Source organism: Neopsephotus bourkii, unplaced genomic scaffold, assembly GCF_033783945.1.
Source record: "Neopsephotus bourkii isolate Nb327-2 ecotype Australia unplaced genomic scaffold, CSIRO-AGI_Nbou_v1 NB_1477, whole genome shotgun sequence".
In the NCBI taxonomy this organism is placed as follows: Eukaryota; Metazoa; Chordata; class Aves; order Psittaciformes; family Psittacidae; genus Neopsephotus; species Neopsephotus bourkii.
The window spans coordinates 651249-719037 of record NW_026901953.1 but is presented as its reverse complement, the minus strand read 5'-3'; the positions used below and the strand labels follow the sequence as shown (position 1 = coordinate 719037).

The 67789-nt window shown below is 49.9% G+C and overlaps 1 protein-coding gene across 1 annotated transcript; it reads right to left on the bottom strand.

The window, feature by feature from the left end:
• Positions 1-7103: 7103 nt before the first annotated feature.
• On the bottom strand, positions 7104-39852 carry LOC133220795 (E3 ubiquitin-protein ligase TRIM9; the record flags this gene model as incomplete). Its single annotated transcript, XM_061369149.1, has 3 exons — positions 38941-39852; positions 7681-7776; positions 7104-7226 (listed from the first exon to the last, which is right to left on the bottom strand). Coding segments are annotated over exons 1-3 (1035 nt in total), but the record flags the coding sequence as incomplete, so codon positions are not given.
• Positions 39853-67789: the final 27937 nt, after the last annotated feature.

Sequence of the window (67789 nt, the reverse complement as noted above, 5' to 3'; positions counted from 1 at the left end):
TACACATGCCACCAGGAAGACAGTGAAGATGGGACTGGTAAACAATCTTCTTATCTGCTTTGCAGCTTAAATCTCTGCTCTGCCCAGGATAATGAATTTGTGAGCCTTCCCCTGCCTTAGTAGTAGATGCTTTCGAAGCATTATCAGCAGAATTGCCATCTGCTCCCTCCAGCCAGATGTGAGCCTCCAAGAAACAGCATTTGCTCAGTGAAGACAAGCAGCGTGTCCCAAGACTGCTCTGGACATGTGGCTGGCTCCCTAGCACCCACTTGGCCAAGAGACAAGGTGAGAGGATCTGCCGACACTGCTCTGGTGTTAGCTGAGGCCTGGCACTGCCTGGGAGGATGGAGCTGGGGCATGGAGATGCCAGCCCTTGCTTTGCCCCTCTACCGTGCCCACTCCTCCTCAGCAGGGTGAGGAGTGGCCAGTGCCAAGGAGGCTCCAAGCTCATTAATTACCAGGCTTTCTGGCAGATTATCTCTGCTAATAAGGGTCTGGTCAGGAGCTGAATCGCTTGCTGCAGGCTGCCACTGAGGCTACGTAAATCTGCATGCATGTGGGTGCAAACAAGAAATTCCATTCAAACATAACATTTGTAAAGGTGGTCGAAGGCCAGAACAGAGAGGCTGTGTAGTCTACAGCCTTGAATACGTTCAAAACCCAACCAGAGGCAGCCCAGAGAAGCCTGCTGTAGGTGCTCAGAAACTACACCCAAAGCAGTGGATGCAGCTCTGCCCCTGCCTACACCTTTAGCCCCAGCAATCCTGCCCTTCTGTAACTGTGATCCCCTCTGGGGACCAAGCACCTGTTCATCTGAAGAACTAGAGCACGAAAGAGCAGTTTAATTGCAGCATCTATGCAGCAGGCAAGCCAGCAAGGGAAATGGTGATATTCCCCTCATCACCAACAAACTGTTTCAAGGCACAAAGAGTGATCTCTGGTTGGGACCCAGTGGGGCTTCATGGCTCTACAGCTTTTGCACTCTATACAAGAGAAATGGGACGCAGACAGGAACGTTGATTAGGGAAAGGAAAGGTTTCAAGAGTAAGACATAGACATCTCCCACACCTTTGAAGGCATGGTCTAAACCCAGTGAGGCCAGTGAAGCCAAAGTTTTCCGTATGGCCTTAAGTATCCTGTGGCTCTCCTTGTGCATCTGGGATTTCCACTCTTTGGGGTACCTCAGCTCTCTGTTACCCCAGTGTCCTGGGTTTAGCAGTAGCTACGTAAAGGTGAATTATTTTTGGCCCGGTGGGCCCATGACGCTTCAGGTCATCAGGGCAGAGATGCAACATACAGATGGGCTCGTGATGGAGGGGTGGACTTAACAGTAGACACTATTGCCCAGGTTATTCATGACTGTGCAATGTGCTGCAATTAAACAAGCCAAACGGTTAAAGCCTCTTTGGTACGGAGGATGATGGCTGAAGTATAAATACGGGGAGGCCTGGCAGACTGACTATATCACACTGCCACCAACCCGCCAAGGCAAGCGCCATTGCTTACCATGGTGGAAGCAACCACCGGATGGCTGAGAACATACGCTGTGCCCCACACCACTGCCCTGAACACTGTCCTGGGCCTTGAGAAACGCATTTTGTGGCGACACGGCACCCTAGAGAGAGCTAACCCAGACAGTGGGACTCATTTCTGGAATAACCTTATAGACACTTGGGCCAAAGAGCATGGCACTGAGTGGGTATTTCACATCCCCTCCCATGCACCAGCCTCTGGGAAAACCGAACGGTACAATGGGCTGTTAAAAACTACACTGAGAGCAATGGGTGGTGGGATTTTCAAACACTGGGATACACATTTACCAAAGGCCACCTGGCTGGTCAACACCAGAGGATCTGCCAACAGGGCTGGCCCAGCCCAGTCTGAACTTCTACATACTGTCGAAGGGGATGAAGTTCCTGTGGTGCATATGAAGAATTTGCTGGGTAAGACAGTCTGGGTTATTCCTGCTTCAGGTAAAGGCAAACCCACTCGTGGGATTGCTTTTGCTCAGGGACCCGGATATACTTGGTGGGTAATGCGGGAAGATGGGGAAGTCTGATGCATACCTCAAGGGGTTTGATTTTAGGGGAAAACAGCCAATGAACATAATTGTATGCTGTTGCCTGCTATGTAGCACTTTTATAGCCCACCAACCAGATGTCTTCAGGTCACCAGTGACAGGCACTCACTTCCCTCCAACCATCATCCCAACAGAGAATGAACTTTGATACAACCAGATGAGTTCTGCAGTAAAGGAACAATCAGCATCAGCCAGCAATGATCCAACATTGCACACAGCCTTTCCTGCCCTGAAAAGCTGTTACAAGAGATGGAACCTGACATCATGGACTGAATGGACTCAGCAGCATTATTGGGATTGGTCCATGCACTAAGAAATGATCTCTTTCTCTCAGTCTGTGTGTGTATGTGGATGTATATATATGTGAGAGCTATGGTATATTGAAAATGTGGGATCTGAGCATGACGTGAATGGTATAAAATAAGGGGTGGACACTGTCCTGGGTTTAGCAGTAGCAGTCAATTTTTCTCCTTCTTGGTAGCTGGTGCAGCATTGTGTTTTGACTTTCAACCTGGGAACAATGCTGATAACACCGATGTTTTCAGTTGTTGCTAAGTAATGTTTACCTTGACCAAGGACTTTGTGAGCCTCATGCTCTGCCAGGGAGGAGGGGAAGCTGGGAGGAAGCAGAGACAGGACACCTGACCCAGACTGACCAAAGAGGTATTCCATACCACAGCACGGAGTTACCCGGAAGGACACGGGGTCTCCTGGGTCAGACTTGTTTTTCAGCAGGTGGTATCGTATTGTCTTCCCTTGTTATTTTCTCTTATCATTGTTGTCGTTGGTGCTAGTGGTGGTGATCTGTGTTGTACATTGGTTGCTGGACTGTTCTTGTCTCAACCCGTGGGAGTTGCATTCTTTCGATTCTCCTCCCCATCCCTCCGGGAGCAGGGAAGGGGGGGGGGGGGAAGGAAGTAAAGAGGGAGGAAAAGGTGGGGGAGTGAGTGAACAAGCTGTCTGGCTGGGTTTAAACCACGACACCCAGTAATGAAGAGTATTTTGATGAAGGGAGCTGAAAATGAAATCTGGAAGTTCCTCAAACCCCTGACTCATGCAAAAAATAAGGCTGCGTTGGACAGATAACCAGGAAACCACACTGCCATGAATCCTGTATGGAGGCAGACAGATTACAAACCTCTCCTGAAACTATGTTGGTAACACACCGCACTGAATGGTGGCATCTTCTGGGAAAGGGCTAATGGCTCAGGCGGGAAAGGGATCCGGTCAGCTCCATACATTTTGTTTGTGGTAGTTTCTATCAAATGCTTTTTTTTTTTCCCTTCAGCTGCCAAAGGAGGCAACAGCCAGAACCTGGCTGCTAATTACAGCCTATAAAAGGACTTCTGCTGTGCACTCACAGCAGTTCACCATTACCTTAAAATAGGACATTTATTTCAAGAGCTTTTATTCCCTGTAAGATGACATTAACTATAATTTACATTTTAATATAGCTCCTAGAAGGCAGTAACATCTGCACGCATCTCTACTTACATGTCTTCTCTGCTTACATGTCTTCCTCCCCTTCCTCCTCTTTTTAGTAGTTGGCTGATAACCAATTTTCAAGACACTCAACCTCACTTGAACCTCAGCTCCTCAGTGCCCAGGATGAGTCCTGCTGGGAATGTCACATGGAGGACATGGAGCCTCCCTGGGCACACCATGGATGGGGTTTGGTCACCTGCATGGCTGTGGGGATGGAGGGCAGTGTTACAGAGCATTGGTGCTGTGCTTTGCCGCAGCACTGCAAACCCAGATGGAAAAATCTGTGGGAGAGATCCCGACAGTTTGATTGTGCTGAATCCTACAACCAGGCATCCTCTGAGCAGAGCACTTCCAGGTGGATGTTTCCATGGTGACTTGCCTCTTGCTACTGGGAGAGGAGGCTCAGGCTGGAGCTGGGAAAAGCAGAGCTGCTGCATTAACAACCCTGTGCGATGCTGGTGGTAACACGTCCTGAAGGCTTGCACAGCTTGCTCTGATCAGAGGCTTCTGCAGGCACCAACAAGTATGGGAAAGTGCAATACAAAGACCTGATCTCCAGTGCAGAGCCACTGGAGAAGATGGCACATAGATGCTGTGGGGGACAGACTTCAACAGAACAAGCGGAAAGCTTGAGGGACATCAGAGAATCAGGCACATCCCTGCAGCAAAATCACAGCTCTGCTGAGCAACACAGTGCCCAGCTCCCAGTGCTGATGTCCTTCCCAAGGTGGTCAGATACCATGGCAGGGGGAAAGTAGTGCAGAGTGTGGAGGGATTTGTAAGATAAAGCAGTGGTGCAGTATCTGCATCTTTGGGAAATAATGTTCGTTGTAATGAGTTTATCAGACCTGTGTATCCTGTCTGGTGTTTTCATATAGAAATGGTGCAGTGCAGGAAACTAGGCCTGTACTTCTGTCCTGTCTCTCACCCTTTCACACCAGTCCTGATCACCAGAGACCTAATTCAAGAGGGACACCAAGTTCCCTTGGGCTTTCTGGAAAATCCTGACTGTAATCCCTAAAGAAAGGTCATGGACCAGCATTTCATCTCTGGAGATCCAGCATTACGGACAGGAGCCCTTGGTGAGCATTTCCTATGTAATTAACTCCCCTGGGAAGTGTGACAACCACTGTTTGCCTGCAAGGGCTCTGTGGCCAAAGCACCATGGTGAAATCACAAAGCAAAGGCATCCTATGACTTGAAGGCCAGAAGAAGACCAGAACAGCACACCAGCACTGCCAGGAGCTTAAAGGAGGTGCATGCAGTGCTCAGTCCACGTGTGCTGCGGAGGAGGTATTTCTTCCTGGGACAATGTTGCAAGGAAGCCTCTGTGTCCCCTGCACAAACCAGCCTGTGCTGCAGGACATCTTCCCTTGGGGAAGACCATACCGATCCTCTGAAAACCAGGGTCAGCAATGAGGAGCGGGACAGACAAGGAGGTCTGTCCTGGAGGTGGAGCAGGCACCTGGCCCCACTGTTCCTCCAGATGCTGGAGGACATGGCAGTGGCAAGTGGGCACACATGCCAGGCTTGGGGTGGCCTGGTGTGGTCGCGAGACCCTGTGCATGCCCACTGAGGACAGTAGGGATGTACCCAACAGGACTGAGGCTGTCCTACACCCCCTATCCTGTCCGCAGCTTGTGAAAGCAGGCAAGACCCTCTCTGTTGCTGTCCCCAAACCAGAGGGTATGGAGATGATGCTGAAGCAAGCAGACACTGTTCTCAGCCTGACAATGCTGAAGCCACAGGAGGCAAATCTCAGTGTGCAAGACTAGCTGGCACTCGAGTGGGTCACAGCTGCAAGACTCCCTGTGTAAGTGTAAGAGCAAGCACTGCTGCGTTTATTACTTACCCCTCCCAACCCAGTAAGAATTAAAAGGCAAACCCAAATCATTTCAGGCTAAAAATCTGCCCAGCACTCCACAGGCTGCAGAGCAGAGGGGAGCAGACTCTGGGTTTTAAACACCTCCTGCTGTGATGCTACCGATAACTGGATGCAGACTTGTGTACCACATCTGCCGGAGCATGCAGGGACACAGAGCCCTTCCGACCCATGCAGCTCCCTTCCCATGGCACATGGGGAGCTGCAAGGGCTTGGTCCTTCAGGGAGGGTGGCTTGGGGCCTCATTTTAAGAGAGTCCACTGTGAAGCCTAGGGGCTGTTTCTTTCTTTAAGGGTCAGACCTACTAATGGGAAAGGCCGGCTGATAACAACAGTGGATGGGGTTGGGATGTACATATAAGTGTGCTGGTAAGAGCAAGCAATGGGACGCAGGTCCCTTCTTCTGACCAAAAAGTGAAAGGCCTCAATGGGTTGTGCTGAGCAGGGAAATTCTTTGTGCTGCTTGGCTTTGTGAGAGTTCAATTAACTCTGCCCTGAAGGGGAAGAGGGAAAAAGAGCCCACCAGGCGGTGGGGGCCTTCTCTGCACCTAGAAGACAGGCTGGTGGCACGGCATGTCTATTTGGGGTTGTGCTTTATTGAGCACTAATGCTGGGCTTGGTCCCACAAAGCTGGAAACACAAGTATCCTGATGGAAACATTCACAAGCCCTTGTATCGTGGTGCCCACCATCTGCAGGCAGGCTGGAGACTGGTGGCCTCCTCCCTCATTTTAGGCAGGTCCAGGAACCCCTCCGGAGGGATGGTGGCCAAAAGCAAGGCCAAGGGGATGCAAGTGGAGCCAGAGAGAAGACACAGATGTTTCTAGCCAGAACAGTGAAATGCCACTGGAAATGCCCACCCTAAAGCACAAAGTGATGTCAGTGTGAAATGCTTCAGCTGGCCCATATCAGTGATGGCCAGGGTGCAAGTACCTTGTCCCACAGACATGGGGCACTGCTACTACACCCACTCCACCACTCCCAGGTGAGATCTGTTCCTTTGCTTCCATTCTCATCCCTAGATGATCTGAAAAGAAGCAGTGTCATGACTGCAGGAATGCCACAGGTCAAGAGCCTGTTCTCACATCGAGCTGACCTCAGTGCTCACGTTGAGAGCTGCATTTCAGCTTCCCCAGCGCCATCAATTCACTTCTCAGTGCAAACACCACCCTGAGGCCATGAGGTGCTCACCATATACAGAAAACAGAGCAATTCCTGCTCCTGCCTGATGATGGAAGTGCCATCTCATGCCACCAAGTGACACATAAATTCAGCTGAAGCCAACAGAAGTTACAAGCACCTCAGCATCTTGCAGGAACATGCTAGTAGCTCAGAAGCTACACAGGACATGAACAAGGTCATTTTCCAGCCTGTGGATGCTGTACATATGACTGCTGACATAAGGAGTAGTAATTGGCCCAGCAGTAGTGTAATTCAGCGAGAACCATGACCTGAAGGAAGCCTGTCATGCTTTACAGCAGGCTGGGCATCTGCAGCAGAACAAAGTTCAGCTAATGTGGAAAACAAGAAGAGAGGCTTTCCACAGACCTCCTCTCTCCTCCTATGGTGCTTCACACCAACAAACAACACCAGTCCTCATCCCCATCTGGTGCCAACCTTGCAGAAAGCACCATTCAAGCTGGTGGGTAAGGGCTCACCTTCAACTTGTGCTCGTGCTCCTTGTTGACCCGGGACAGCAACTGGGCTTTCCTTCTGTTGAGGGCATCAATGAGGGCGTCACACTGGGCCACCAGGCAGGCCTCGAACTCCACACTGTTCTCCTGTGGGTCAGAGCAGAGCATCACAAGCCCGGACACATCTCCATTTCAGTTGGGAAACCTGATTTTTTTACTATGATACCACATGAGCCATTTCTACATGTGCTGCTGCACCACTGCAACTCATAAATCCATAGCATTAGCGTGTGGGATGCTTACACCCTTGGCTCACAGCAAATGTGGTGGGAGCGGGTGGGGAACAGCTTTGGTCTGTCCTGCCACATCCTTGGATCTACCCATGGCAGAGACTGGGGTCTCTGCTGCTCCCTCCATGACACAGGCAGCTTTGGGAGGAGCATTTTTTGGGAGGGTGCAGGGGAGTAACATGAAAAGTCAGGGGTGAGCCCCTTTGGGACAGCACCCACCAAACAAAGGTGGGGAGATGGGACAGGGCTGCAGAGAGCAACTCATCCTGGTGGGAAGGGGCTGACTGTTTCCCAGCCAGAAGATACAGTACCTGGATTTGCTGCACCATGTTGCGGAGCTGGACCAGGAACTCTTTTGCTTCCTTGGCTCTGTCTGACAACCCATTCAGGGCTTGGGAAAGCTGGCTCTGCAGGGAGAAGAAAGAGCAAGGTTATTGCCATGTCCTGGACTCATCCTCATGCTGGAGGAACTGATATGTGTATGATTTGGGCTGGGGATAGACTAAAGTTCAGCACTGCCTTCCTGGAGTGTGCAGCCTTCAGCAACCCACCAAGGTATTCTTCTGCCCTTGCTGCCCTGCATGTAAGGAGAGGAAAAGGAGGGTTAGCCATCATCATGGATGCCCTGTGTTTGGGAAGCAGATAATGAGTATCCACATGGATCAGGGACAACCCACATCCATCCAGGGTCTCGAAGTGAGCCAGTCACTACCTACTATGTATCTGTGCTCTCCAGGGAGCCAGACACCAACACCCCTGTAGGATCTGACCCATGTTTGCTGCAGGTGATCAGCAGAAGGGCTCAGGTCAGGCTACCCCAAATCAGACCAAAAATCTCCCTGAAAGGTAAAGCTGGTTCCTCCATCGCCATGCAGAATACTGCTCCCTCCTCCTCTGGTGCTAGGGATAGGAGCACACACTCACAGCCTGCTCTTGCCTGTGCTGAGCTGAGCAGGAATCTTGCCCTTTTGCTGTGATTTCAGTAAGAGTTGATCACCCATGACAATTTACCTTTCAGAGGGATTTTGCCTCTTTTGTGGGCTGCAAACTGCCTGCAAACACCACACAGGTTTTGAGGTGTGATCTTTCTTTGTGGCAGACAAAGAAGGGAGCCCAAATCTCCAAAAACCTAATGTGTCATCTGTCCTGTGATCAGGATGTTGGCATCAGGCTGGCGCCTGCCTTGTGCCTTGCTCCCCTGGATGCCAGCATGGAGAGAGGGAGAAGGTGAAATGGGAGAGGAGAGTAAAGGGAGTGATGGTGGAGAAGGGATGCAAGGTCACCAGTGTGCGGTGCCTGCTGAGATGGTGCTGGGCTGAAATTGAGAAAAAGAGGCATTGCTATCAGAGAGACGAGGTAGCAAACGAATGGCAACCATTTAATGGCCCAGAAAATGACCTTACTGCCGCCTCCCCAGGAGATGTTAATATAACCCTAGTGATTTCTGAAATTCCTTTGTAATTTATAGTGCCCAAGTCATTAGGATGCGGAGCTAATCAGCAAATGCATCTCTAATAAAAATGGGATTACTAAATCAGCTCAGTAGGTCTCCCTGTCTTTCCTCCTTCCCCTCCCTAAGCCAAAGCTGCAGGAAAGCTGAGGCCAGAGCCCAAACTGCTCCCCCAGTGGCAGCCTCACGCACCCCAGGGACCACCCAGCCCTGCCTCATCCTCTCCACTGCGCCCATGTGAAAGCCTCCCTCGCCCTGCCCCATGCTTGCCCTCTGCAGCCATGCATGGCTCCAGCCCTCCCAGATTTAGGAAGACATGTTAAACCCAGCAAGGTGGTTTGCTGAGAACTGCAGGGTCCTGGCCTTCAGCAACACAGGCAACTGAGAGAAGATCAGCAGGAGTTTGTTATGTTTACAAGCTCCTCATTAAACCTGCAGCATGCTGGGGTTTTTTCCTTTAATAAAGTCTTCAGAAGGCTTTTTCTTTTCCTATCAATATACATCCCAGAAAGGGGATTATATATCAAAATAACTCTTTGAGTCTTTCCTAATGGGAAAGCATTTAAAATGTGCTCTTGAAATTTAGTAAGAGCTCTGTGATGCCAGTGCGCACTGTCCACACGTAGCTCCTTCACCCTGAACACTCCCAACCTCGCAGCACAATGTCTTCAATGGCACAACAAGCTTTGAGCCTGTCCACAAAATGAAAAGGATGGTCCATCACCTTCAGTGCATCTCTCCCTGTGGTCTTACAGAGCATCCCACTCCCCAGCTCAGCCCTTCCCTCTGCTCAAGGTGTTCTCAATGCCACCAGTGCCTGCAGGTGGGGGGCATGAACTACTCAGGAAACTGTATTTTCACCACAATTGTAAGGTTGGGGAGGTGCACAGTGGACACCCTGACCCGTGCCTTATCCCCAGCATGGAGAATGGGATGCCCAGCTCACAGTGATGTGCTAGCATCGCTTGAGCAAACCTGGTGTTCCCATACATACGGTTCTCACTGGACATAGGAGCTCTAAGGTTTGCTTTTTTCATCAGCATGAGCTTTGTGCTGATCTCCAGGAAGGGTCCCCACCATGACAAGACTCTCCCAGAGTTCAGACATGTTCCTGGACACATCCCCTTTGAAACAAACATTTGCCCAGCTCTCCTCCTGTATCCCTGCTGCTTATGGCAAGAGTCAACCCGCTGGGGACTCTGAGCTGCAAGCCATCACAGTCAGCCCGTTAAACAAGGTTAATTAATGCTATACAACAGTGGAGCGCGCATGGGAATGTGTGCAGGGACTCATGGGCATGCCTGAATGTATTCATTAAGGGCAGTGCTGCAGGCGCAGTGACAATGTGATTCATAGCCATATGTCACAGAAAAACAAAGCCCTTCTGGTTTCTGTTATTATGTTAATAAGTCAGAGGCTGCAGAGAGAAATTAAATGACTGATTGGGTTTGTAAATTCTACAGGTACCTCCAATGACCCTTGAAGCAAACCCAAGCTTTAATGCAGTCTGTCACCTCGGAGAAGGATTTCATCACCAGACACAGAAGGCAGAATCACAGGTTCTGCGGGATCTATATAGAAGGAGCAGGAGACGGACACTCAGGAGGAGTCCTCCATCTGGGAGCAGGGGGTCAGAAGGACCTCAGACCTTGTCTTCTGGAGGTGCTCTACCAGCTATCAGGAAGCAAGATGCTGTTAATGTTTCTGACACACACTGGAGGGATTTCCCCTCCCTGTGAAAAGCTGGAACGTTGTGCTTTGCATCTCCATGTGGGAACAAAATCATTGGTGCTTCTTGGGGCCAGAAACCCAGTTCTGGGGACCACTGTCCCCTCAGTGCAGGGTGGATGGTGGATGGAGACCTGTTGTCCTCCAGTGTGCAGCGCGCCAGCCAGCCTGCATGTGCTGGACTGGAGCAGAATCCCACACCAAGCTATCACAGGCAGAGGAATTAATGAGTGTGAAATGAAGAAAAATCTCATTTAGTGGCTCTTAAAATCAAGTGAATTTGTTCTTTGCGGAAAGCTGGCCTCTTTTTCAATGCTCTTGTTTCAAGGCAGTATGAAGAGACCTCTGTAACTCACATTAACATTAATGGGAGCTAAGCATTTAAATCTGTCCCCAGAGCACTTAGAAGAGAATCCATCCCTTCTTTGTGCTCACTAATAGCTCTGTAACCCTCCTTCCCAGGCAGGCTGACAAAGGGATTTCTGTCACTCTCTGATTCTCCCTTGTCCCAGGGCACGGATGAGCACAGTTGGGCAGAAGGCTGATGGCTCAGAAGGGCTGAGCGGGCTCCAAGAAACAGAGAAAAGCACCATTTTAAACACAGCATCATTTCTCAGACAGAGCTGATCTGCTTCTCCTGCTGTGTAACACAGCTGCCAGCAGTGGAGCTCCTCCAGGTTTACCTTGAGGTGAGGAGGGAGATGGGCTTGTTATTTTAGGAGGCACTGGGTCCTGCTTGGCATTGGAGTCATGAAGCCAGCTCTGTGTGACAGCTCCATCTGGCATACCAAGAAAAGCCCAAAGTTAGCCAGTGCTGGCCACCAACAACAGCAAGGAGCAGTTGCTCCCATTTCAAACCTCCACTTGCTTTCAGGCTCTGACACTGGACAAGATGGAGTAGTCAGGAGAGACACCATTCTCCTGCTCTGCTCAGCAGAGGAGGGCTCCTCTGCAAGCCAAAACCCAATTGGAGCCCAGGTCACCTGGCCAGCTAGAATCCCTGCTCTGAGCTCTGTACCCAGCCAGCAAGGGCTGCACCCACATGGAATCCTAGAATGGTTTGGGCTGGAAAGGCCCTTAAAGATCACCCAGTTCCAACCCCCTCCCACAGGCAGGGACACCTTCCAGTAGACCAGGTTGCTCCAAGCCCTGTCCAACCTGGCCTTGAACACTGCCAGGGATGGGGCAGCCACAGCTTCTCCGGGCAACCTGTGCCAGTGCCCAGGGGGGTTGGAACTGGATGCCCGTAAGGTCCTTTCCTCTGTGATTCCATGATTCTCTGATCATCCACAAAGTCCTGCAACAAGGAGTTCACAGCTTAAACGTGTGCCCTGTGACAGCTACTTTCTCTGGGTGGTGCAAAATCTGCCTGCTTCTAAGGCCACTTGCCCCTAAGATTTCAGATGTCTGCACCTCCTCATCAGTCACACATGTGCTAGGTGCTGCCTGTCACCCCAAGACAGAAAAAACAGCCCAAAATTGCTCTTGGCATTGCACTGAAAGCCCAGTACCTCCTATGACTCCCAAAAGTTGCAACCAGCTCGTTTTTTCTCTCCTTTCAACCAAGTAATCTCACAGCAAATTCCTCTGCTGGAGCATCCATAGGAGGTAAAAGAGAAGAGGAATAAGCCACAGCAAGAAAAGCTGCTGCTCCCAGCTGTTCTGCTTGTACCCTCAAAATGATGAGGAGCTGTCACAGATGCTGAAGTCCTGTGCTTCTTTATTTTAATTAAAGCAAAAGACCTACGGCCTTTAAAACTTGAGGCAAGCTTACTGTATGTGATGCCTGAGTAATTAAAATGGGATGTTTAATTAAAACTTGCATTCAGTCAGGAAGTTGATGAAGCTAAACTGTTACTAATTGGCTTTTGGCTCCAGTCACGAGAGCCTGACTTTTGGATACAGCGCTTCCTAAGGACAGGATCCAGGAGTTCTGTCTGGAGCCCCAGCCTGGGCTGAACCTGTCCCTTGAGACCAGAGCCTGCACCACAGGGTGAGGGGAGACCAGAACAGACAGGGCCATGTCCCGGGGTCCTGCAGAGTGGGTTCTCCTGGGAGATGGGCGACTGTGGAGCTGGCTGTGCCCTGTGCACAGGGAGCCTCCCTCTTGAGCCTGCTCCCGGCCATCATCAGTGCCCACATGAACGCACGTCCTCATCTCTGTCCTTGTTCTTCCTTTGCCCACCTGACATCACCCACTCGCTCCTGCCAGGCCTGCTCTGAGGACGAGCAAAGCCGGAGCATCTTTGCTGCTAAGAACTGTAACTGAGCCAAGGCAGGCAACAGGGAGAGAGCATGGGTCTGAATGACCCCTCCTCAAACACTGCACCACTGCTGCTGCCCATCTGGCATGGGTCCAGCTCAGCTTCTTCTGGCTTCTCGTAAGTAGGATGTGCTCTCAGCCTGACATCAATTAACACACATAAAGTAACAGGCAGAAGAGCCTATGCTTGTCAGCAGGACACACACACACAAGGCCAGTTTGTGAGCAAAGCTCCTGGTGTGAACTGTGGGCTAGGAATGAACCCCTAGGAACAGCTCCTGCTCCCCTGCTGCAGACAATGGGGGAAGCAAGGGATGGGAAGGCAGCGATCGCTCCTGCTGCGTACAGGTCCCTGGTTCTCCTTTGCTGCAGTGATGCCGGGGAAACCGGGGTCTGCAGGAGGAGGGTGAAAAGTAAACTGTTAAATAGAGCAGCCCTGGGAGAGGAGCTGCACATGGGGAGCATGTGCAGGGGTTCTGCGGCAGCCCTGAGGACAGCTGGGGTCTGCAAAGCAGATGATCTCTGCACGAGTGAGGCAGGGGGGTCTCTGGGCTGGCATCTGCAGAGCAGATCATCTCTGGGGCAGATTTTATTGATGTCGGAGTTAATTCCAGGGCCTGAGGAGGAGCCCCTGCATCTTTGGAAGAGGCAGAGTTCCCACTGCACCCGCTACTATTAATCATAGACCCTGGGGGATCCTGCTGGGGGAAGCACACAGCCCTTTGCCACTGCAGCGCAGGGAAAACCCCAGGCAGAACCTGAGGAGGGAGGACACCTGAGATGGGGACACTTTTGGGTGTCTCCCCTCTGCAGTGGTGACATCCATGTACTGCTCCAAAAGGATCCCCATCCCTGGCTGGATCATGGGTGAGGTACAGGCTTCTCAATGCACGCAGAGAGACGTGGTGGGTTTGGGACGCTCAAGGGTCCAGCCCAGCAGAGCTGTATTGATCTGTGTGGAGCACAGGCTCTGCTCCTTTCTCTCATCTCCCCTCCTTTCCCCCTGTCCCCGTACAGCAGCACAGCAGACTCACATGTGTAACCCGAAGCTGGCAGGGGGAAGCCTTGCTCCAGAAGGGACTCTGGATCAGGCCAGCATGGAGGCAGTGTAGAATTCAGCTGGGAGAAAGCCTCATGTCCTCTGTGCCAGGCAGCCAAGCTGTCTGCAGCCTTCCACGACCTGGAGGGGATGATGCAGTGGGTTTTGCCCCTTGCCAAGTCCCAGAGCTGGGCTGCTGCCTGGCAGTTGGCTGGATTCTGTTAAAGCCACTTAGGTTTTGGTAGAATTGATAACAACAGCAAAGCTGTTCTGGGTGCTGCAGAAATCACTGCCAGTCTTGGCAGTGCCAGATTTGAGGCCTTATCAGCTCAGCACAGGGTGTTCTTATTATTCCAATCCAGCCCAAGACACTCCTTATCAATCTGGACTCCTACAGTAAGGAGGTGCTTCAGGGTTATGGGTGTTTGTGGGGTCTGGGGAGGCCTGGGCACTGCAGGGTCCCCAGGAATAGCACCAGAGATGTTTGCTGGAAAGACAACCCTGAGGGCTCAGGTTGGATGCTGCCTGTCCCACTGAGGCACTGTGCTGGCCTAACCAACCCCTTTGGTACACAGCTAAGCCTATGCCTGCATCATTCCAGGGCCAAGCCCTGTGTCTGTGGGATTGGTTGCTTTCTTGGGATCGCCATCCTACCACATCATCTCCCCTATGCTCCCTATGATGACTGCAAGAGCCAGTCAGGAGTTGAACCCCCCAGTACCGACGTGCTGTCACTTGGGTGCACAGATGGCCCTGGCCGCTGGCTTTGTTCATGCAGACACAAGGGCAGTGTATTTCCTCAGCAGGCGGAACTGATTCAAAGGCTCCAGCCTGGAAATAAAACAAGGATATATTCTTTTCAAGCACGACCTTGCTAAATCCCTTTCATTGCCTCCCATGTGGCTATGGGATTCCCTGGCCCTGGGCAGGCAAACTGCTCTGCCTTTCCCCAGCCTTGCTGTGGGCAATGCTGAATTCATGCTGAGTTCTTGTGCATTTCATTGAGCCTGGTCTCAGTGACACCCTGCAGCAGCAGTGGCCATGTCCCTCAGTCCATCTGTACTAGCACAGAGACTTGCCCAGCCCAGCTCACGGCCCGGCTGCCCAGAGCCCCTCACCTGCACACGTGGCAGAAAGGGATGGGGTCTATGCCCTGACCAGCCCCAGCCTTCTGAGAGGGGTCCTCTCTGAGAGGAGACTTGTGATGCTTTGAACATGACCTGCTGTGATTTGGCCCAAGCCCTGGAACCGCACATGAGCCAGCACTGGGGACACTGCTGGAAACAAGAGATTTAGGGTCAAAACATCAATTATTCTCTTTGTGTGGACTTCCCTGCATGCAGAAGAATAACTCTGACCCCCAGGCCCCCTGCTAGGAGCAGCGTGCATGACAGCCTAGCTGGGACACCCAGCTAGTGCCTAGGTGGGGGCATGGGTCACTTGCTGCTGCTTCCACTCAAACAGCAGAGCACTTTGTTCGTGCTGTGAACCCTTGTGCTCACTTGAACCTGCTGCTCCCCATTCTCAGACCTCCTGAGGCCAGCACAGATGGTGCTTGGCAGCCTGCGGTGGTTTCTTAGCAGACTTTGGGAGAATCCTGTACAAGGAGGAGGGCCTGAGCCCCAGCTTCCAGCATCCCTGCACTTTAACCCCACTTCTTCAAGGGGCAAACAATCAGGCCCACAAAACCCTTCAGCAGAAGACAGAGCTGCCAAATAGCCAGAGACAGAACAAGCCAGAGGCTTGCTTCCGAAAACATGGGGACACCAGATGAAGTTACTGGATACCACTGGAGCCGCAGTGACCTCCTGTGTCTCCAGCACTGCTGTGGGATCAACCCTGGTTTAGCTCAGCCCCCTGGAAGAGGGCAGACCTAGGATGATTCCTGGCAGCATGATGAAGGCCAGCTCTGCACGCAGGAACACTTGCTGTGGAGCAGTTCATGTGTGGCAACTTGCTGGGCTGCCCCCAGTTGTTGGCCTAAGCATATGTAAGAGGTATGCAATATCCTATCCTGGGCTGCTCCTTGCTGGCAGTTCCTTGCTGTGAGGATGTGTTGAAGATGCTCTGTTCTTGCTTTGATGTAGGATATAGTTCTTGCTTTCATTTTTGGAGAAAAGAAATGCAAGCATCTTGTAATAGCCCCTTGATATTGTCCAATTAATTCCTGTTTTGCTTCCTTAACACTCAACAAGAAATCACATTAGTTTTGCATTGGGAAAACCTAACACACACTTCCCTTTGAAACCACAAACAGAACTGCCAGCTCTGTTACAGGGATGCCAAGAAAAACACAAGGTAAGCAAGTGTCTCTCACCTGCCCACAGGTACAGAGAGGGGCAAACAAGGTAAGGGTGAAAAACTATTTGGAAAAGGCCAGATAGCGAGGACTGATCTGCACAGATCTGGAGAGCGAGCTGATGCTGAGCTCCACTCTCTCCATGTTTCAGGAGAGCCACTTTGGCCTCACCCTCGCCTGGTCCTGCTTCAGCTGCACTGCATTAGGCAGCGTGCTGCTGGAGTGCATCTTCCAGGCTGTGTCCCTGGGAGAAGTCCAGGTCCTGCTGCAGCTCTGCACACAGGCATCCTCGGGCCAGGAGTACTGCGCATACACGGTGCAGCTGTGCTGCAGGCTGCTGGTCTGAGCTGAGCAGTTTCCACACCCTGCTCTGCGCGGCAGTCTCCTTGGAGTCTTGTAGTTGATGCTGGTGGAGCCTGGCTGCTGCTGGGATCTGAACCCTGGCAAGAAGGCCTTGAACTTTGCTGGTGGCTGGTTCATGCACATGAGGGTACAATAAATTCCTCCCCATTGTCCCTCATGGGGCAGCCCAGGGCACTCAAAGTAGCAAGAAACTCAGCCCCAGCTCTAAAGCCTGTGGCTTGCTGAGATCCAAATGGGATCCTCAGGACATATCTCTTCCCATCTGGAGATTTGCAGACCTAGGGGCAGAAGTTTGCACAGGCTGGACCACACATTTGTACATAGCCCTCCTTTTCCTTCCCTCAGCTATTAGAAAAAGATGTGGACAGGCTGGAGAGGGTCCACAGAAGGGCCAGAAATGTAATCTGGGACTGGGAAACTGTGTGAGGAAAGGCTGAGAGAGCTGAGCTGCTTCAGCCTGGAGAAAAGAAGGCCCGGGGGAGACCTGATCACTATGGAACCATCAAATCAGCCAGGTTGGAAATGACTTTTAAGACCATCAGGTCCAACCACTGCCCCAGCACTTCCAAGGCCACCACAGAACCATGTCACCGACGGCCTTGTCTGCACGGTTTGTGATCACTTCCAGGGACGGTGATCCCACCACTGCCCTGGGCAGCCTGTTCCAATGCCTCAGCACCCTCTCTGTGAACAAATGTTTCCTAATATCCAATCTAAACCTCCCCTGCTGCAGCTTGAGGCTGTTTCCTCTTGTCCTGTCCCTTGTTACCTGGGAGACCAACCCCCACCTCACTACAACCTCCTTTCAGGTAGTTGTAGAGAGTGATGAGGTCCCACTATGTTACAGTATTTAAAGGGTGCCTGCAAAGAAGACAGAGGCTCTCTTTTTACAAAGAGTCCTATGGAAAAGATGAGGGGTGATGGACACAAGTTACTCCTGGGGAGATTTCGACGGGACGCAAGAGGAAGATTTTTCACAATGAGAACAACCAGCCATTGGAATAATCTCCATGGGGAAGAGGTGGATTCCCCAACACTGGACTCTTTAAAGATTCAGCAGGACAGAGTGCTGAGACATCTAGTCTAAGTTGTGCTTTGCCTAGAAAGGTTGGACCATATGATCCTTGAGGTCACTTCCAACCTGGTATTCTATGATTGTGTGATTCAACATCACTGATCTATCAGAGCTGTGGAGATCCTCCCATAGTCGAGGTACACCTCCCACGTACGCAGGCCACAGCACAAGGTGTAAGCTAAAGGAGTGCTCTTTAGGCTGAGGAGACATGCAGATGTTATAGATACAAACACCAAAGTAACATGTGCCATCAACAGAAGTACATTGGTTGTAATGTATGTGTTGTAATGAGGCTGACGGGAGAAAGCCAGGAGATCCTTTGGCTAGAAAGGGCATAGTGAAGATCCTGGTGCAAGTCAGTCCATCCAGAGCTACAGCAGCACGCAGCTCCCTTTAACACTGTGCCGAGCCACGTCTTGAGGACTGCAATCGTAATGATGGTCGATTACCACTTGTGACCCATCTGGGAGCACAGTGATCTATAGTTGCTGTCATGCAGCTGGTGGCTTTTCCAAACCACCCTGGAAGCACAGGGCTCATTTGCTATGTGTCAGTGTTGTTACGATTTGAGAGATGAATAAGGCTGGCGAGAGGCAGCAGACAGTTTGCAGTCAAGCAATGCCTCCTCCAGGCTCTGCATGGCATGGTCCAGCAGCAACATGCAGTGTCCTGAGAGGGTGGAAGTGCTTGTAGCTCTCCTGGACCAGCACTTGCAGTCATGTCCCTGAGGAGACAGGCTAGTTCTTTGCTAGAGGTACAGTTTACAGGCAGCATAAGCACACAATTCCACCTACACTCTTCTCTGGAGAAGCTTGGAACGCACCATCTTGCACACACTCTCCCTGTATTTGTGGAAAAAGGAGGTTTAAGCATCCTTTGCTGCTCCCCAGCCCTCAGAGGGCTGAGTGCTGGAGCACACCCCTGGGTGACGGAGGGCAGCCTTGTGGGGACTGTCACTGCAGGCACAGGGGCTGTTACACTGGCTCTGACCCCATGGCAGACAATGCCTGGGCCATGCCCTGCTCCTCCTGGGCTGCCACAGGCTGCAGACTGGAGCCCGTTTCCCCTGTGGCCAGAGGAGTCGGGTGGGACAGCACGCACTCCTCTGCCCTGTGTGCCTCCTCTCATCTGCAGAGGGGCATTCCCACAGGCACAGCTTCCGCCAGGCTCCCCTGCTTCCGACTGCAGCTGTGGCTAGCACAGGGGCAGGGAAATGAACTGAGCAGAGCTGAATCCCATTAGAGAGATCTGGAAACAAGAGAGGAGATGGGAATGTGTCCAGGTTTCTGAGCTCTGTGTGCCCTTGTGCCAAGAGAGGAGAATCACAGATGAGGAGGACAGCATGTCCGGTCGTGCTTAGGGATGCTTTGGCCAAGCTGTGGTGTCAGAAATCTGCAGGTGAGAGCTGAACACGACACAGTGCAGCACAGCTTAGCATCACACCACAGTCCCTTTAGCATGCCTGGTGCTTGGGCTAACTGAACTGGGTGCAACTCTATGCTACATGGGCTGTGCCTGGAGAAACCTCTTGAGTGGCACCAGAGAGATGCACTGTGGCCTCCTGCTTGAGATGAGCAGACTGGGGCTGAGCCTGGCTGGTGGAGGTCTTCCCTGAGAGTACGAGTATAGCTGTCAACCCCCTAACATCACTGGGGCTGCCTGCTGGAAACAGGTACATCCTGGCCCCATCAAGAGATTTCCTTTCTATAGGCATGACAAAGGCCAGGACACATTGCAGACAGACTACTAGGAAAAAATACCCAGAAGACAAGTATGTGCTGAAAGAAAACTGCAGAAATTTGGCTTCTTGATGCCCTAGGAAGTAAGATGCAGGTTACCCAGAGTTGCTGCTAATACTGCTTTTCTTTGCTACCTTTACCAATGCAGAACTATCCCTGAATGAGCATCCAGGAGGGAAACAGAGATGTCTTACTGACACAGAGTTACCCAGCAACCTGCTGCACAGCTCTTAAGGAAGTCAGTGCATGGCAAATACTGAGAGTAATAATGCTCAGCAGTGCAAGGTAATCAAGGCAACTGATCTAGTCATAATCAGCCTCAGCAAGCACGGAGTTCAGCTTCTGGAGGAGTACTCTGCAGGTCAGAAGGAACTGGCTCATCAAGCAAGATCTTCCTCACCTCAGGCAGCCTCTGAAATTGCATTATTATTGTTTTTAAAAAGTAACAAAATCATTGCACAGCCTTAATTAGAGAGACTGGCAGTGAACAGAACCAGGTACTGTGTTTCCTGAGAAGGCGCTTAGCAGCTCATCTCTTCGACAGCTGATCCCTCCTTAAATCGCTGCTCCTTGTGGCATTTTCCCTTCAGTCTGAATAAGCCTCTGAGCCATGGCTTCTCCTTTGCATGGTGTAGAAGACAGAAGGGAACAGGTAATAAGCACTCAACTTGTATCCTGAGTTCCTGGGGCAGCTCCAACTGTAGTCCCAAGCACTGTCCTCTGAGATGCAGTGGTCATGTCTCTAGGTCATCCCTCCAGCAGCCTCCCAGTCAGTGAAGTGGCACACACAAGAAACCCCAAGCAGACAGCTCCAGGGATCATCCCTGGGCACATTAGAAAGGGAGCTGCCTCTATAAGGGATCTGGAATTAAACAAAGGGCAGTGGAGGAGAATGAACAAGAAGGACTTGGACCTGTTGGAACAAATTCAGAGGAGGTCATGAAGATGCTCAGAGGGCTCGAGCACCTCTGCTATGGAAACAGGCTGAGAGACCTGGGGTTGTTCAGCCTGGTAGCCCAAGGTGTACCGTGTTGAAAATCACCAGAGCTGCGTCCAATACTGAGACAAATCTCTCAAGTTCTGGTTGACATTTTCCTGGCAAGATCCTCTCATTATTTTTCTTGCACAATTCCTTAAATTCATCTGTGCATTGTGAAAATATCCAGCAAACAGTCCATGTCCTACAGGCCAGACTCAAGTTTGCTGACAGAGTGATCAGGATAGAGGTTTGGGTTTGGTATCTCTCACAGTGAAGGAAAAGTAACCTGCTGTTGTTTACCCAGAAACATCTCCTAGGCCAATGCTCCACCTGACCTCCCTTCTCCTTCAGGCCGTTTTCCTCCATGGTGCATGGAAAAACATATAAGCAAAGACCCAGATTATGAGCCAAGATTAGGGGCCAAGATCTGTGTCCTGTATAGAATAAAGGTACTGTGGATGCACAAGCATGCAAAGAAAACCAGATCATGAGCCTGCAGGCAAAGCTGACAGGGGATCAGCACACACTTCTGGGGTACAGTTAGCACAGCAGCACACAGATGCCTGTTCACTTGTGTGCAAGCACTGAACATCTTCCTCTACACAGTCACCCAGGCAGTGCATGAGGTCCAGGCATCACCCAATATCCAGGAAGGTGCACACTGCAGATCTTACACTTTCTGCCGTCAAATTATGTTCCATCTGCCTTCAGTCCAATTACTGCCTTCCCACTCAGCCTGCTTCTGTGGTTACTCACACTTTAGCTCTTCCATCCCATTATTGCATTAAGTCTTTAAATCTGATTACTTCATTTGGAGTTAAATTTAAACCTGATTAACTGCATAAACAGTGATTTTTACCAGTCTGGTAAACCAGGACACAGTCCTGGCCCAAACACAGGAGAAAGCAGGTTGAAAGCCCTATAGGGCAATTCCTCTTTCTGGAGTGAGTGCATTTACCATCCTTTTGTCTTGTCCTACAACCTTTAATAACCATCTGTGTGTTGTAGTCTGGCACAGTCATAAACAGGCTTGACAGCTAGCCAGCATCTTGACTTTGCTTCTGACATTTAACTGCCTAGAAATGTAAACTGCATTGCACCCTTCAGCTCTGGGCTATACCCACAGAGGCACTAAGGTAGAGGAATACACCCCATCACTGCAATCAGCCAGCATTCAATGCACTCACTGGGGCTAGCATGAAAACAACAGCAACTCATCACCATCATCACTGTTGATCATGAAGTCCAACCACAGAGGGAGCTCAATGAAACTGCCTTCCTACTAAACAGAGTCCTGATATGGCATCCAGAAGGCCTGGCGTCCAAGCCCTGCCCTACCAGAGGTGACCAGCATGATGCTGGGGAAGTACACTTCTCCCATCTCCTGCCAGTGCAGACCAGAAAGCTCTGGGGCAGTTAGGTGGGTGACTCAGTCTAAGGAAGCCTCATGTGCTTCAAAGGTAAAAGCACAGCTTTCAAACAACAGGAGCATGCAGGCAGACACCAAACAGGTCACACAGCCTCAGCATCCTTGTGGCTCTGCATGTTGTCAGTCCTGTGCAGTATCTCACCGCCCATCTGAACTGAACTGGCAATACACTGTGGCTTTCAGAGATGGTGCCTTATCAGCAGCTTCTCATTTCACAGCCCTTTGCTTCTTTGGCTGCTGACCAAAACTGGGATTTTACAAAACATCAGCAAGCACTCATGGACTTAGCTGAGGGGAGTTTTTCAAAGGCACAGATGGGAGATGGCATCTCATTCCCTTTGGCTATCAACACACAGGCCTCCCCTTCAACTGGAAGAAGTATGTATATCCCCCAAGTATCTCTACTGGGGACTGGGATGCAGGGCTGCATCATGGCCTTACAAACAGCCCATCTGCTGGTATTTCCTAATGAATCCCTGATGCTGCAGCCTCTGAGGATGGGCTGGTGTACCCAAAAGCTTGCCTGCCTTTCCCAACTGCTTTAGTGGAACAAAAGGTACCTCCTCTCCCAAGGTGCCTCTTACCTTGGGCACATCCAAAGTCCTACACAACTACAAGAGCGTTGGTTTTCTGTGTATGTTCCTTCTGGCTATTTGCTCTTAACCATCTGCCCTGCAAAAAGCAGTCTGGCATGTGCTGAAGCACTGAAAGGGTTGCACCTTAAAGGTCCCTTCCAACCCAAACTATGACTGAATTACTAGAGCCTGCTGTTGGTCTTTTCCATTATTGTCTCAAATCTAAATGCTTTCAGCCTTAGGACATCTTTCCCAATCTGATACTCCCTGATGGGATACTGGCTAGTACCTGCTGAAGGATATGGTATTGGGGTCATTCCTTCAAATACAAAGCCTGCAACAGCCCACTGTCAGCTTGAAGACCATCACAATCCCTCCTTCCAAACTCCTCTTCTCCCCTGTGTGCATGCCCACGCCCTGCAGTCACTCCATCCAACGTGGTTTGCAACTGCATTGATGCCAGAGTGCCCCACACTGTCACCATACTCCCCCTTATGCAGATCACAGCACCCTTTTGGAGTGTTTCTTGTGCTCTTCTCTGAGGTCTTTAACTGAGTGCCCTGTGTGCCGGACTTGGCCAAATAAATCACTGGGTGTTACCATCTCTTCAGGCAAATACAGCTCAGAGTACACAGAAAAGCCCTCTCTCTCTGCTTTTCTGACATATTTTTAAGATAATGTGGGTTCTTTGTTCCTGTTTTTCTCTAAACGTTGCTCTTGGTTTGTGCTTTAAAGCTTGTGTTTATTGGTGAGCGCCTGATGAGCGGAACATTAAAACAGTAAATCTCCCAAGAGGTTCTGCGTAACGAGGATGCCCAGAGCCTTGTAAAACACACTTTGGGGACCTGAGCCTTTCCATCAGCTGTCCTGAGCTATCCCTCACATCTCTAGGAAACAGCATCAAGTCCCAGCTCTATCACAACCCCCTTTGTGATAGCTGAACCACAGGCGATACCACTTGGAACAGCCATACCCTGTCACTGAAGTATACTGAAGGGAGCTAGAGTGGACATCACTGCAACACACTCAGCTGCAAGGTTTGAATGCCGCTCTCACTGTCACACCTGAGCCCTTGTGCAGCAGGGCAGCTCCCCTGGGCACAGCCAAACAGCCCATCTGCCTTACCCAGCCTGGCTGTGCCAGCCAGTTTGTTCAGCAGAGACAGTACCGACGCTGGGAGATCTCTGCTTTGTCACTGGCAGACAAGACTTCACTTCCTCTCCAACAGGTAGATATCACCACTTTGGATGTCTGCTTTCAGCCATGAGCCTCTTGACTCCAGCCAGCCCACACAAGAGACAAGCAGTATCTCTCGGCAGTACCAAAGCTTTTCTCAGGCCTGGGAACTTTCAAGGATTGTAGGCTTGGCATTACTTCTTCTCCTGTCTCTTAAAAGAAGCAGAGGTCAGAGAGACTTGCACCAGGTTGAGCTTACTAGAGAAACCACCTCCTTCAGTTATTGTTGCTGCTTCTGCGCAGAAGGCTGGATGTGAGCTCTCTGAAGTCCCTTCTAACCTGAAGTTTTCTATGACCAAAGCTGTATTACTCAAAAAAGAGCTTTTGCCTGCCATGAACATCTCTGCCTAAGCAGAGATGCTCCCAACCAGTCACCTACTGTGGTTTCAGTGTGGGGACAAAGCAGCTCTTCAGCAGAGCAAGGCCACTGCCAACCCCTCAGACTTAACGTGGTCCTACCTCTACATATGTGATTTCTTCAAGAGCAGTTCCTCTATCTCCTTTGGGCAAAGGGGAGGCTCTGCAGGCACACACTGAGCTCCTTCCTGTTCACTTAAACCAAAGATTGTTGCCACTACAGTGCATAGGGGAGGGCTCTTTCTACTCTCCAAAAAGAAAACCAAGGACAGATGCAGCAGAGATCAAAGGGCAGGTCCAAGGAGCAGGATTTCATATTTCCGTTGATGCACCACTTTAGAAATACTTCTCATCACCATGGATACTGGAGCACTGGGAATGCAAGTCTCACTGAAGCAACAGCAGAGACACTCGGGTGGCTGCTGCCAGAAAGGCACTTAAAGCAGAGTGAGGAGGCTCAGATCTCACCTCAAGACCAGGAAAAACACAGTTAATCCAGCCTTTCTCCTCCGTTAACTCCTTCCTCCAGGCACTTGAGTCTGAGCAGCTACATCTGGATTCAAACTTCCCAAGTTAGAAAGGGTTGCATTTGGGATTAATCCCAAAACGTGATAGCAACCAGACTGCATTTGGTGCTGCAGATACCCCAAAAGCCAGTCTGGATGATGGAGATTTCAAAACATGGATGGAATAGGATTTCCAGGGAAGGACAGATATGGAAAAGCATCTCATTCTTAGACTAAGAGTAAGCAGAAGTCCTGTTTCAGATGGAGCAGACGGTGTGTGTGCTAGATGCTCTGTCCCCATACTGGCTGTGCACAAGGGGCATTTCGCCGGCCCTTCACCTTCCTCTGTCTGGGTGCTGGAGATGGTCTCAGGCAAACAAACTCAGCAGTGCTGCAAACCCCAAGCTCCCTAGCAGCTTCCAGCAGTGAGATCAAGCTGGTTGTCATGTCTCCAGTAAGCTCAGGACATGCTCCCGTGGCTGCCGCACTTTGCTCCATGAAACCAATCCCTTGGGACATGCCATGCTTTTTTACCTCTGGGGACACTGAGCAGAAACCAGCCCTGGCACATGTATCATCCTGAAGTCCTCAGGCCTCCCAGGCTGCACAGAGTATGCCACGATGAAACCAACAGAGCAACTCTGTGTGTGTCACATTTGCTCAAGATCATTGGAAGGATTCCAAGAGGCAAATCCTCTTGACCCCTGGTCTCCCCACTTGCCCACTTGAAGGCCTATAATCCCTTTTGGAAGCAGGGTGACATGGAACAGCAGAAGGCAGGAAGGAACAAGCAGCCAGTAGAAGTGGTTTAACACCACATCCTCCAGGAAGGAGCCTATCAGAGCCAGCAAGGTGCCCAGAGAGAACGTGCAGGAAGGTGTGAATTTAGCAAGAGCCAAGATTTAAAACCTCTGAGGAATTCAACTTCCACTCTCCTAATGCAATGTGACTTTAGCAAGAGCTAAGATTTAAAACCTCTGAGGAATTCAACCTCCGGCTCTCCTAATGCAATCCAGGAAGAAGCTCTTTGGAAACCCCACTCCTTTGAGTTCACATGATGTGTTTGAAGTGCCCACACTAAGATTTTCAAGGAAAATGAACCACAGAGAGGCACAGAGAGAGACAAAAGTACTTGAAGGCAGGATGAGAGTAGGAAGGGTGCAGGCAGGGGAGAATGGGAGTCGGAAGGCTAACCAAATGAACTGGGTGGATTATGAAAAGAATGTAGACCCATTAATAAAAAAGGAGGCAGAATAAATCAATAATTCTAGAAGAGCTGAGATAGTGAGTGCCTTTAAGAAAATTATTCTTTAATAAGAAAGGATGTATGGCTAATTAGGAAGTAATGAAGAATTTATCAGTGAAAGAATGTGAGGAAGAGAGGGGGTTTTGTACCCAGAACTGAAGGAGATCTGAAACGCTGGAGCTGAGCAATACATCTTAGTGTCAGGAGGAAAGCAGTTAATGGACTCACTGAATCATTCATGATTATTTATGAAGAAGAGAAGAATCTAGGAAATACCAAGGGATGGGAGGGGGAATAATTCACATTTACTTCAGTAATAGCCTGGGGGTTTTTCCATGCGAAGAAAGTGCTCCAAAGACCTTAAAAAAACCTCCAGCCCATGGAGAAAAGGTGCCATGAATACAGTAAATACCTCTAAAAGTCTCTAGAGAGTAATACTGTGCCTCGGTGTGGGAAGGACACACCTGGATATTGGACTCTCATATCCCCTTAGCAAAGGCATTACCAGCAAGGCCAGGGCTCACTTGCAGGGAGCCCAAACCTCTCCAACCGTGTTGGAGGGCCTCAAGAAACTCAGCTTCTGCAAGGACTTCAGATGTGTGGTTGGGATCCCAGTACTGTGATTCTATCACTATCTCCCACTCCAAACACATACATTAAAAATAATCATCTTTGTATCACTGCAGTCTCGCAATAAATAGTGATGCTTCACTGTAGAGCTGAGGCTACCTGCTTTTTAAAAACAGTCAGTAACGAAGAGGTAGATTTATGTATTTATGCACATGCAAAATTGCAAATGCAGCAAGTTGTTACATAAGCTTATATAAATTACCTAACAATTGCATATAAAGTTTCAGTGTCAAATTCCACCAACCTCACACTGAAGGAGTAAATTGTTTCACGTCACCACAGTTATTCCCAATGGCAGGGACCACTCTGCACGAATGAAGGAGGAAGACTCTGGCCTTAAATTACACACTAGACACACATTTGTGATATTACTTGTATTCAGAGATCTCTTGGCTCCTTCAAACTGTAACTGCAAATCAACTTGGAGATGCCAAACCAAGTAAACTGTCTATTTAAACTAAATGACTGCAATATAATAAATATTGATTTGGTAAACATTTTGCTGAGGTTAAAAGCTTTTCACAGAGACAGTAATTAGACACATAACTCTGCTCCCAATCCCTGCTATGCACATTTACTAATAGGTCATATATTACAGCAGAGTCTCATGTAATCTAAATCAGCACAGCTCCCCTGAACTCAACAATGCAGCACATACTCTCATCAGGTGATGATGTTGTCCCTGTAAGCTTCATTGTATTTAATTTAAATCAAATGTCTTTTGGGTCAAGTACAAGTGAAGTGGATGTTTTCTTAGATTCAGGAACCCTGCTATGATGTAAACTCTTTTGGAATGGCATAACACCCGGTGGCTGCATAAATACAAACTCTACTCGTATGTTTTTAAATTATTCTCATTTTACTGTTTATAACATACCAGGTGATGAAAACCACATCCAGTAGAACATAACTGTTCCATGACCTACCAGAAGACAACTCTGAATAAATCACATGGCCTGGTACCCTTCAGACAGCCTTGGTGACCTCTCTGCTGGAAACCACCAGTCTACATGCTGGGTGAGGAAAAACTCCAGCATCCCACCCTTCCAGTCCCAGCCTCCTGATTAAATGTGAGCTCAACTTGCTTGTTTTCTGGCTAGCAGCTTTCTTCTCATTTGACAACATAGAGTATTGCCTCCAACTCAATGATAAAATCCCAAGAAGCCCTTGTGGGACTGGGGGATGATGAAGCCCTCAGACTTTTGCAACTGACATGGTCTTTATCGGGTGCTGAAAACAACCACTGCATGTGGTTCATATCACATGCCAAGTGCCAGCTGGGTGCCATATCTGCAGCTGGGCGACCATAAAACCCTCTGGGTTTGCAAGAGTATTTACATTGATCATTGGGTTTCTGTCAATTCTCATCAGACAGAGAATGAAGAAGGGACAAATCACTGTGGTCAATGGCATTTGATGGCACCATTTACATAAGGCTTTAGCCGTATCTTGAGATTACCAAGTTCTGCACATACTCATTCCAGACCCATCTGGCATCAAACTGCTCATAGAATGGTTTGAGTTGGAAGGGATCTTTAAAGACCATCTAGTAGAACCCCACTGCCACAGGCATATTCAATTAGATCAGGTTGCTCAGAGCCCCGTCCAACCTGACCTTGAATTTTCCAAGGTGGGGCATCTATCACTTTTCTGGGCGACGTATGTCAGTGCATCGCTACCCTCAGTGTAAAAGATTTCTTCCCTATATCTAGCTTAATTCTCCTCTCTTTTAGTTTAGTCTTAACGCTACAGGCCCTACTAACAAATCTGTTTCTCCCTCCCAGATCTCTCTGGGGCCCCAGCTTGGTTTGCAAAACCCAAGACTTTTGGACCTGACACAACTCATGACAACTGTAATAATTCACAGTTTTATTGAAACCATTGTGTCATATGTCAGGAAGGGCTTTTGTCCTACCTTACACAGCCTGCTGCAGTTGTGACATAAACTATTCCCCTAACTTTCCTTTTGAGGCATCACAAGATGAACCGAGATGCCAAATGCTGACTGCATGTGGTTCTGCAGAAAGATGATCTGCTCTAATTGCCACAAATGACCTTGGACAGTGTCATCCTCCTGTAATCGCCTCTGCCGAGTTGCAAATGATCCCAGGAACTGAAATAGCTCCATAGAAGTGTCCCACTTTTCCCTCTCAGCAGAAGAAACATCACGTAATTGTAGGAGGTGTTACCCCAGGTCACACAACTCATGGTTGCAGTGGACTGCATACTCCCCTCACATCTATGGGAGTCACAGGCAAAGGATCATGCTCAGGGAGGAAGACACTCGAGTCCATGAATCCATGTGGACTTAACTCCAGCTGAGAAATAGGGCAGGATCATGGGATAAAGAGCACTTGCTTATAAATCCAATCTCACTACTTCATTTACAGTGACTCCCAAGGTCCTGCGCACAGCCAGACTTTGCTTCCTAAGTGCCCACTCTCAGGTGAAAATTGACCATGCAGTTACCAGCACCCAGATAGCCACAAACCCTGCAGACCAAATCTGTGAGGCATGAGCTAAGAGCCAGCTAAAGCACTACACAAGCAACTCCATGAGCTTTGGCATTTTGACTCGTGAAAGTCTCAGGATACCACCGGGAAGATATGGTTTGCTTGTTCCTCATCCTGCTTCACTGCACAGCACTCTCACTCCCTATGTGCTACATATATATATATACACGTATATGTCCTATAATTGACCAAAATACCTTTTGCCTAAGCAGAAACTGGGTTGTTTCAAAATGAAATGCACCTGCATTGGTTCTCACAGTATGCCAACTTGCTCAAATCATAAAATGGCTCTAGGTCAATCACAAACAGGGCTCAAGTGAAGTTTCGGTCTCATCAGGTAGTGCTTCTTATACTCCCTCCATCACTAAGGGAAAGAGGCGTATTTGTCCTGACAGCAGTTAGGAAAGGAGCCAAACTTAGCTCTACTAAACAAATGGCACTCCTCTGTCTCTCAATCCTCCCCAGCTGCTGAAGCGTTGCAAGGTGGGGAAGAACAAAGCAACTGAGAGCATGGGGTGGGATCTTACCTCCGTTTCCCTTTCTTCCTCTCACTTTTCTCCCTTGCAAGGGAAACATTCCTCCAGGCTTCCAACAGCTATGGGGCATCCCAGCAGCAGAGCAGGCTGGTGGCCTTCCCCTGGCACCTACGTACCACTCACAGCTCAGAAAGGGATGAGTGAGGCCCATCAGCCACATCTGCCGAAAGCCAATAAGTGGGGCTCAGCAGTACAAGGCAGAAAACTGCTGCAAGAGGCAGCTGATCAGCTTGCGGCTTGGCAGGGTCTGCCTTCCAGCCAGAAACGGAGGAAGGATCCTTCTCAGAGCTGCCTGCAGCATGCCCTTCGCCATCTGACAACCCGGCACCGCTGCAGGAAATCAATAGAGAGCATAACCATTGCCCAAGTCACAGATGGATCAACCAATCGGTCATCTGGTTCATAGCTTCAGAAGCACAGCACGACACACAGTCGATACAATCAAATAACCTTCTTGCCTCTCAATCTGGGCTGTCATCTGCCATGAGCAGAGCAGAGGGGATGGTACAGCGCTCAGCTCCCCTCCACCCTGCTGAGCAGCCAGAGGGCAAAAATAAAAATGATTCAAACCCACAACTCTTTGGGCATACAGGATCGTTATTTTTTATAGGTTTTTTAGCCAACAACAAATTTTAACTGCTGAGCTCTGGGGGAGGTGAGGAATAATCTCATAGGTGAGAAACTGTGTCTACGCACTTGCTCTGATTCACCAAGCTGTGGGCTGCTGGCAGCACAGACCTAAGCAAATACTGTTTTGGGCCCTCATCTCCACTGAATTCAGTATCAGGATGGAAGAAGTGCTGCTGCAGGATGGATACAGGACAAACTCAGCCATGTGTGAGTTATGGAGCTGAGTGGATTTTATGCAACACTGCAACCTGAACCACTGCTGCTGCCCCTCATAAAGAGCTGGCTGTAGATTAAAAATGGCAGAAGAGCCTGAACTACAAAGGAGCACCAATAAAATGTATGTTGGGACAATCAGAGGCATTTTGACTGCTTCCTTAGACAGCAATACTAAGACTTTACTGGCTTTGCCATGAAAGTCAAAGCTTGTTTTACACTTCTGTCTTGTACTCTGCCAAAGAAAGAGCACTGTGTTCCCAGGAAACAGTAGCATCTGTCACAGAGCCAAGGGACAATGCCAGCTCTCACCCAGGATGCAGTTAATCTGATGCTGTTTGCACATCAAGGACTCTCACCAGTTTACCATTTCAGGCGCCCTAACTCAAGAAAGCGTTTAAGTCATGCCCTTAAATCTCTGTGACTTCAATTTAAGACTGCACATTTATGGAAGTGTTTTCCCAGGGAGATAGGCTGATGCTCTCATTATGCTCTTGATGGGATTTCATCCAGCCCTGACAGCTACGATGCCCTCTGCATTGTTAGAAGTTCTCAGTACATCTCTACATGTAGCAGGCAGTGCTTGGTTATGAATTTGTATTACACCATGATCAGGCTGCTGGGCTGGAGGAAGGGAGCTCTGCTAAACGTACATTTCTAAGAGGCAGTCTTGAACAAGCTAGGGCAGTCTGAGGCAGGGGAAAGGACAGACAGGGAGGCTATGCAATTATTTGCCCAAGAGCACAAGGCAAATCCTCAGCAGAGAGAACCAACCTCCAGTCACAGCCACAAACCCAGCCCTCTTCTTCCAGCATCCTCAGGGAAACAATGCCACAGTTCCTCCCCTTGCTTCACTAGAAGCAGCCAGAGCTTCACCTGACAGCATCTTCCCATTCCTCTCCTGCTTCAGGCTGCATTGCTAGGTGCTTTGAGTAACACAGCCCAGCCCTGCCAGGAAGGGGAGCAAGGGAATAGCGGGTCTGACCCCAAAGCAGTATGTCTGTGTCTTGAAACCATCTAATAAAGAAATGATCTATTTCAAAGCTTGACACAACCCCCCTCTTCCACCTTTACACACTCCAATGGAAAGACCACAGCAAAAATCAGAGAAACCTGTTTGGAAAAGGATTATGTCCTAACAACACCCTGGAGTCAAAATCAGACCTCTGAGTCTGCCTCTGCAGACAGAAAGGCCCTTCCTAAGCAGAAAGCCCATCAGTACAGTGAAGTCTCCAGCTAGCAAAGGGACAGAGACCCCAGGCAATCAGTGCACTGAGTGCTAGGCCGGGAGCCACAGCTCCTTCCATTGCCTACAGCTGATGCTTGCAGAGGTCAAGAGGTAAAGAACAAGGAGGAGAAAAGTAGTGAACTCAAAAGAATTACTGAATTAATGCCTCTTGAATCAAGGGGCATTGATCATGTGTGAAGACAGAGGGATTTCATCAGAGAAGAGCCCAAGAGCTGCAGGTGGAAAGCAGCTGCAGTTTCACAGCTCAGGCTTAAACAACTGATGCTACAGATGCATTGTGCACCCTCAAGCTGTAAGCCATCATTAATTCACACACACTAACAACCCTGCTGCAGGGCACCATGACAAGAGAAGGGCCAGCCACAGGAAAGGAAAAAGATGGAACTCAATGCAAGGGCCGGACACCCCAAAAAAGGAAAAAAAAAAACCAGGATCACTGGTTAAAAGATGTGACACAATTTATGCAAATGATTTAACTGGTATTTGCTGGGATGCTTAGGCATTACACCTCTTCTCCAAGCTGGAAGAAACAGCAGCCCCGGGGGGGCACCCAGGTTGGGATCTCTGTGCGAGACATCCGAAGTTACAAACATTGTCTTCCACTTCAATGGCTCGGTGCTTCCGCATCTGCTCCAGTGGAGCTGTGCTCATTTACACCAGCTGTGGATCTGACCTCCGGCTGCTGGGCAATGGCAACCGTGGCTCCAGCACACTCCAATTCAGGCAGCAAACACGCATGCCCTGTTAACATCCAGTGCCCACCCTTCTTTTAAATCCATCAATTAATATAAGGTTAGTAAAGGGGAAGTGGCAGCTCACTGATGGGAAATCCCTCAACTGTTAGGTCCCTTCCAGAGCAATTTCTGTTGACTGCGTTACAGAACTGAGTGTGCACCTATAACCACCCCTGTACTTCTGTTACACAGGGAATTTAATGGCTAATCAAATGCAAAACCAGAGACCAGAATCTAGTCCATGCTGCACCTATGGTGCTTTAATCTGGTGTCATCCTGCACAGTCAAGGACCTCTCTGCTCTTGCCTGTTGTTGGCTCAAGAAAATTTCAAAACAAACTTGGTCTTATTCTTCCAAGCCAGAAATTTACCTCTTAAATGAAAATGTCAAGGCTCCATTGAGCTTTTTCAGTCAGCTCCAGGTCAGGCTGTCCCCCAAAGCAGCATTCAATTCTGAAGGCTCCAGAGGGCTTTGGTACCTTTGCCTTACACTTCCCAGTAACTGGGCTTCTGCCGCACCAGCCTCTGCCTCTCCTTCTAGGACGCTACCTGAGCTAGGGTCACCAGAGATTTACACCATGAACTCTCTTTGGCTTATGGGCTTGCCCTAAATAGGTATTTATCCAATTCATCCCAGTAGGACTATCTGAATGAACAGGGAATGAGCTGGCTTATTTATAAGCCAATTTAACAGGTAAAATGCATACCACAGCCACACAGAACACTTCATCCCCAGAACAAACAAAGCAGGGAACAAGGCTCACAAAAGATCAGTTTTGAGAGCTAGGGAGTTGTAATGTTTTATAGAATCATAGAATAGTTAGGGTTGGAAAGGACCTTAAGATCAAGTTCCAACCCCCCTGCCATGGGCAGGGACACCTCGCTCTAAACCGTATCACCCAAGGCCTCGTCCAACCTGGCCTTGAACACTGTCGAGTTTTAACTGTTTTTGTTTTTTTAATTACTTTTTCACCCAGGTGGGAAGAGCACATACAATTTTAAAGCACTCAGCTTTGAATAAGTATGTGTGTGAATGATGCAAGTTGATCAAGGGATGCAGAAATTCCTTCAAACTTTACAAAAGAGAATGAAAATATCCCCAAATGGTATGAGCTGCATCTCTAGAAGGTATGCTGCAAGACTCCTCAACAGGATTTTGCAGTCATATGCGAACAGGCTTCGTCAAGTGACACCAAGCAAAAATTTCCCTCTGAAAACCTCAACTTTTGGGTGCTGATTTATTTAGAAGAGTAGGAATAAGCAATGCAGAGCAGCCCCACAAGCCTCTAGCATGTGTTCCCAACAAAGACTCACCCTGTGCTACTGTCAGCTCTCTTAGTGCAACTTGAGAAACCTGGTAAATAAACAGCAATGCGTTTTTCTCACTCATGTAATTTACTTAACACCAGGTTCAGTGTTTGCTCTGCTTGCTAATTCTCCTGGTTTTTCAGGCTAGGGCTGTGGAGACAGCAGAATCACTGGATGACACACTGATACCTGATGAAATTTCCACAAGAGAGAGACAAGAATTAATCCTGATTTTTCAGCCATCTCACTTGCTGTTCTCCTCACTTGCACAACAGTAAATACAGCAAGAAGTACCAAGCCAGTGAGATCCTTCATTCATAAAGGGGCCAAGAGGAGAAAAAAGAAATCGGATACAACAGTGTGGGGAGAATGGAAAAGGTTTGATATTTACAGAGCAGTAACTTTCTGGATGAAGAAGGTCCCACGAGACACCAATCTACGTGTTTTGATGCTTGTAAGACTTCGGGAGAGCCTGAGCACAGCCGGTGCCACACAGCATCGTCCTGTGAGGTCAGTCGAGTTTCAGACTTCCCACCTGAACTGATGAAACTCCAGTGATTTTCACCTGCTCTGATACAGCTCTGCGCCCATTTCCATTTGCAAATACCTAAGAGAACATCTCCTGGCTTCAAGTGCCACACAGGCTCCAAAGGCACCTCGCAGAACTTGCTGTACCACATTACCTTTGATTAGCATGGTACTTGTGGTTACTTCACTAACTGCAGTTAAGTGCAGAGGAAAGAGCCACCTGACAGAAAGCTGTTTTCTAAATAAATCCATGCAAGAAGGCAGCATCACCACTGGATCCCAGGCAGACAGAAGCTGGTATAAACCCATGGACCTCGGTGACATTATTCTGCTTTTATCTGACTTCAAAGTATCTCAACCTGTTTGCCACCCTCAGGTTTTGGCCACAGAAAAATGGAGCCATCAGGATGTTTGGCATTGCTAGAGAAGGGCAGGAGGGACAGCTAGCTGATTGAGCAAGGACAGTGGGATTCAGGACTCCACCAAACCAAAGCTTGGGAAAGAGCATTGCTTGCAACAGGAAAAGATTAAGGATTCTCCCTGCTTCTGTTTTAGCAGCAAATATTTTACTTTGCAAATGCAAACAGGTCTTCGTCATACAGTAACTCCCTGGATACTTCCCCAGGCACTGAAGGCTACAGGAATTCCCATGGACCCAACAGCACCACATTCACAATGCCGCAAGAAAGCGACTTCCCACAGAAGTTTCTCTGGCAGCTAATGCAGAGGGGCAGCCAAGCTAATGAATAATGCTGTCTGCTTGTACCTATCTTGGCTCTGATGCTTGCTGTCCCCTGGGCAGAAACTAAGAGGCACTGGTAGAGTTTTCCACCCCTTGGTTCACCCCAGACGTGCAAACTGACTGGAACAAAGTCATGTCTGGTATACACAGGATTTTTGATTCTTAAAGGAAGAGCTGCCCCAGCATCCCACATCCTATCTGTGCTAGTGACAGTGTGGATGAGCTGAGGTTTAGATAACACCTCTGCTAATTAGCCTCTCTGCTAACAATCATTACAGCTGATTCAACACAGTGCATAACCTCAGTTCAGAGCGCTGGTCTCTACTGCGATCTGCAGAGACGCTGCAGGAGTCTGCAATGTGAGGGCAGTCTGTGCCTTCAGCTAGGAAATCCCATCCTGGGCAGTTAAATCCCATGTAGAAGTATAACCAAGAGCACAATTTAACTTCCACCAAAGCCAAGACCTGTTTTGGCTTCACTATAACAGCAACTGGACAGGTTGCCTAACCTCCTCCCCTTTCAAAGGCAAGGTAAAAGCAGGTTAGTCCCACCCCAGGGCCTTGATTTAAGCAAAAGGAATGTGAAAGAGTTGCTAGTGGAGAAAAGATAAAAAGGCCCATAAGCTTCTGAAAACAAACCCCATGATCCCAACCCAGAGCAGAGGGAGGCTTCTTGCTTGACTGCCCAAAAAGAGAGCAGAAGCTTCCATCACCATTCACCATGTGACCACTGAGCTCTTCAGCTTATTGCTGCACATGGTGAACCCAGGTTCATGTTTGCTGCAGTTGAGATACTTAAACAAAAAAGCAGCCTCTGGCAGGCACGAGCCACCCCAGGGAGGGTGTCCAGCCATGAGGTGAAGAGACAAGGGACTCTGCAGATTGCTGCAGCACTGGGCAACAACCTGACACCCTTTGAGAGACAAGCAGGAATAACTACACTACATCACTGTCTCTCCATTGCCTAACCCAGAAGCTTTCATACCCGCTTAAAAGCTCCTACCAGAAACCATCAGCTTCTGGGAGACCTTTCTAACAAGCATCAGCAAGAGTAAAATCCTTTTAAGACAGTGCTTGATCAACTGATGGATGGGATTTCACGGCTGTCAGAGATAGCTGGGGACTGCACTGCATGATCCTGGAGGTCCCCTTCAGTCTGTCTATATTGGTATGTATGCATCTATCTACCTATCTATCTATACAAAAACATTAGCAAGCTACTTGGCCTGCACTCACACTTCTCAGCAAAAGCAAGAGGGGCTTGAATGCTCCAAGAATAAACGATTCAGCTCCATCTTGTGTTTCTGCTTTTGACATACTAAGCAGGACTCCAGCTTGTCAGGATAAAATCCAGACAGCTGCAATGTATGTACAAAATTGGGACAATTCAGATTAAAACCCCATTTTCCTCTGTGTTTCTCTGAATACTTCCCCCCTCCCAACAACTGTCCTGAAAGGAAGAGAGGAAGTGGGAGGATTTCCCACAATCTGGGTTCGGCTCAGAAACCCCAGCTCCCTGAATTATGCTTGATTGTGCCTTAGCACAGATTATTTCGAAATTATCATCTGCAAGAGCCACACAATCAGCACCCTGTCAAAAGAAAGCAAAAACTGGGACAGTTCCTGACGAGGTCTGTAAAAAGCCCTTTGGTCTCCTTTCCAAAGCAAAGCACGCTGCACTTAACAGCAATTGCCCAGGGCCCGGCAATCATGTACTGATGCATGAATGCTGCTCTCAAGAACAGCTCATCAAGGCACTCTGGGGTCATCACAGGCTGCAGTGACAATCACAGTCTCCCTGGGTCAGAAATTAAGGGCACAGACATATCCCAAAGAGTATTTTGCACTGAGAGGTGGTGTAATCGCAGAAGAGAATTCAAGACCTGATGACTCTGTCCTTTCATGTGAGCTGCACGTACTCACTACAACCACTCATCACAGCAAAAAGATCAGACAAAAAGGGACAGTCACCATTCCGGCACATTTGTCTTGCTGCTCAAGGCCTGGTCCCTCAAAAAATGACACCCAGCTACTTTTGCAAGAGGTTCACTGCTCAAATCCACAGGTGGTTTGGTTCCTAATGCCCGGCCCCAACCAGGACTGGCTTGAGATGTCAACAGCCTCTCTCCCCTTGGCTTTGTTATGCGGCATCTGAGGGAGCAATCTGAGCTCTGGCCATGAAATCACTCCTTCAACTATATCATATTGCCACATTTGACTCAACACTCTTTCTCCCTCCCCTAACAAGCAAACATCAGGCAGCAGCAGTAAACCCCTGCAGAAACACAGGCTCCCTCAAGGCAGGTGTGACTTCACTTTCTGATTTCCAAATATCTGTGACAAATTGCATGAATAGTGTCATTTCAAGCAACATTACAGTTCCATGTCTGATAGCTACATCAATGAAATACACGGCTAAAGCTCTTCCCCATGAAAAGGCGTTTTGGAAGCAAAGCTAAGCATTCAAGGAAGAATAAGCCTAATCAAGAACACAAGGACTGAACCTGACCTATCTGAGTACTTGCATATGAAGTTGTCCAGATGCTCATATGCCATACTGCACGTGAATCAAAGCAGGAAAGTGAAGCCAAAACCTTATGAAAAGGCCTGGTACCCTTAGATTTCCCTTGTTTTGGAGAACACCAATGGCTGGATGCAGCTCTACTCCTGCTCTGTGTCAACACAGACTGAACACATTCATTCTCCACCAAGAGCTGGGCCAGTAGCACCAGGCTCTGGAAAACAGGCTGCTCTCACACAGCAAGCCCTTACTGGGTTTCATAACAGGCAAGAGGAGCAAGATGCTCCCAGCATCTGACAGCTCATGCCATGCTAACATGCTGGTGGAGAGCCCCTGTGCTCCTGTGAGCAGGTCAGCAACTACCTGTGCTGCGGTGGACCCTGGCAGTCCAATACCTGCTGGGTGCTCCCACCAGGGGTCCTATCTGCTGCCAAATCTGGGAGCAGCGACTGTATCTCGTGTAAGGACAAGGGCATGGGGCACCAAAACTGCTCTGGTACATGGACTTCATCTTTGTAAGAGCACTGGAAAGCTGGGGAGGAGGCACTGAGGAGGGGGTCAGGACAAGCCCTTTTCAGCAGCAACAGGCACCACCATACTCTTTCCTCCCACTATGCCATGTAACATGGTTACCCTCTCCTCCCAGCCCTCTCAAGGAGCGTCATTACAAGTGATGGCCTGAGCCCGCATGTACCCAAAGACCCAACACAGAACACAGAGCTGCAGCCCAGCAATTTGGATGCTCCATGGAGCCACACAGACTGTGCACAGCACAACTGGAACAATCCTAGAAAGTGATCCAGTCAAGCCCCTTTTGACAGGGGTGTCATGCACCTCCCCATCTCCCCAACAACTTGTCACACATCCCTCCACCTGCTCTTGCCTGCACAGATTTGCTGGAGCAGAGGAGTTATTTCAATGCTCATCCAAGGGGTGATGCCTATCCCCTTGGGTCCTGTCTGTGTGCATTCCAGTCACTTCTGCCCCAGTTCCTTCGTTGAGGGGGTCACTGGCGCAAGGAGGAAGGGAGACAGTGGGGTGGAAGGACTCAAGCTGAAGCTAATGGTGCCTCAAGCGACAGGACCTTCTCTTCCAGTGAGGATGTGTGTGGGAGTGAGTATGCTCAAGAGGAGCTGATCAGTATTCAGTGAAAGGCTCTGCCACAGCACTGCCCGCTCGCATCCCTCCTCCTCCCAGTGACTTGGTGTGCGGGAGGAGGCAGCAGCCCTTCCTCAGCAGCACCCCATGGCGCCTCACTCCTACGTCCCTGTCCTCCCCTGTAGTGGATTTCATGCCTCCCCCCTCACACAAGCATCCCTCCATGTCATTTCTCCAGCTCTGCAGCACTGATGTCCCTGATATACCTCAGACCATCACACATTGGCCCTGCCAGTTCCTTTGGCAGAACCTTGGCTTGTGGGCACCCACCAGCAACGCATGATTTGGGGACCCACAGGAGCATCATCTGACAGCCTCCCTGTGCTGGGGAGCAACTTCCCTCTCAAGCAGGGATGCAAAACGCAGCCCTGGTGTGGGAGAGGATGGGTGGCAATGCTCCAACCCTGCCAGCATTGGGGAGGGTAGAACACGTGGGGCAAGATGTGCTGGACGAACAACCCTCCACAGCCATCTACCCACCGCGGGGCTCAGCCGGGGCTGCTGGTGCAAGCCACCACGGAGCTCACCTTGTGGAGCTTCCACATAGCGCCCAGGGCCTTGACTTCGTGGCTGGAATGCTTGCCCTCCTCCAGGCACTGGTAGCAGACGGGGCTCTTGCACTGCACGCAGTACATGCTGTGGTTCTCCAGCTCATGGTCGGTACAGGTGGAGATCTTGCGGGGGCTGAGGCGGCGGCTGACACGACCCTGTGCCGGGGGCACCAGGCGGTGCTTGGCCAGCGGGCCCCGCGGCGGGTGGCACCGGAGCCGGCAGGGATCGCAGTAGAAGACGTCGCACTGCTCGCACATGACGGCCGCCTCCTTGGGCGCTTTCTCGCAGAGCTGGCAGCGCAGAGCCGCCGCCCTGCCCTGCTGGTAGCGGTCGATGACGCCCTCCAGCAGCCGGTTGCGGGGGAAGCCCCGCAGCCCGCGCTCGTCCAGCACCAGGCTGCGGTGGCACTGCGGGCAGGTGAGGCAGGCGTTGCGCGGCGGCGGCGGCGGCGCCAGGGCGGCGGGGGGCGGCGGGGCGGTCGGCGGGAAGACGCGGACGCCGTTGGGGGACTTCTGGCAAGGGGTGGTGGGAGCACTGGCGAAGCCGCCGTAGGAGCCATAGCCGCTGTCCGCCTCGCTGTACAGGCTCATCTTATCCAGGTCCAGGTAGTCATAGTCGGAGACGGCCGAGCCCGAGGCGCGACGGCTCTGCGGAGACTCCGACTCCGGTGTCTGCACCAAGATGTTGCGGGCGCACGCCTGGCACAGGTTGTGCGAGCAGGGCAGGATGATGGGCTCCCGGTAAAAGGAGCCGCACACCGGGCATTTCAGCTCCTCTTCCATTTCTTCCATAGGGAAGGGAGAGCAGCGGCAGCGGCCGCAGCACAGCGACAAAACCCACCCGCACGGCTCCGCGCCTCAGCGCCGACTGCCCCGGCAGCGCCCCGCCCCGCGCCTCGCCATTGGCCCGAAGCCGCCGGGGAGGGCGGGACGCGCGGTCCGATTGGCTCCGCCCCCCTCCCGCCCCCCGCGGGCCGTGCTGCGGGGGTCTCGCCGCGGGGCTCCCGAGTAGAGCTGCAGGAGGGCGCTGGGGCGTGGGTTCTGTCCGAGGGTTACCCTTGCTCCCCCTCCGCGGCTCCCTCCCCGCGCCCACCGGGAGCATCCCCACGGGCACGGGCGCCTCGCTTTTCCCCTGTGGGGCCTGCAGCAGCTGGCCCGGGATGCCCCCAAGATGGCGGCATCTCTGAGGCTCCTACACTGCAGCGTCCCCAGGCCTACATCCTGGCCTGCGAAGGGGTGCGGGGGCCCCGCTGCCGGCAGCAGGGTCCAGCAGGATCCTGCCACCTGCTGCTGGTGTGTCAGGACTGTGTTGGGTCAGCGCCCGCAGGCTACTGTGGTGCTCCACATGGTCTGATCGCCACAGGATGCTTTGCAGCCTCTCTCCCGTTGTTTTTTACGGGACCCAGCGAGTGGGGCTCGGCTTTGGGGGGCCACAGAGGCTGAGCCATAGAGCCCTGGCTGCAAGAAGGAGCCCCCATCCAAGGGAGGGGGCATTTGGGTGGGGGTTTTGCAGAGGACAGGGGGTGTGTGCAGTACAGGGGGCCCTCCAGCATGTTCCCCTCTGACAGCACAAGGTGAGTTTTTGGAGCTGCGAGTGCTGGAGGTCTGCAACCTGCTGAGGGGCTGGGTCATGAGGCTGCAGTAATGGTGATTAGAAGAGCCACATGTATCTAAAAAATGCAACAGGCTCAGTAATGCTATAGCTTCCTATTAATCACCTCCGTAAGATGACTGTGTTGCTATGCAGGCTAGCATGCTGTGGTCCCTGAGCCTGGACACAGCCTGAGCATCCCATGGGATGCTGCTCTGGCTGCGGAGAGCAGAGAGGGGGCCTGGTGGGACTCCTGCAGCTGGCTTGAAAACCATGCGTGCTCTGAAGGTTGTCTAAGGTCTTTGAAAATACCCTGGCAACATGCAGTGCGGCATAGCAGTTCCTTCTCAGCCAATGGAAAAATAAGATTACTTGGAATGTCTGTGTTATCTCATTCTCTTCTCTCTCTTCACACAGTTGGGGCTGCCCCTTAGTGCAGTTGCTCTGTGCCTCCCTCGTTGTTATCCTTGGCTCTCTCTGGGGAGAGGGCTCATGATGTGAGATGCACAGTATGAGAGTACAGGGACAGACAGTCCAGCCTGTGGCTTCAAACAGAGCTCAGAGGAGCTGCAGATCCTCTGTGAAGCTGCTGTGGGAGCAGGAAGGGCCTGAGAAGTTTGGCTTCTGATCCTGTGAGTGGGGCACGGGACCCAGATGAAAGGATGAGCCCTTGCCACCATTCACAGGCAGTTACTGAGGGTGCAGGGAGACTGCCTTTGATGCTCCAACATCATGGTGTGACACAGGGAGGTTGGTGGCAAAGCTGGGGAGACTGAGGCAGGCTCACAGCAACTGCCCAGTAATTGGGAGAAGGGGAGGGCTGGATGCTGACAGGCCCCTGTCATTGAGGGTTTGACCAGTCTGGGACCAAGGGCCAAGACCTGAGCTCAGCTGGAGCCCTGGGACTCTGGGCAGAGGGATGGGAGAGCCCCTGGTGAGGCTTATAAGCCCTCACAGCCCTGACTGTGTGATGGTCCCCAGTGGTGGGGGTGGTCTCCAGGATCATCCAGGAGGTGAAGTGATTTGCTTGGGGCTGGAAATGTATGGAAAAAATGGGACAGTCACAGAATCGTAGAATGTGTTGGAAAGAACCTTCAAGCTCACCCAGTTCCACCCCCCTACCATGGGCAGGAACACCTTCCACGGGACCAGGTTGCTCCAAGCTCCGTCCAGCCTGGCCTTTAACACCGCCAGGGATGGGGCAGCCACAGCTTCTCTGGGCAACCTGTGCCAAGCAGTGCCTCAGCACCCTCACAGGGAAGAACTTCTTCCTAATATCTGATCTCAATCTCCCCTCTGTCAGTTTAAAGCCATTCCCCCTTGTTCTGTCCTTACAGGCCCTTGTCAAAAGCCCCTCTCCAGCTTTCTTATTGGCCCCTTTAGGCGCTGGAAGCTGCTCGAAGATCTAGTTGGAGCCTTCTTTTCTCCAGTGTCAACAAGCCCAGCTCTTACAGTCTGTATCCATAGCAGAGGTGCTCCAGCCCTTGCAGCATCTTCATGGCCTCCTGTGGACTTGCCTGAACAGGTCAACACCCCTCTTGTGTTGGGGACCCTGGCGGTGGATGCAGTGCTCCAGGTGGTGTCTCAGAAGAGTGGAGTAGAGGGGGGATTCACTGGTGCTCTCTCCTCTGGCTGCTTGTTACACACATCCAGAGTGCTGGGAACTGGTCCCTCTACTCCAGCAATTGAAGCTATTTTCTGAAATATCCAAACCTCATAATGCACTTGGCACCGCTCTTGGCCACATCTGTTTCCATGGTGGGGAGATGGCAGAAATACTGAAGGCACCCCAGGGTTGGCTGTCCCCCACTCGATGGTTGTATACCCAGACACAAGGCTGCCTTCCCCTTTGTGAGGAGCCTATTTTGCTGAGCCATGCTGTTAATCTGAGTCTTGTGCAGATTAAAGGGATATGGTGTGAGTGGTGATGGCAGCAGGGACCTATTGCTGCCATGCTTATTTTATCCCTCTGTGGGTACCACTGCTCCCTGCACGCCTGCCCATTAGCCAACAGCTAGGGTAGGTACAGAAGAGATTTGAGTGGGGTTTATCAGATCGAGCCTTGCAAAGCCCAATCCGTTGCAGGCCCAGCTCAGGGCAGGGACATGGAGGGGTTATTTCCATCCCCAGCAGGTTTGTGCAGTTCCTGGGATCCAGTGAGCAGGTAGAATTTCAAGCTCCTACATTGGTATTCAGAAGGAGGAGAAACCCAGGAGCTGAGATGCACAAGGAAGGTGCTGCCATTTCTCACACTGATAAAGAGGGGCAGGTGGAAAGGAGAAAAGGACTTTCCAAGTGTTTCTCACACAGCAGCTTTGTGCTTTCCTGTCTGCTTCTGCAAGCTGATGCTGGCTCCATATTGATCACTTGGACTGTGGCTTCCCATGGACTCTGCTGAGCATTCCTCATTTTCTTCCCTTTGATATCTGCTCAGAGTTGTTCATTTGTTTCCTGCTCTCATTCCTCTAGCTGCCTTGTTGCCAAACTGAAGCCATCATTCCTTGTTTGCTCTGCCTCTTGCTTCCTGTGGCCATTTTTCACTCTGACAGGTATGTTATGCCATTTCTGCTGTAGTGATATGCTGGTCATGTAAATAGGAAGAAAGAGGGAAAAGCCCTACAAAGAAGAATGCAGCCAGTGCATTTGGAAGCAACCCTTGGTCATAAGCATTCAGCTGTTTTCTTCTTGGCACAGCAGCTTATGTCTTCACTTTCATCTCAGCATGAGGCAAGAGTCCCCATGCTCTGGCTGTGTGTTATTTACAATGATCAGCCCTGTTACTGCCCTGAGAACTGTGCAGCATGCAGATATGAACCTGCAATAATTACTTGACCCAGCTTCCACATCCATTTATCTAATGTTGCTGAGCAGCGATTACAAATTTAAGGAGCAAGAAGTCATCTTGTTCTAAGCTGGCTCTTGCTTTTGTCATGTGTCTTTTGCCAGGAGCCTCAGCTTTGGAAATGGCCCCAGATCCCACCGGAATGGTGTACCTCTGTTTCTGCTGCATCTAGCCTCCGCTCTGGGGGTTGTGGAAGATGTCACTCGGCTGAGATAAATTACAGTCATTGGGACTCTATGTAAGTGCTGTTACATCCTTGTGGTGATTCATAATGACAAGAGGGACTGTTATCATCAACTGTTATCAACCGCCTGCTCCTGGCCATTCCCCTCCATGCCCCACCTGGTGTGTTTCTTTGTCTGCTGGAAATGCAGATTAGAAATCAGTATCAAGCTTAGAGATGTTGACAGGAGCGAGATGGGAGGGATGGTGGGAGATGCTGTTTGGATTGTCTATGGTAGATCACGACAAGATCGCAAGACCACTGTGGCTTTGTTCAGCCCATCAGAAAACCACAGTACCTGGGCTGTGACGCAAGGTCTGGAGGTGGCCTCTGGTGCTGGGACCTGCTCCCACATCTCTCTCCAACCTCTGTCCCAGCCACCTCCTTTGGCTCATGGTGTACAACTGCTGCATTGCGTCTCTGAGTTGTTCCTTGAGAAACTGAAAGAGAAGATGGGCAGATGCCATGAGGCCCCAAGGGACCACGAATAGGGAGGTGGAAAGGGATGGAGAGCATGAGAGCCCGTCGTGCCCCCCAGTTCCCTGACAGGATGGAGGTGAGGGTTGGGATAAGACCAGGACTTGCCCAGTGCTGGGAGCTGGGGGAAGAACTGAGTGCAATATTCTGGAGTTATTTTGGGGAACGGAAAATCTTCATTGCAAAGTGGCACGGAAGATCTGAACCTCGGTGTTTCTCCATGGAAATTCTGCAGTATTTAAGTCCATTAAATCCCCATGAGAGGGAGGTGGTGGTGACACGAAGGTGGAGGTGAGCAGCTGAGAGCAGGTCCCCAGCCCACTACAGCAAGACCTGCAGGGGATGCAGAGCTCCTGGGCAGGACACCACAGGCACAGAGGGCTGGGAACCCTGCCTACGAGGCAGGGGCTGTTCCCTCCATTGTATCAACTAAGTATGTTCTTATTGTTAGCATTACCTTCATGACAACTGAATTTCACTTGCTTTGGGCAACAGTGGTTTCTTAAACCTCCACTGTTTTACGTTTATGCCTGTGTATGTGCAAACACGTTTGCTACAAAATCATACCCTCAAATCCCCACCAGCAAAAGGATTACAGGACAGAAGGAAGGCAGGACTTGGGTAATCAATAGTATTCATGTCTTCAGAACAAGGAGCAGTGGAATACAAAGCTGAAGGCTGGCTGTCACTAATTAATCTGCCAGCATCATCCCTGCAATGATGATCCATCTCCATCCACAGGACAGAGCGGGAGCCTGCCTGCATCTCCCCACAGGTGGGTCTCAGCAAGGTGATAGGTTTGCTCCCACCTTTGCCCCCCCTCCCCCATATTGCACAGGGTCCTCAGGTCCAGGGTAGGGTTTCAAGGGGAGAGGTGGACTGGACAGACAATGGCATGCCCTGACAGACTGGACAGACAATATAGTGTGCATGCAGGTAATGGGTAGACAGGAGAGTGAGTTTAGGTTGATTTATGAGGCTCTGAGCTGTGCTAGAACTAATACATGAGAGGAATGAGCTGAGACAAAGAGATCTGCAGTCTCCTTTGTTCATTGAACTCCCATAACACCCTGAGGAGATAAATATCAGTGGACAAGAGGTCAGGGCTCCCTTCCTGAAAGGAGGGAGTCAGAACATGGTTGGGGTGCCCCAGGGCCTTCCCCAAGGTCCCCTGTGATGCTGGAGAGGCCTCAGGTGTCTGATGCAAGCAGATGATCTTCCACTGCCACATGGGAAAGCTGCTTCAGGCTCTGGAGATGTGTGGTACCTCATCAGCTATGTGGGGCCTCTCCAGCCTTTTGTACTGGAATGCTGGTGTTTCCCTGTGTGTACTGGAAACATCTCAGCAGACACAGCCTAGGGTTCAAGTTGCCTTTTTATGACTTTAGGACATTGGCAGCTGATAATTCATCCCATAATGAACCAACACACCCTGACCCTCCTTCTCCTCAGTCATTCTGAATGGGTGAGCTCTTGGCTGACAGCAGAAATCCTTGTTTATTAGTCCCTACAAGCATGCATGACCTTGAAGCCCGTATCCTCGCTGTCAGTCCACTCCCCCAGGTCGTTCAGACTGTTCAACATATCCTGCTTCTTCTCGGTGCTGAGGACACCTCCTGGCTTTGTGTCGTTAGCGCATTTGCTGGGGTCACCCATCTTTGGCATCAGCAGCAGCAGCAGAAATGCTGGCGAGACGTCTAGCCGGGTCCCAAACCTGAAACTCCCAGGGCTCCAGCAGTAGCTGCCTCCCAGCACAATTTTCAGAGCTTCTTACTGGTTATATCATTTATTCCAAGCACTATTTTAGGTGCACTGGAGAGTCTCAGACAGGTGAAACCACCTCTCATTTGTTTCTGAGGTCTCTTCAAGGAAAAGTGCTGCTGTATTATTGCAGATGAGCGACCTTCATTTTGAACCCAGGTGTCATCTTTGCCCATTTTATCTCACTGTTGCCAACTTGTCTGAACACGAGGGATCAAGAAGTACTCTGTGCCTGTAGCCAAACAGGAGCCCACCTCTAACCTCACCAGCCCCCAGCTCAGGCTTGAAATATCCCAAACACAGAAGGGTCGGGAACATTAACAGGGAAAACTGGGTTGCAACAACCGTGAGTGAGAGGGGCTTTAAGAACCTGTTCATGTTACCTGGACGCCTGAAGGTCCTTGCACAGAAGATCCCAGAAGGACTGATCATTGGCTTAGATGCCACTGTAGATGCTAAGGATGTGTTTTTTATGGTTCCCCTATGGGAAGAAGACAAGCCTCAGTTTGTTTTCACCTGGGAGGGGACAAAGTACACCTTTAACTGACTTCTGCAAGGGTATAAACACTCCCCCACTGTTGCTGACGATGCTGAGCTTGCTTTAATATGTGGGAAGCAAGAAATACTTTGTGCCTGTAGCCAAACCTCCAAGATGTTGAATACTTGATGCCCAGTTCTCACAAACTAATCTCCTCCTGCCTGGGCCAAGTTGCTTTCCATCACTCAGAGCCTGCTGCAGCAGTCTGAAGGCTGTTGCCAGCTCTGTTGCCTCACTTCTGGCAGCGAACAGCAGCTTCCTGGGGTAGTGATGAGGTTTCCTGGGGCTGGATGGATTTTGGAAGCTAGAGGAGAGCTTCCCAATGGCAGAACACTCAAAGTCAGAGTTTTTCCTGTTGTGTAGGAAACTGGCAAAGCTGCTGGGAAGTGGCGAGTGAGAATTCCTTATCAAGGTGGTGACTTGAGTGCCATTGAGTCTGTAACTCCTGTTTCAGACAAGCAGCACTCATTGAATCACAGATTTGCCCTGTTTTGAGCTTGAGGCTGAATCAACATCAGGAAGAGACTTTTCCCTGGCCTTGGTGGGCCCTGAGTCAGGAGCTGCTTGAATCACAGTTGGAGTCAGCATCTGACTGCTTCCCTACTCCCCAAACAACAGCATTCAGGGCTTGGCTGGCTGATGAGCAACATCTCCAGGCTTATGTACCTGCTGCACCAAGAGAGTTACTCACTGCCAGCCTCACAGAGTGGGTGTTAAATAAACCCTTGGTTGGTAATTGCTTAAACCCCTCTGAGTAACCTGTGGAGGTGGCCGAGGCTGCTGCATGCTCTGGCAGCCATGTCTCTTTGGCAGGGAGGCCAGTGAGAACATCAGAAGTGTATTTAATGATTTTTTCCCTTCAATTACAATCACTGAGCACACACTTTCCTTATTAAAACCAGCACTTCAGTGGTAGCATTGGGATAAAGCCCCCAAATGTTGAAGAACTGTTGCTTTTCTCTGACAACTCATTGGCAGTGATGCCAGCAGTGACCATGGGTATCAGCAGGCGGCTGAGCCCTGGGGGTCAGTGCCTGCCTCGCTGTCACCTCCTGGAAACATCTTCTGAAAACCATGTCTGGAAATGAGATGCTCTGTCAGGTAACTCCCAGCCTGGTGATATGCCCAGACGCGGGATGTGTGACTGCTGCAGGAGGACTGTGAAAGAGAAGCTAAACACTTAAATGATGCCTCAGAGTGAGAGGTATCGAAAATTCTGTAAATCTAACTTTGATGGTTGCTTTCACAGTGACATCATTTAAAAAAAAAAAAAATTATTTTTTACGGTGGGGAGCCAGTGGAAAAATTCGGATTTTAACTGAGAGCATAAACCATTGATAATACATGGGAAGAGCTAAGCTGCAAGTATAAATTGTGATGCCCCTTTGACCACTGCCTTCGATGCTGCCCACTTACTCATCTCCCCTGAGATTAATGTCCCCCTTCTCTGACCTGTGAATCATTCTTAAAGTCATCCCACCCAAAAAATCTGTCCTTCCTCCCACAGGCTGGGTTTGTCTTCCTCCTTTCTCTGCTGCCTAAAGCCTCAGCTGGGGACCATTCAGAAAATGTGCTGATATTCCTTGTGTCTTCAGCATTGAAAAGGAAACTCCAACCAAAATATATCAGTTTCACAAACAATTCAAGGCTTCTTTAACCATGATAGGGTCCTGCCACAGGGGACTGTAATGGTGCAGAGCCCTAGCAGGGTGCTCATGACAACCAGCGTGGGTTTTGGCTGCGCTGAACCAGCAGCTGGGGAATAACAAAATCAAACTGCCCCTGTGTGTGAGAACACGCACGGCAAAGCACCAGTGAGGGGAGGCACGCAGGAGCTGGCCAAAGGGGCTGGGTGGCATCCAGCATGGGCTGCTCTGCTCCACCAGCAATGTGCATCATGCCCAGGTCTTGGCTGGGCACCAGGGAGGTTTCTGTGCCTCCAAGCTGCCTGCTAAGGTCAGTCAGCATGCAAAAGCCTTTCTGTCTCCCCCCTGAGGTCCTTCTGGTGACTGCTCATTTCCCAGTTGCTTTCCCAGATCTCTTTGGGAGATGTGGCAGGCATGTGTGCACCAAACCCAAGGTGCATCGGTCTGCACTGCCTGTGGGAGAGGAGGCTTAGGGCAACCCTGGATTTTCTGAGCTGTTAAGTGGTGATTGGTTCTAGGATGTCTGCAATGAATTACCATGTTTCATTGGAAAATAACTGGAAGGCTAATGGGATCATTTTCTCCCCCAGCAAAGACTTAGCACACACACACACCAGAGTGGCTTCCCATTAGGTTTCATCCTTGCTTCTCACTGGGGAGTTTATCCTCAGCAATGCCCCAGCTCAAAACCCCCACCTCTGGGGATGCAGATGGCAGGGCCAAGTCTATCCCAACACAATCCCTCGGTGATGGCTCATGGAGTGCTTTATACCACTCACCTTTCTGCGTCACCTCCCACAGCCATAGAGTGGCTGTTCCCTACCAAAGGGGTTCAGTGTCCTAGCCCTAACCCTGCAGATGCAATGCAGGGTCCTTCCTTTGCCTCTGCAGTGCTCCAGCTCCTGAGGCTTTCCAGAAGCCAAGCCCCCAGCTGCAGCACAACAGGAGCCGCAGCATGGCAAGCCTGCAGCACCCAGAGCTATTCCATGCAGCAGAGCGTGGGAGCAACGCAGTGCCCATGGGCAGTTATTTAGCACATCCATCATTTCTCAGTGTGCTAAATGGCTGAGAGGCTCAGGAGGGCAGCAAAGGCATTTTGCATCTTGCTTCTCAATTAGGAGAGCTGTAAAAGCCGCCCTTTATTGGTGCACCGGGGTGACATCCCTGCTGGTGAATTCCAGCTCTGGCCATGGCTCCTGCAGTGCCCAGGGTGCAGCTTAGGAATGGTACCCGAGGTAATTGCAGGATATTCCTCTTTTCAGACAATGCCTGCTTGCTTTGAGTAGAGCATGGCTCATTCATCATGATCTAAACACATTCAACCTCTACTAACCTCTGCAGTACAGCCTGCTTTGTTGAGATGTCTAAATAAGTAAAACTTGAGATGATGAGCACCTACATTCATCCAGGCATTAGAGAGCAGCTTCAGGAATAGCTTCCCCATTACAGACCAGTGTGCAGGACCGTTTCTTTTCAAGCCTTATTCCACCCTTCTCAGCTTATTGCTGACAATTTTGGGGAAATCAGTTGAAAAGTTTTTGGCTGTTACTGAGTGGGAGGCCAAAACCTAATGTATAGCTGAGCCTAGTGCAGACTTCTTCCGGCTGCCATGGTAACCAAGCTAACTAAAAATAAGAAGTATTCCCATAAATGTCAAAACACACCATGCTTCTGTGACGTATGGGGTATTTGACCTGAAATCTGTAATCATTATGTAACAATGTTTAACATCACAGTAATTACACGGGGAAATCATCTCCAGGTTAGACGCTTTGCATAACTCTGGTAGTCAACCCAGTTCCCGGTATTCTTTGATATCTCTGCTGTTACTGTGATCATTAGACACTCAGTGTAGCTGTTTAACATCTGACATGCGGAGGGAGACACTGCCCTCATGGAATCAATGCCGCTGTCCATCTTCTCTAAAGAACCACTAAATACACCTCTATCTGGGGCTTGGCAAAATCTGGTCTTTTGGGAGATCTGCCTGTGCAGGTGGCAGCACTGCATGGACTTGAACAGCCAGGATGGAGGGAAGACTCGGTGGGCACATTTCCCCGGCGGACATGCATATGTCACCAGCTATCAGCCCACAGGTGGAGGCACCCCTGTGGTGCCGTTGTCCAAGGACTCAATGCATCTCTTCCTAGAGCAGACATGTGAGATAAGCCAGGGCCTTGGAAAGCGAGCCTGGGGAGACTTCTCACGTATAGATGTCTTCATGGTGCACATCTAATGTTAAGTGGAATGAGAAGAACAACCCCATGTACCAGTACAGGCTGGGGACTGACCTGCTGGAAAGTAGCGAAGGGGAAAAGGACCTGGGGGTCCTGATGGATAGGAGGATGACCATGAGCCAGCAATGTGCCTTTGTGGCCAAGAAGGCAAATGGCATCCTGGGGTGCATTAGAAAGGGTGTGGTTAGTAGGTCAAGAGAGGTTCTCCTTCCCCTCTACTCTGCCTTGGTTAGGCTGCATCTGGAATATTGTGTCCAGTTCTGGGCCCCTCAGTTCAAGAAGGACAGGGAGCTGCTTGAAAGAGTCCAGCGCAGGGCAACTACGATGATTAAGGGAGTGGAACATCTCCCTTATGAGGAGAGGCTGAAGGAGCTGGGTCTCTTCAGCTTGGAGGAGACTGAGGGGTGACCTCATCAATGGTTACAAATATGTAACGGATGGGTGTCAGGATGATGGAGCTAGGCTTTTTTCAGTGATATCCAGTGATAGGACAAGGGGCAATGGGTGTAAACTGGAGCATAGAAGGTTCCACGTTAACATCAGGAAGAACTTTACTGTGAGAGTGACAGAGCACTGGAACAGGTTGCCCAGGGGGGTTGTGGAGTCTCCCACATTGGAGATATTCAAGGCCCGCCTGGACAAGTTCCTGTGTGATGTACTCTAGGTTACCCTGCTCTTGCAGGGGGGTTGGACCAGATGATCTCTTGAGGTCCCTTCCAACTCTTGTTATTCTGTGATTCCATACAGATGGTCTGATACCCACCTGCTGAGTTTTTCTGCTGCTCTGAGTGGCTTTCAAATGAAGCCCATGGCTCCAGGACTGCTCCAGAGACTTCGCAAGAGCCTGGGGTTGTCTCTGCCAAGGTCAGCAGAAGGTACCACCATGCCTCACCGTGGGTTTGCTGGTGCCCATTGCGGCTGTCTGTTTTCCCTTCTGGGACATAGGAGGTGGGATCTCACCAGAAGGAAGACAAGGTGAAGAGGAAGGGTGTTCTGGAGAGGTGCTATGCCAGCACTTTCCCTGGCACCATCCAGCCTCAGATCCCAGGTTCTGCCAGCTGAATCCCTGGCAGACAGAAGTTGAACTTATGCCACGGTGGTGGCCGGTTTTGGCAGAGGCAATGATGGGACCAAACACCCCACTTCGTAGTGGTGTGACAGTACCTACCCTGGCACTGCTGCTGTCCTGGTGCTGGGTCTGATGCCCCACGTGCCTCCCCTGTAAATGGGGCAGGCAGAACAGCTTGTTCAGGAAGTCTGGCTGTCTGCTGGGAAGGCTTGGATAGGCTTGGGAGACTTGCATTCCTCTCACAGCCATTGCCTTTCAGCAGCCATATGGGCTTGCTCACTGAACCAGCAGGTCCTGAACTGAAGACAATGGGAAGGACAGCAGCAAGGAGACCCTTCACTCCTCCCATGGCTGCCTCTTTGGGCTGGGGTGGTGGCTATGGCAGTGGTTGAGCTCCAGCCCTGGGTGGGATCAGTGGCATTGATCCCATGCTCACCCTCCACAGAGGAATCGCTGCTTCCAGCTCCTCAGCAAGTCTCCCTCTCCTCCCGGCACAGATAACGTGGCGTGGGTGTTCCACAAGCCTGTTGCCATGCAGTGACACACTTGGATGAATCAAGGAGGTGGTGGAAGTGCTGAGGAGATGTGAGGGAAGCAAACCAGGCGTGTTCCCAGCCCTGGCAGCCCACTCCTCACGAAGACTTGCCTCTGGCTGCCAAAGTCACATTTTTCATCTCAATAAAAGGACAACACGGTGGGAAGACACAGGCAGAAACCTGCATCTCCTCTCGGCTGGCAGACCACCAATGGGCATCCATAGGTGTCTGGTGGTGTTGCTCTTACACAACACTGCTACTTCCTGCTGTTCTGCTACCAAGGTTAACTTCAGAAAGTTGGAAATCTTTCTTCATGGGTGTTACTGCCAAACACCCAAATATTCCCTTTACATTCAGGGGACCCAGCAACAAGCACCTAGCCCAGCCTCATGGCTGGAAGAAGATGTGCATCCCAACTGGTGCAGGCATGGTGAGAGTAGATGCTGGAGTAGGTGAACAGTTGATCTGTGCAGGAGAGGATGTGGAAACAAAAAATCATAGAATCATAGTATCACAGAATTGTTTGGGTTGGAAGGGAGCTTAAAGCTCATCCAGTTCCAACCCCCTGCCACAGGCAGGGACACCTCCCACTAGACCAGGTTGCTCCAAGCCCCATCCAATCCAGCCTTGAACACTGCCAGGGATGGGGCAGCCACAGCTTGTCTGGACAAAAAGCAGGAAACAAAAAATAAGATTCCATATGCCTTAACTTGAAAATAATTAATAATGCATCTTATCCCTATTTAACCTGAATATCAAATTTAAGAGTCCAGACTAATCACAGTTAATGTGGTTCTCCACTGCACCAAACATACGTTACTAAAACAATTAAAAACTTTCACATTCTTAAATCTAAATTAATAATCCCACAAAAACGTCTTCCAAATACATAATTTCTTAAATGAATCGAAAAGTTGCCAAAATCTATCAGAAATAAATGATTAATTATTATTAATAAATAATGGTGCCAGTGCCTCACCACCCTCACAATGAAGAACTTCTTCCTAAGATCTAATCTAAATCTTGCCTCTGTCAGTTTAAAGCCATTAACCCTTGTCCTATCCCTTCATGACCTTGTCAAAAATCCCTTTCTTATCCCTATACGCCCTTGTCCAAGTACCCCCTGATACTAGGAAATCAGTGCTCCACAGTATGCGACTTCAGGCTTACAAACAGCCAAGAAGATACACATATAACTACCCACAGGCCCAAGAGCAGCCAGGTAAGCCTGTCTCCTGGCTGACAAGAGAGCACTGACCAGCCACAGCCCTGCTCCTGGCATGGCTGGGTTGTAGAGGGCCAGGACCTGCTGGACACTCTCCTGAGCTCTGAAAGCTCTTGCCTTTAAGTCATGCTTCCCCCCTGCTTTTGGCTTTGATTTGTAGTGGAGAAACATCAAAGGCTCTTTCCAAGAAAGCAAAAAGGGCATCATTTGTATGGAGACTTCAGCTGCCCACTTCTACAACTGTACAATTTGAAAGGGCTGGCGAAATGAAAGGTCTGGGGACTTGTGCTTGTGCCTTAACGCAGAGCAGTTAGGAGTGGAGGGGTGTGGAGAACAGGATTACAAAAAATCAACGTACAAAGAAAAAGGGAGAGTTAAAATGAGTCAGTCTGGTCCTTCTGGACCTTGGAAAAGCCCTGGCAAGGAACACATCTACCTTGATGGGCTCCTGCAACCACTGGATGTCCTGGAGCCAGTGGTGAGTGCTGGCTTCTTGGCCCCCAGGGCTCCAGCAGAAGGCACAAGTGATCGGGACAAGACAAGGCAACACTGAAGCATTTTAACATGTAAGAAAGGGCATTTCTCAGAGTGCATGGGTTTGTAGCATCACAGCTAACAATTGCCAGTCTAACGGCCACATTCAGCAATTTCAAAGCATTGGGGGATGTTTATATTAAAAAAATCAAAGAAAATACATCGTAAGCCATTCTGTGATGAAATAGCTCTCTCAGTGGTGGTCTTAACAGCACCTCTGTATAAGGCTGGGTGTCAAAATGTATGTATGCTTTAGCATAGGTGTAACAGAAAGAGAGGAAGTTGAAGCCTACTGTCAGTGTATTAAAACTTGACAGAATTGCAGGTTTGTTGGGTTTTTTTTTAGGAAAACAATGTATTTGGAAGGAAGCTGTGCATTAAACATGTAACAGCTACACAGTCATTCATATATCATGGAAAAGGATGGATATGTATTGTGTAAAAGTGAGTATTTATTGTTCCATCCCTAACATAAGACAGAAATACAGACAGGGAAGTCCACAATTGTTTGAGACTGTGATGCAGGATGAGCAGTAACACCAGCACATGCCTAGCAACCAGCAGAGACTTCAGCATGGCTTCATGCTGAAGAGGCCCTGAAGCCTTTGCCACAAAGCTGAACTATAGCAGCAGGGACCAGGCTTGATGACCCCTATTCAGCTGGGATGAGTTCTCCATGGTGCCTTCAGTAGATGACTGCTGAGAACAAGAGACAGAGGGGAAGATCCCCACTCCAGCAAGAGCATCCTGCAAAGGAGCAGCTCTAGGCCCCATGGGAATTGGCATGTGCGTAGACTCCAGGTGTGTGGGGAGGCCATCTCTTCCAGAAGACCTTCCCTAACTCCATCCATGCTCAGCACAAACGGGTGCCATTGCTTCAAACAGAGTAAGAGATCCCTCTTCCATGGACTTGTCCAGCCTCACCTGCAGCTCTTGGAAGTGTTTTATAGCCAAGCACTGCATGAAATCTGGGGCATTTTGGAGTCTCCCTGCTGGGTTTGAGAGGTCCCTGCTCAAAGCCCATCAGGCCACTGGTGTTTCAGATGTGGTCAGGTGTGAAGCAAAGCCCAGCCCAGCCTTGAGTTCTCCTCAGCACAGATCCCACAGGCAGATGTGGAGGCTCCCAAATATCCGGGGATATTCCAGAAAAGGTCCTTGTGCGCTTGGCAACACTTTACTGTCAGTTTTTACTGAATTCTCATTAACCTGCTATTTTGTGTAACATTTTAGCTTAAATTCCTTCCTCACAAGTGGCTGGCCTGGTCTCACTGAACTTTTCCACAGCGGGAAGAGCCCTGGCATGGGAAATGTCCACTCTGGTTGCACAGAGTTTGGGGCAGTACCATAAGCCACTGATAACGGTCTCTCAGTGGGAGGAGGTCAGCAGTGTTTGTGATGCAGGGTGATGTAAGCTCCCCCAAGAAAAGAATTGAGCTCCTCAGTTCTTCTGACCAAATCTAATATCCTCTGTCGACTTCCAGTGCTCAAGTGGACCTTCAGTCTGAAGTTTATTTGCATTTTAATAAACGATCTTTGATGGAGAACACCTTTCTCTATTCATCGCCCACAAAGAAGAGTGAATTGAAAATTATGCAGGAACTTAACGCATCTGAAAGGAAATTGCAAGCTGTGGCTTGACTTCACTGAGAAATGTGAAGATCAAATGATCCTTGTCTGCAACAGACATCAAAAACGAGCAGCATCACTTATGCTGAGATAGCACAAGGGAACGGCTTTCATTAAAAATGTTCCTGAATGAACTGTGTTTACTTTTAGGAACACAAGAGTGGCCGTAAGTGGGGGATGAGCAGAGTGTGACCCTTGTCCAACCAACCTCCTCTGGTGGGTCAGGATTGGATCTGAATTGAGATGCTTCCTTAAAGGCCCTGTGGAAATTCAGCTGGGGTGAGGTGAGGTCTGGGGAAGGAATAGGATGGAGCAGAAAGGCTCCACAGGGAGGTGGGGAGCACAGGAGGATGGGAAATGTCCTGTCGTACTCCAAGGTTCAGTACAAACAGGCTCCATCACAACAGCTCACTTTGCAGGATGAGGCCCTGGAGGGGTGCAGAAGGGTCTTCCTTGCTCCCTTTCTCCTGTAATCCTCTTTGGCAGATGCTGCAGCTATATCTGTGCCCAGGAGCAGGGGTTTGCTGGAGGAGGAGCGGGAGGTGGGCAGACAAAATTACAGAGGCAAAGGCAGTCAGAGAATAGGATCCCAGCACCTGAGATCTTCATTGTCTTCTCTGCTACTGAGCTCACGACAATTAAGCACCATCCAAGCAGGTCAAAGCCATCTCTACAGCTCTGCTATCTGCAGCTGGAAAAAGGCTCCTCAGGCTTCCTATTTATAGCCGTTTGGCAGCTGCTTTGCTGAACCTTCGCACGGATATGGGGTGATGAGCACAATGGGCAGTCTTGCCCATGGCTTCCAAAGCTGATCCTAGGGAATTTAAATACCTCCAAGCGGTACTGATGGAAGAGGTCTGTGTCGGACCTGGACTGGCTTGGGAGTATCCAGCCCATCAGTGCAGTTCCAAAAGCAATGCCAGGCTGGCCTCGCGACCCTTGTGATGCTGGCTGTGTCACCTCTAGGGTGGCAGGCATGTCCCCGTGCCACACACTGGGTTTCACCACCTCTGCCCTCACCAGCCCCTTCCTCAGGCTTGAAATACCATAAACACAGAAGCATGAGCAACATTAGCAGGGAAAATCAGACAACCATGTATGAGAGGGGCTTTGAGAGCTTGTTTGTTATCTGGCAGCCTGAAGGTACTTGCACAGAAGATCCCAGAAGGACTGATCACCAGCTTACTCCCTGCATCCAGCCATATGCCAGCTCCCACTGGATCTGCCCAGTAAAAAGATCTCTCCTGAAGTGCCATGTCCTGGGTTTAGCAGTAGCAGTCATTTTTCTCTTTCTTGGTAGCTGGTGCAGTGCTGTGTTTTGACTTTCAGCTGGGAACAGAGCTGAAAAACAATGATGTTTTGGTTTGGCCAAGGACTTTGTGAGCCTCATGCTCTGCCAGGCAGGAGGGAAGCCGGGAGGAAGCAGAGACAGGACACCTGACCCAAACTGACCAAAGAGGTATTCCATACCACAGCACATCACGCCCAGGGTTAGGGCATGGGTAACTCCTGGGGAGTTACCTGGAAGGGGCTAGAGTGGACTGCAGGGTTGGAGGAGGTATTGGTCGGTGCTTGATCGGGCTGGGGGGGCAAGTTATCGGTCGCCTGGTGATGGGGTGTTGTATTCTCTTCCCTTGTTATTTCCTTTATCATTACTATTATTGGGGTAGCAGTAGTGATTTGTGTTATACCTTAGTTACTAAACTGTTCTTATCTCAACCCGTGGGAGTTGCATTCTTTCTGATTCTCCTCTCCATCCCTCCCGGAGTAGGGGGAGGGCAAGAAAAGGGGGGGAGTGGGTGAACAAGCTGTCTGGATGGGGTTAAACCACGACATGCCACCTGCACTTACTGAAAATGAATGGAGATTTTTCTGCAGATGATCTACAAACTTCCTCCCTAGAACAGGAGGAGCGCATTGTGTCAGACACTGCCAGTGTCTCAGCCATGGTTCTTCAGGCCGTGATTCCAACGTGAGGAGCAGCCCCCGTCTTCCCTGCACCACTGGCAATGTGGGATCCCTCATCGCCCACTCAGCCTCCAGAACAGGCCTTGGAAATCAGCAGCGGTGTCTCTTGCTGAGTTGGAAGTCTAGAAATTTGGCTCAGACCATTCCATGAAAAACGCATATTATTATAGCCAGGAGGAAAATATCAGTGGGGAGAGGAGGGGAAGGAATGAATCATTTTTTGGCAGATGTCTCCACACTGCAAGTACCGCCTGGCTGTGGAAAGTCATGGAAGCTAAGGGTAGTCTTGCTGCTTGTCTAGATAGTTAAATAGAGCAAAACTGGCACGTTACATCCCATGGCAGCAAGGAGAAGAGCTACTGCAGATGCCTCCCAAAAACAATAACCCAGAGCATCCCCAAAGAGTGGTCTCACGAGCTGGATCAGTGACTACTGCATCTCTGTGATGCAAATGCAATCCTGCTGCCATTGGCTGCTGAGGCTGCCTCCCCCAGTACCCATCACACAAGGGATCCTTGCCAGACCTTTGGCGGGGACAAGGTGCTCTCAAGGCACTAAAGACCACAGCGGGCAGCCAGGCTGGGCCATTTCCTGCAGGATGCTCTGTGTCTCCCCTACCTGGTGCTTCATGTAGATGATTTACAGTTTTGAAAAGACTAGGGATCACGTGAGGAATAAATAAGCCATTTGCCTTTTAGAAAGAGGACGATTCTAGAAATGAGAAAACCAGAAAACCCTTCCACACAACAGTTCCCAAGCATCATTGAGTCATTATTATATATATAGTTATTATTTATAGGAGAAATTACTTTTCATGTGAAAATTTCAAGCAGCCATCGGAGGCTTTAATCTATAGGCAAAGAAATATGGCAGCGACACCACTAGTGCTGGTATTAATTGCTACACATTTCTCTTCCCATCCACATCTGCACTTCCTCAGGCTGCCAGCCCAAGCCAGCTTCTAGGGCAGATTTGGATAATTGCTTCCACAGAATGCCTTTTAAAATATATGGCAGTACACCCCCCTCAAGGAAAGGTACCCAGCAGAAGGTGCCATCTGCCAGAGATGCTCTAAAAGGGCAGCAGAGAAAGACAGAGCCAGACAGAAGTCACTGTTGGCCCTTCAGAGCCTGGTCAATACACCTCAGGGTTTTACAAATGAAGGGAGGCTCTCACAGAGTGGTGACTCCTTGATGGATACGGAGAATGGCTCCTGCCAAGCTTCTCTCCTAAATGGCTATTACAGAGGGAAATGATTCCAAAGGTTTGCAGCACCAAAAAGATGCTTCCTTCCTCTAACACATGGCAGTGGGGGCAGACAATGCTCCTGGTTCCCCCACGAACTCTTGCCAAGCTCCCTATGCCCCTCTCATGGCGTGGGGACGTGGGGGACCACAGTGCATGGGGCAGCCAGCGGACACCAAGAGGCTGCTGCGCAGTGGGGACATCAGCGTGTCGGTTAGTCAAGGTCTTACCGGCAGGCTCTGTTGTGTAAGCCAGCCGGGTACCCAAGGATGCTCTCCTGAACTGCAATGGATAAAAATATCCTGGGAATATGTGTTGCTCCGACTAAAGCATTGCTAAAATAGAAGAATGCGCAAATCCCTTTTTAGCTGTTCCTTCTGAGCCTCCTGCCTTTTCTCCTGCAGAGCTCTTACCAGCTGATCGCTGGTGGGTTTATGTCTCACAGCCCTCATCACCCCCTCTCGCTGTGGACATGGTACCTGTGTGGTACCTGTGCCCAGGCAGGTGCTTTTCTTACTGTGATGTTGCTTTGTGTGAACTAGAGTGGGCATAAAGAGTAAGGTTAAGATATCACTTTGCTGGAGCTGGTAAATTACTTGTTAAAGGGTTGGGGTGAACGGTGGATGTGCCATTTCCCCGTGTCCTGGCTACTGTCCCCTGGCTCTGTTGTTGCAATGTTCACACTGTAAAGTCTTCTCATGTAGGATGGTAAAATAAAACCCCATTTTTTGGATGTCTTTATGTTTGAAATCCAGTCCTCCAGGTCTGCTGCTGTCTGAGCTGTCCATAAGATAAATTGTGCCATCCCTGCACACAGAACCACAGGATGGTTTTGGTTGCAAAAGTTCTTAAAGCTCATCTAATTCCACCCTCCTTGCCATGGGCAGGGATACCTTCCACTAGACCAGGTTGCTCAAAACCCCATCCAGCCTGATCCAACCTGCCGCCCCACATCACGCTGGGGAAGGGTCTGTGCTGTGTGCACGGCAGAAGGGTATGAGCCACCTTGATAGGCAGCTCAGTCACGCAGGATGATTGGGAAACATTAATCCTTTTGCATCCCACAATAAGTGTATGTCACCCCGTCCTTTTGCACGCTTCTGCTGACAACAACTAAACATGCACACATTGTTAACAGCTTATTAAAATTCATTGGGAGCTGACACTGCAGGCTGCTAAAATAGAGGCTGCTCTTGATGCTAAGCCAAATAATTTGAGTATTCCATCTCGGTGATCATGTAAACAAACTGTCAGACATCCAGATGCAAGCATGGAGAAATACCCATGGACTGTAACAGTGACAGGGCTCAGCACATACTCGTTTACTAATCTGATTGTTGTGAATAAATTAAATGACAGTGGTAGAAGTATATTCCCTGGGCTCACGTTCTGCTATATTAAGATGTGATGATTTTGCATCTTGGATCATTAAGCAAATAGAGACATGCCTCAGTGGTCAGCTGAGCTAAAGCCAGATATATGCAGCCCCTTATTTTCACATCATAGAATCACAGAATGGTTTGGGTTGGAAAGGACCTTAAAGCTCATCCAGTTCCAACCGCCTGCCATGGGCAGGGACACCTTCCACTAGACCAGGCTGCTCCAAGCCCCATCCAGCCTGGCCTCAAACCCTGCCAGGGATGGGGCAGCGACAGCTTCTCTGGGCACCCTGTGCCAGGGCCTCACCACCCTCAGGGAAGAAACCTGTAGATCTCCAAGTGGGGGATAATACTCTGTTGTGGCTCTGTTGTGAGGAGCCAGTAGAAGTGTTAGGGAAACAGCCATGCAAATGAAGCATGAAAAAAAACAGTGGCTTTGTAGCTCTCTCCCTCAGATATAGGACTATTTTCCATTGGAAAATGCATATCTTGGATTTTAAGGCTGAGGCACCATGCTGTGCAGTAGTTTTAATCTCTTGAGCAAGGGCCGACAATGGGCAGCAGTTCTGCATGGCACAGCACTGCGATGGAAGGATGTCACCCTCCAAGAACCAGCATGACTGCAAGGCTCTGAGTGATGGAGTTTATCACATCCCCTGCAACCTGTTACAGCCATTCCTTACCTTCCATTAAAAACATGCAGCTTATTTCCAGCTTGAGTTTTTCAGACTTGAGCTTCTAGCTGTTGGATATCATTATGCACTGCTTTCATTAGATCAAAAAGGTCTCCAACACAAACCTCTTCCCCCTGGGAACTGCACCGTGGTGGGATTGCACAGCCTCTGAATTGTTTGATGTGTGTATTTAGCTGTTTTCCTCTCAGTTTCCCAGCAGTTCTCTTCTATGATCCCCATGGAAGATCACTACTGCCAAGTACCACCAAAGGGGTTGATAAGATCAGAGGAACAGCTGTGCTGTTCAGCCCATGGTCCACGGGGTTCGTGTCTCCAGCTATGTGCCTAAGAGGATGCTGTCACAGAATTGCAGCATATATGATTTATCACCCAGCACCTGCCTGTTTCCTCACCTGTCTGTGGTTTGTATGTTTGCAAAGTCTCCAAAAGTCTCATAATTTTTGGCTTTCCCAAAGGCCTTCAGCAAAGATTTCCCCAGAATTGCTCTACATCGCTCAGAGGCTCCCTGCGGACACAGTGCACTGGCAAGGTGCTGCACCCACCCATTGCCTCTCCTGATGCAGGCACTCCACACATCATGCTGTGACCCAGGCATGCTGCTCCAGCAGTGGCTTAGAGCCCAGATTTCTTCAAAGACTGCTCCCGGCATTGATGCATTGCCTTTTGGCAGCTTGAATCCATCCCCAGTTCCTAATTCCATCTGCCTCGTGGTAAAGAGGCACCACTTATCTCCAGGTTGCTCCTGCCCAGTGTTAAAAATGGGCTTGTCAGCCTCAAACCTCATCTAAACCACTAACATCTCCCAGGCAGCACTTTCCCAGGGCCGGCCCTGCCTTCCTCTGCACAAACTCGGGTGCTGTTTTCACAGGAGCGAGCCCTGGCTCTGTAACAGCTCTGCAGAGACACGTTCTGCCACAGCACTGGGTTGCAGTCCATCCGTCTCCTCCAACACCACAGGGTTTGCAGCGCTCCTGCTGCCTGCCAGCTGGCTGTGCTCGGCGTTTCTACTCTGCCCGCTGGCCTCTGGCCACAGGGATGCAAGGGAAGTGCCTGGCAGGCTGCAGAGGAGAGTGATTGTCAAGCTGCGATGGGATCCTGGCAGTGCCAGCACTGACCTCCCTGCTGCCTTCATGGGAAGTGGGATCAGCTCCATGAGGGAAAGAGACTTGGGCATAAGGGTTCTGGAAAGAAGAGAGGGGACCAGATTAGCCTGGGGGTGCCAGGATGTCTTCAGGGCTCCAAGCAGAGACCAACCTCCCCCCCGTGGCTCTTTTCCAGCCATGGTCTGTCTGGGCTGCAGGCAAAGGATGTAGCACTAAGGAAGCTCCCAGCAGCAGGGACCTGCAAAGACGGCAGTAGCTTGTGGACCATTATGTTCAGTAGCCAGCAAGGAGACCATCTTTCTAATCCTTTCCTGTACTCATTTCTGTGTATGGCCCCAGCTGCACTCAGCCAGCCTGGTTCACCCTGAGCCCAAAGGGGTTCAGGGCGACAGAGACAAGTGCTCCCACAGGGACCAAGCTGCTGACACACATCTTGGGTACATACCCTTCCCCTGCTCCTTCTCCCATCGTTCGTCCCTGTAAAATGGAGAGCTTTGTGTTCCCAGTGCTGGACATGGCCAGCCCTTTCCCAGGCAGCTCTCCAGCCACAGGGAAGCCCTTGTCACTCAGCCGGGACAGGGAGGGCACACCGTGAAGGAATGCTACCACAGCTGAGACATGATCCTGCAAAGTCCTCTGGCCACTGCACCAATCACTTTACAGCCTCTCCCTGCCCATTTATTTGAACAGATCCATTAGCATTTGGAGCCATGTGGCCACCTTAACCTCACACATGCTGGCCTGTGCTCTCTGGAGCAGGGAAGTGCCCTTGCTTGCCCCCCCTACTGCAGAGGTACGTAATGTGGTCCATCAGCCAGAGCTGCAGCTCACTGGCATTGCCTCATCTTCAGAAGTGCAAGGACAATCAGCATAATGACTTCATTTCCAGTGGAAATCCAATTACTGCAGGGAAGCATTTCATTAGAGTGGATTTTCTCTGCAGCTGCCACACATGGGGAGCTCGCCTGCTGAGCAACAGGCCCGCTGATGTTGGTGCCAGCACGGGGGACTACAGCTGTGCACATGAAGTGGTGACAAGGTGCACAAAGCAGGACGTTACACCTCAGCCATCTCCTATGCCTTTCCCCCCAACCATTCCCAACTGTCTTCTCTCCCTTTCTCACTCCCAGGATCTCCAGCCGCAATCCAGCGGGCATTGCCTGCCTCCAGCCCTCTCTGTATGGGCTTGCAGGGGGATTTTGTTCCCATGCCACTCTGAGATGACAGCAGATGCCCCAGGAAGCACAGCAGTTCTACCCAGAAACACTGTGAACCATCTCCCCACCACGCTGGGAATGCAGTTTGACCCTCCTCTGTAGCAGCTCTGATGGAAGAGAGGATGACTTGCTGCCATGGTGCCTAGGATGACTTGCTGCCATGGTGCCTAGCCTTTCTTTCCCAGACCCTGTAAATCTGGCTGCTTAAAACAAGCCTGGCCTTCCTTCCCCACACTTGTGGTGCTTTGGCTCTGTAGTAAAACATCTTTAAACCATTGCCTTTATTCACTGAGAGTTTGCTGCCAGCTCATACCTGTTTTGAACTTGGTAAAATTGGCCTTTTAAAGAGGTCGGTACAATCATTACTGATCTGCACCACATTTCTGCTGAAGCACAACAAATGCTGCATGAATAAGACTTGGAAATGATCAAGCCTGACATTATCATAATGCAACCGGCAGAGAAGCGAGGCGAGTAGGAGACGCTGCTGTGGGAGACGTGGCAGCGAGTGGCATGAGACACGTCTGCGCAGGAGGTGCCTCCCGATTCCTGGGACTGCAGCTCAGGCACTGCGAGGGAAGGGAAGGCACTTGTGATGGATTTTGCTAAAGAGCAGAGTTCACCTTTGTGGCAGTGACAGATTGGCTCCTGCTATCACTGCATTGCATCATGTTTCCAAGGAAATGAAACCATCTCTGCTGGGAAGTATTTTACTGCCTGCTTGTTTACTTGTTTGAAGATGCAGTTTTGATTCTAACAGCATGTGCATGGGAGAAAGCATAAATACATGAAAATGAGAGGCAAGGCTGAGCGATAGGGAAGGCTGCTCTTCTATGGACCCATTTTATCAAAATCCTTCTTGTCTCTTCAGTCTCTGGTTTAGATACCTTGGCAGAAACCCCTGGGTCCCACTTCTCCCATGTTTGATGTTTGACCTTCAGACTCTTCCACATGGCTTGCAACTCTACTCTTGCAGGAGGGGAGTCCTATACTCAGCAGCAGAAGTGTGCTGCTAATACTGTGCATAACAAGATGTCCCCATGCTGCTTCTTTGCATGGCAGGTTAATACCCCATCATATTTCAAGCTAATTCAGCAGCAGAGATGGGACTGTGCAGCAGCCTCCTCAGGTCCCAGTTTGAGCCTTCTCTTGGGGCTGCACAAGAAGTTAGCTTGTGTTTGAGGTTACTGGAGCCCCACGTGTTTCTTCCATACAAGGATAACCAAAAAATGACACTGGTAGTGCTCTCCAGAAGTGTCCAAGAAAACCCATTTAAGTGTGATAATCACCCCCTACCTGCCGTGTTTCTGATTCATCCTGTGGTATTTAGCTTTATTCAGCATATTCTAGCTGAAAGAAGCATTTGTGATGATTGCAGTGAAAGCTTCTCCATGCCCACTTAGCTGTCCATCTTCCCTCATTTAGCAGACTGAGCTCTATCAGAGGCGCACACTTTGCCCAAAGACACTGTTTTCTGGCCCAGCATTACATTTGCTACCTGCAGGTGAGCAGGTATATGCCAGGGTGGACCCCCAGGAGAGAAGCTGCTCTAATAAGAGAATGTTTCTCAATGACATTTGCAGGCAGAGGCAGGCAGGAATCTGTGGGTGAAGGAACATTTTGCATCAGCCTACACAGCAGTTACAGCACCCTCGGGAAGCAGTGTGTGGGCAAGCCGTACAGGGCTCTTCACAGCAGAAATGCAGATATATGTGCCAGGGAGAACACCCTCTGAGGAACAGAGGGCAGAGCTCTTATTACAGACTCATTGACTCAATTATTCCCTGAAAGAGTATTAAAATAACTGTTTTTTTTTTTTTTCAAAGGGATGAATAAATCCTTATTTTGTTAGTGCAAATGGGATTCCATTTTACTTTACAGAGGGCATGAATGATCAGCCAGCTCTTGCTCCGCAGGTAGTTCAGAGTAACCCCTCGGGCCTTCAGCAACAGCAGAGAGCAGTGGAGGAAAGTACAGGGTGACTGAAAAGATCTCTTGCAAGTGACCCAGTACATTCATCTTTGTCACAGCCTGTTGGTCACAGCCCCATGGCTTGGCTGTGAGCATACCTGGTGAGTGTGTTGGGAGCCCTGCATGTGGGATTGCAATTCCCAAAGCAGGAAAGGAAAAAACTTAGTTATGAAAATAGCATGAGCAGTTTTTTAGAAAACCTTACAAGGTATCATGAGTGTGGCAAGTGCACACCCACTGTATGCACCATCAGCAAGCAAAAATGTGATTATAAGACATTCCCACAACCAATAGGATAAGCACACAACACGAATGACATTGCTGCCGTCATGTTCCTCGCTGCCACTTGCAACCACTCAGTAGCCCAACACCGGGTTTCTTGGTGTCAGCAGAGGACAGAGGGATTCAAACTGTCATGGTCAGCCAGAAAGGACTTTTTGGCTGGGTTTGCAATTAGACTTACTGTGTATTTTAAATCTGGGTTTTTGTGGCCATGAAAGGAAAGTCTAACCAATGAAGTCCACTGTGAGATCCAAACTCTTAACAATATCAAGCAGTTTGGATCTCAGACTTCGTTTTGGGCTCCATCCAAGTTCTGCCACCCTTATCCCAGCCCAGGAGAGCAAATGCCCATCAGCACCACCAGCAATACGACTACTCAAAGAAGGACTTTAGAGCAGAGAAGAGGTGTTAAATGCAAAAACCTGATGTATGGTTCATACCCTTGTGATCCAAATTCAGAGCCCATCAGTGTCAATGAGAAGATATTTGGCTAGATAAGGATGGTTCCTTCTGGAAGAACAGGTTTTGTTCTGTTCTACTGTCACTGTGCTTTCCGTTTTGCTGGAAAATATAAAAGTCATAAGGAAAGATGTTCCCTGGTGCTCAAAGATGACAACTTCAGGCGTGCTGTCTCCCTTGCCTAGCTTCAGCAGGATCAGGAGTGGTGTTCTCTGCATTGTTAGATGCTCTTGCTGCTATTTCTGTGTTGTTCTGCTTGATTCTTTGACGCTAGACACTCCATTTGAGATGTCTTGTTTAAAGAAAAGATACCTACTTTCTTTAAATCTTTCTTTCCAATTAACCAGCAGTGGGGTTTCTGCCAACAGCCAGCCAGCCAGCCAGCCAGCCTGTCTCCCTCCTAACGCAGAAACGTGTACTGCTTTCAGGATGCTACAGCGCTGCTTGTGGTAGTGCCTGATGCAATGTGGTTTGGTATCAACAGCAAGGACATGACTAGAAGGAGAAGTCGGCATCCATACCCACGGAGGTAAGGCTAAAGTAAATGAAAAAAGGATGTAAAGAAAAGGAGTGAGGTGATCTCCCATCAAGAGGGGGGCCATGAAGATGAGCTGAGGACTGGAGCACCTCTGCTGTGGAGACAGGCTGAGAGAGCTGGGCTTGTTCAGTCTGGAGAAGAGAAGGCTCTGGTGATCAATAAAGCAGCTTCAGTGCCTAAAGGGGCTGACAAAATGCTGGAGAGGAGCTTTTGACAAGGGCATGGAGGAATAGGACAAGGGGGAATGCCTTTAAGGTGACACATGGGAGATATAGATTAGGTATTAGGAATAAGTTCTCTGCTGTGAGGGTGCTGAGGCACTGGCACAGGTTGCCCAGAGAAGCTGTGGCTGCCCCATCCCCGGCAGTGTTCAAGGCCAGGTTGGAAAGGGCTTGGAGCAACCTGGTCTTGGAGCAGCCAGGGACACCTGGAAGGTGTCCCTGCCCATGGCAGGGGTTGGAACTGGATGAGCTTTAAGGTACTTTCTAACCCAAACCATCATGTGATTCTGTGATTCTGTGAAAGAATACCTGGCCACCTGGGGACGTGCAGAAAATCAGACTCCCGCTCTGCCCATGGCTCTTCTGACATCAATACCCAGGAATATAATCTAATCTAATCTGATCTAATAATCCAGTATCATGAACTGCATTTTGCAGTGGCATATCTGATAGCAGCGAAGTAATGGGCCTGTTACAGATTATGTTGTCTGTCTGAAAGAATTACTTTTGGCTTCAAAAGCAACATTACTTCCTCACCATATATTCCAGAAAAACTTTCCTAGCCTCAGATACTGCAGAGAAAATGCAGGGCTGATCTCTATAGCCTGGGCAAGGCATGGTCTGGTCTCCTCTGCTATGCAGGCTGAGGAAAAGAAAGATGTTCACATGCAGTACTAGCCACAATAAAGGCTTTCTGGTTCTTCTTGTCTGGTTCCTGCTTCTAACATTACATAGATACATATAAAATGAATCTCATCGATATATAATCTGCCTTTGATTCTTAAGAGTTTAAGGATATTATGGAAATGGTTTGAAATGTCAGAAATACTGAGTCCTCAGTACAGGAAAGACCTGTTGGAGAGGGTCCACAGAAGGGCCACAAAAGTCATCAGAGGGCTGGAGCACCTCTCCTATGAGGAACGGCTGAGGGCGTTGGGCTTGTTCAGCCTGGAGAAGTCTCTGGGAGACCTTATTCTGGCCTTTCAGGTCTTAAAAGGAGCCTGTAAGAAAGATGGGGACTTTTCAGAGGGCCCGTTGTGATGGGGTGAGGGGTGATGGTTTTGAACTAAAAGAGGGAAGATTCAGGCTGGGCATAAGGAAAAAATTCTTTACAAAGAGGGTCATAAAACACTGGCACAGGTTGCCCAGAGAGGTGATGGATGCACAATCCCTGGAGACATTCAAGGCCAAGCTGCATGTGGTGATGGGCAACCTGATCAAGATGAAGATGTCCCTGCTTACTGAAGGGTGGTTGGATTACATGGGCTTTGAAGGTCCCTTCCAGCCCAAACTATATACATAGGTGATACATACCCATAGTGACAGGGAAAATGCAAGGTATTCTGACATCTCCCAGCCTCCTGAATTTTCAAGGATAGAAACGGTGCCTGAACTGGAATGTTTTTATTGGTTTGAGTACAATGACTTAAATATGGCTTGTG